Source organism: Papio anubis, chromosome 14 (genome assembly GCF_008728515.1).
Source record: "Papio anubis isolate 15944 chromosome 14, Panubis1.0, whole genome shotgun sequence".
Taxonomy (NCBI): domain Eukaryota; kingdom Metazoa; phylum Chordata; class Mammalia; order Primates; family Cercopithecidae; genus Papio; species Papio anubis.
Genome location: NC_044989.1, coordinates 28,182,716 through 28,253,227, shown reverse-complemented (window position 1 = coordinate 28,253,227; position 70,512 = coordinate 28,182,716). Strand labels below are relative to the sequence as shown.

Genomic DNA, 70,512 nt, shown 5'->3' with positions numbered 1-70,512 from the left:
CCAAGTTGCTGCAAAGGCAGAACTCGTTTTATCATCCCAAACTGAAACCTGCCACTGTTGGACACTGATTCCCCATTTCTCCCTCCCTCAGGCTCCTGGCAATCACCATTCTACTTCCTGTCTCTATGAATTTGACTACTCATATCAGTAGAATTCGCCATTTTGTGACTGGCTGATTTTACTTAACAGATGTCCTCAAGGCTCATCCATGCTATAGCAGGTGTCAGAATTTCCTTACTTCTTCAGGTTGAATCATCGCCATTGTATGGCTAGAACACATTTTGTTTACCCATCCCTCTGTTGCTAGGGTTCAATCCGATGACAAACGGCAGCAGGCTCCTTCACCAGAAATGCTTTTCCCTTTAGGCTGCCAGCCCCAAGGGCAAAACATACCAGCATCCTTTCTCCTCACCCCACGATGCTCTCTCCAGGCAGATGGAACCTTTGCGCCGGGAGCCACCTACCTGAGATCAGATTCTATGATGAGGACCAGATTTCCTGGAACTTTCCAGTCTTCCAGGAGACAATACTGAGTGAGGGTTAGGAGAGCAAATAGCAAAATGCCCCAGGTCTTACCCCTTACAAAACCAAGAAATGCAAGTGAGCTGCCCACCTGGCCCAAGGGAGCGCCAGGGAGAAGAGGCCTGGGGGGAGCTGCCCCCATTTCCATCTTGGTACTGCTCACAATGCCCCAGTAACCCTATGCCCCTTCGCAGTCATGACCTGTTTAAAGCAGAACAGGGTGGTGTGGCTGCCTGTTGGGCACCGGAGGTGGCACAGCCTCAGGGCCCAGAATGGCCTTGCCTTTCCCAGCCTGGAGAGCACAGCACCCCAGCAACAGCATGGCCGTGCCCCACCCCATCTTTGGGAGATGAAAGGGCTTGCAGGCTGAAACCACTGCAGGAAAGCTAGGAAAAAGCGAAATATCAAACAAACAAAACAAGAAAGCAGCCTGTATTAGTCCGTTTTCACGCTGCTGATAAAGACATACCCGAGACCCGGCAATTTACAGAAGAAAGAGGCTGATTGGACTCACAGTTCCGCGTGGCTGGGGAGGCCTCACAATCACGGTGGAAGGCGAAAGGTACTACTTACATGGCGGCAGCAAGAGAAAAATGAGGCAGAAGCGAAAGCAGAAATTCTTTATTAAAAAAAAAACCTCAGATCTCATGAGACTTACTCACTACCGTGAGAAAAGTATGAGAGAAAGCGCCCCGTGATTCAGTGATCTCCCACCGGATCCCTCACGCAACACGCAGGAATTACATGAGTATCATTCAAGATGAGATTTGGGTGGGGACACAGAGCCAAACCATATCAAGCCCCTACATCCAGAAAATGCAAATTTCATTAAAAGCTAAAAACAAATGTGCTGCCAAGCCATGAAAAGCCATGGAGAAAACTTCAATGTACATTACTAAGTGGAAAAGCCGGTGTGAAAAGGGTACATACTGTATGATTCCAACTATATGACACTCTGGGAAAGGCAAGACTATGGAGATAGCAAAAAGACCAGTGGGCGCCAGGGGATGGGGGAGGGAGGGATGAACAGGTGGAGCACAGAGGATTTTTAGGGCCGTGAAACTACTCTAAGATGCTATGACAGTGGATAAAGTCATCATAATTTGGTTAGAACTCACGGGACATACAACACCAAGAGTGAACCCCAATGTAAATATAGACTTTGGGTGATGATGCATCCATGTGGGTTCTCGATTTAATGAATGTACTACATATGTGGGGGCAGGGGCATGTGGGGACTCTCTATACTTTGTGCTCAAATTTGCTATGAACATAAAACAAATTTGCTGTGAAAACAAAACAAAAAGATCCCCAGATGCCCTGAGCTCTGTTTTACAAGGAGGGCCACCTGGCTCCTCAGGCCACCGCTCAGAAAGCCTGCTCTCCCTGGGAGGACTCACAGCCCCATTTTCTCCTTTGCCTTTTAAGTGAGCTGTAAGGAATCCTTTGAGTCTCTTATCTGGGTCACCATTTAGGATAACTTCCACCGGAAGTGTCCTCTGCTTGGTTCCTCGGCCTCAGTGTCACCTCCCCAGGAGGCCTTCCCCAGCTACCCCATCCCTAAGTCGCTCTCCCTCTCATTATCTTGTATGATTTTCCGCCTAGTACTCATCATGTCTGAAATGAGCTCACCTGTTTACATATTTCTTTTAAGTCACCCCTTTAGAGAATGCAAGCTCCACTAACGCACTGACTGTGCCTTAGTGCCCAAAGCAGTGGGTGGCACAAAATAGGAGTTCAGCAAATATTTGTTGACTGAATAAGTTATTTTGTTACTGACCAGCAGCGTAACCTAGGGCAAGGTGGTTAAACTTTTCTGGGCCCCAATTTCCTCATCTGTAAAATGGGCAACTAGTCTTAATGATTGTGCTCCCTTTTCACGACGATGCTCTGAGTGTTGTCTCAAAATGACCTTGTTTCCCATGAAAGGACTTCTACAGTGAAACAGGAGAGGTCCCCGATCCCCCTCACAGGATGTGCTGCTTGCCTGTCGGGTCACCTCTGCTGCTCAAACCCCTCTCGGGAGGGGGAGCCTGCAGACGGGCAGGTACAGAGGCCAGGGCAAGGCCTTTGGGCTCCGGCCTTACTGTAGTGTGTAGGGGTGGGTGCCTGCAACCTCAGTGTTACAAAGCTCTTTCAGCTTTGCTGTCCGCAGACAGTGTGTGTTAACCAGCTCAATGGACCCTCTGCCTTTTTGCAAGGGCAGAGAGCCAGTGTGACAGCTTTCTGTATCGAAAGCTCTTGTCCAGCGTCCCGGAAAACATGGGTCACACATGGGCTTGAAGGATGAATGCGAGGTTTTATTGAATGGTGGAGGTAGCTTTCAGTGGGATGGATGAGGAGCCAGAAGAGGGGTAGGCAGTGGGAAGGTGATCTTCCCCTGGAGTCAGGTGCCCAGGAGTCGGACTCCTCTCCGACCATCCCCAGTCAAACTCCTCTCTGCGGTCAGATGTTCCTCCTCCTCTCTCTTTCTCTACTACATCGTTCCAACGTCCCCACCGTCCGTCTGCTGGTCTGCTAGCTTGCTCGTCTGTTTCAGAAGCCTGGGGTTCAGGGTTTATATGGGTGCAGGATAGGGGACGTGGCAGGCCAAAAGGCAACTTCTTCGGCTCGAAAACAGGAATGCCTGTCCTCATTTAGGGCCATGGGTCTTCAGGCTTGAGGGTGGGGCCTTTGCCAGGGAACCACCCTCTTCTACAGTGTTTCCCTGTCTCCTGTCCATATCACCAGGCAATCTGGATGAGTGGAGAGTACTTATGAAGAGAGTTGCTAGCAGCTTAGGATGTTGCTTAACCTTGCGGAGTTGAGTTTGCAGATGCCAGAGAGAGACTGGAATGTGTGCTAAGTAGATTGGGGTATGTGAAAGCCTCTCCCCTAGAAGGTCAGCCCTAAGGAGGCAGGGATCTTGTGTTTTATTGATTTTTATGGCCCAAATGTCTAGAACAGTGCCTGGCACCAAGGAGGCTCAATGAATAGTTATGAAATGAGCACAGGAGGAATGCCAGGCACGTCATTGGCACTCAGAACATGAGCTTCCGTTCTTGGGTAAATGTCGCGTGGTATGAAAACAGCAATAATAATGCCTTCCATTAGCGGAGCCCTATGTAAGGTGTTTGCACACACATCATCTCATTTGATCCTCATGACAACCCCATGAGATAAGTACCATTAAGTGTTATTATCCCCAATTTACAGATGAGATAACTGAGGCTCAAAGAGTTCAACCTGCCTGAGGCCACATAGCTGGTAAATGGCAGAGCCTGATCTTGAACCCACGATTTTCCCGCCCTAGACCCAATGCTCATGTCTGTCTGTGTGTTGCTGGTCATGCAAAGCTCTGCGTGTGAGCAGCAGCTGGAAGCCTCACATGAGAGCCAAGGCCCTGAGGAGAGCCACCGTGGAGCAGGCAGAAGAGCTGCCCGTGACTGAGCCCAGGCCTGCTGCGCACACGGAGGCTGCCAGAGCTCTCGGCAGCAGGGGCTGGGTGAGGAGCAGGAGAAGCGGGCGAGCTGGGCCAGGCCCCTGTCAGCTCCAACAGTGGCCAAGTGCCCCTCTGGGGGAGCTCCTGGAGAGACCGCAGGGCCTCACGTAGGCACCACCACCCTCAGGCCCAGACATGCATGGCTCCAAGCAGGCCCTTCACAGGGCACTGATGATGCCAAGGATGTGGGCAAACTGGTTTGAAGAACACAAAAACCAACTCAGGGTTTTCTCCCTTTCCTGAACAAGGCACCAGACCTGGCTTGTCACCCCATGCCAAAGAGAAGTCTTCAAAGAGGTGTTTGCTTAGCCCCCACATCCCCCTGACTTTGCCAAAGTCCCTTATGTCTCCCTGAATCATATCTATACTCACGCACATACACGCGTGCACACACACACACGCACACACGGTACCCTGGCCACCCCAGGCTCCTTCCCCTGGGAGCCTCTGAGCTGAGCCCTGGCCCGCCTCTGTGAAGGAAGCAATCCTTCGCACCCATCCTGCAGGCTTTTCTCTCTGCTGTCTGGTCCGACGGCGCCTTCCCTCTTCTACACTCCAGCGCCTGCCCCCAGCCCTCCACCCTGGTTCTACCCACGGGGGCTTTCCACTAGATTTATCTGTACAGGTGACTGTTCCCTGTGTAGCCGCCAGCTCCCTGAGGGTGAGGCTCAGGTCCCTGTGCTGGGCCCCACCTGGTCTAGGGGTCACAACCTCTGGCCACCCTGCATCAGGCCCTGTCAGGGAGCCCTGGGGAGTCAGTCGTTTAGCAAACCTGTCTGGGGCCTTCCACCCAGAAGCCACGGGGGCAGTCACGAGGAAATGGAGGGTGAAGGGGGGTGAGGCCAGCACAGGTGGCGGTCCATACACTTGCTGTGTTAGTCATCAAGGGCGCCCAGCAGGGCAGAGGTCATCCCTAAAGCTGTGGCAAAGGGGACGGGTGGGGAGAAGGAGAGCTAATAGCTGTTTATTGACCACATAGTCACTGGTTCTCTGCTCTCCCAGCCCCTTGCTAAGCATGTCACATGCATTATCTCATTTACAAATGGGGTGGTTTCCAGAGATGGTTCTGGGGGCCACAGTGGAGTGGGGAGGGGGCACTTCTGACCTGAGTGGGATGAAAAGACAGCTGGACCAGTCTCTTTTTGTGTCTGCTGTCCAGCATCATTGTCAACAGAGTCCCCCTCATGCTTAGAAATGGCCCGATTTGGAAGGTCAATTCTAGGTTCAGAGATTGGCCCTGCGCCAGGCTCAGGGAGCTGTGTGTTAAGGCACCCTGTACCTGAGAGGGGCAGACACTAGAGGGCGCCAGGGAGCTGTGCTTGGAGGCCCAGGCTCAGGGATGTCAGCTTGGCCCAGGCTCAGGGTTGTCAGCTGGGCTGCAGCCTTGGGGCAAGGGCTATCTGCAGAGAGTGGAGGTGGGAGGTGGGTGGGGAGGAGCTGGGGAGAGTGCCTAACCCTGCTCCCTCACTGAGCCCTTGCCCAGACCCAGCCCACATCCTCTCACCTCCCCCAGTCGCCCAGCAGAAGGAGCCTGACTGGCCTGGGAACACCAGAGGGAAAAAGAGGTTCTGGGCCTGGCCTCTCCCCTCTCCACCACTTCAGCCCCGCCAGGCCCCGGCAAGCCTCTCTCCTGGGCTGGAGCCCTCAGACTCCCAGGCTGCTCTCTCGATGGACTGGGACTGCAAATGAACCAAGTTCTGGAAAAACAGCAGGCCGTGCATCAAGGAAACTCCACAGCCCTCCAAGGGGTAGGGGTGGGGAGGGCTGGAAGCAGGAGGTGGAAGGACTGATAGAGGCCTTGGTTAGGAGTTCCAGTTCTGGATGCCTTCTCCTCCTTAACTCACCCTCAGGAGTCACGAGGGCTCAGTTACAAGGCTCAGGTGGCAGCATCCGGGCCTGTGAAGCAGGCTGACCAGGGCCCCTGCCCCACCTGCTCCCGTGGCCATAGGCCTTGTAACCTATGAAAAGCTCACTTCTCACGGTCCTAGCCTGGCCGGAGGTTCTGAATGTGCCACTGCCCCGTCCAAGACTCTGCCTGCAATCAGATGTGGGGTTGGGGGCACGTCCAGGAGGCAAACTTTCCATTCCTACTGCGACAATGCCATGACCCCAGCCTCTGCTGACTCCTCTCCAGCCAATGGATCAGGCCACAGGAGGCCCTGCCTGCCTCCAGAAACTGGACGCCCCAAGCCTCTAAGTCCTCTCCTTGAGAGAAGGCCACATAAAAGGCAAGGTGGTGACGTCTTAGAGGCACGTACTTTGGTGTCCCACAGACTCAGGTATAGATTGTAGCTCTGATATTAGCACCTCGGGCACACTACTTCACTTCTCTAAGCCTGGGTTGATTCACCTGTAAAAGTTAATAAGAACATCGACTTCACAAGGCTGGTGTGAGGATTAAATGCTACAAAGAACAGAAAGCACAGAGCCGAATTCCTGGTGTCCAAGCCAGCAGGAAGATGCTCTGAGCAGCACCTGCAGGGCCCTTCCGGCTCAGCCCACTTTCTCTCTGCAGCGGAGTCCCAGTCTGCAAGATAAGAATGGAGATGGACTTTCAATCCCAGCACGGTATACATGGTACACACGGGTGAATTTTCTGTTAGACGGTGGCACCAACAGATGTAGGAAGCCATGAATGCCTCAGTGCCAGCAGCCTCAGCCTGTTAAAGAATCATTCATTCATTCATTCACTTATTCAACAGACACCTCTTTGTCAAGACAGTCCCATATTACAACTGTTGTCCAGATGTAATTATTAATAGCCTCCTTTCACCTTGAAGTGTCCCGGTTTGGATGATAAATTATACGGTCACTCTGCCTACTGAGCACCTACTATGTGTCAGGTCGCAGGATAGGATTGAGAGAGAGAGAACATACATGGCCCTGCCCCCTAGGGCTCCAGAGACAAGGAGGCAATTGCAAGGCAGTGTGAGAAGGTAGAGCTGGACATGCTGCCACGGGACCCCTGTATCCCTCGACAAACCTGTCAAGAAACAACCTTTGACTTACCTGCCCTTCTTAGGTTTATTTATTTTTACTTATTTACGAAACACCTTTTTGGGGTTAACTCATGTCATGTTTTTCCCACCTGATACGGGAAGCAGCGGTCCTTTTATTCCTTATGTTTTCCTCTGGCCTCAGAAGTTGCCTTTTATTGAGATATTTGTGGTCCTTTTTCAAGAATCTCAAATATCCCATCTGTTGCCTTCATGATGTCACAAACATCAATTTTCCAGAAGCAGGGTCCTAATTTATTTCTTCACGGAAAAGGGCATGACATGAAAATGGCAGTGACCCCGGGGCATGCTCCGGATGTCCAGCACCTCACTGCTTGTGCCAGAAACACCTCCATGACATTTAGGGGAAAAGACAGGAGGAGTCACAGGAGAGAAGATGAGACGAGAGGCAGTGATGTTCCCCAGGTGGGCTCCTTCCTGATCATCTGAGTTGGATAGGGGGAGGATGGTTGCCCCCCACAAAGGACCTTAGGCAGCCAAGTGTATGGGACAGGGCAGTGGCCTCTCCCTTCATGCCAGACCAGGGATGCCTTGGCCTGTGCAGTCTGAAAGGGGCCCAGTCCCACCAGTCTCCCACACCCCATACCCATTCTCCTCGGCTCAGGCCCTCTCCTTCCCTACCTAGGTCCTCCCAGTCTCCCACTCAGTTAACTCGAGAGCACCAGGGGCCAACGGGCATCGCATCTCCTTGTCCAGCACTGGGGGATCGACTTCCTGATTCTGTCTCACAATTTCCCGAGTCACTAGATGAAAATCCCGATCATTCACAGCCCGGAAGGAACACTACCTTATTTAGATGTGCTGCCCCCAGAGAAGGGGGAAAGAAGGAGGAGGAGGAGGGTGAGAAGCAGATAGAGTAAAAGGAGAAGATAGGAGGCACCAGTGATTCTGAGAATTCAAGGTAATGATGATGTCATCATGGGGAGGGTTTCACTGGGGTCAGTGGGTGGGGGCAGGGCACTGTGGCTCAGACGTGTGACTCATTTGTAGAAGTGGGCCCTGTATTCAGAAGTCATTCATTGAGTAAGCCAGTAATTGTTGACACTCATTTATTGAGCTGTTATTATGTTTCAGACCCTGGACTAGGCCCCTGAGAGGGAAGATCAGGGCCAGGGCCCGGGAGCTCATGGTCCAGAGGGGAAATAGAGTTCCACTGCAGGGTGTGAGGGGGCATGGGAAGAGGGGTGCGTGGCAGGAGGCCAGGGGCATAGCTGACAGATGGATGGACAGACGGACGGACAGACAGCCAGGCTCCATGCAGAGGGAGTGGTCAGGAAAGACTCCCTGGGAGAAGACGCGGGGTGGGGAGAGATATCTGAGATAATCGTGTGGGAGGAGTAGGCAGAAGCCAGACATGGGAGGGGAAGGGAGTTTCAGGCCGGGGGAAAAGCATCGTGCAGGAAGGCATGGAGGTGGGGGCTCGGGGAGGTTTGGGGAAGTGCAAGAAGTTCCTTAGGCGGTGAAAGGAGAGAAATGGGTTTGAAGAGGGAGGGGCAGCCACTTCCTAAAGAATCTGAGTTGCTGCCTTTAAGGTCCTGAGGATCCTGAAGGCACCAACCCTGGGGCTCCTGGCCACATTCCGCTTTCTTAGGAGAGGATCCCCTAAGCGTGCGATGGCCAAGTCCCACCCTGACAGACCCAGGCCTGGCTCCAGCCCTTACCAGGGTCCTGCCTGGGTTGGAGGTTTTGTCACATATCATCCCATGCCACTCCTTTCCCCTAGAACCCCATCGATCCTCGAAGGTGACCTGATGTCCCCTGACAATGGAGAGATTGAGGTTCTCTAGAGGCCAGAGCTCGCCAGGCCTCTCGGCCAGCAGGTGGCGGAGCCAGAATCAGAAGCCAGGGCTGTGTCAGCTCTTCCCCCTTACTTCCAAGCCCTCCCTTGCACCTCAAGGCCTCCCTAGGACGTCCCGCTCGAACTCCACTTTCCAAAGCGTTTTACAGCTCCTGCCCGAATGCTGCCTGTTACAGGCGATGCCCCTAAAAACAGCCCAGCTTCATGGTGACCTGACACCGTCCCAGCCTCAACCCTTTCACCCATGCCCTGTGTGATCCCATTGCAGGACTCTGGCTTCTAGTTGTGTGGACCCCATACTCTCTTCCTATCCCAAACCTTCCTATCCCACCAGGGTGGCCTTCTACAAGGACCAGGACCTCCTCCAGGCCACAACAGTCACCTGGATGATGAGGGCTCCAGGAGGCACCCTCAACCCTGGAATTCTCTTTTTCAAATAAGAGATTCAGGTGAGAACCGTGAGAATGGGCACTTGGACGTGAAGAGTTTGCTTTGCCCCGAGCAGCAGCAGCGTTGGTCACTCAGGCCCTCACCAGGTTCTGCTCCACGCAGAAGGAAGGAAAGCCCATCTCATCAGGCCTTGGGCACCAACAACACGAATACTTCCTTGCTAGCAATACATTTTCCAATATATTTTTGCTTCTTCCTCTAACGTTTAACCTTGGGTATATTTCAAAAGAAACGCAAGTCTGCTTGCTTCTGATTCATACCCACTGAGATCATCAAAACCAGAATTATTTGGTAATAACTGCTGGGTTTACTGGATGCCCTCTGGGATCTGTAAAATCTCTATTCCTCAGAAACAGGAAGTTTCAACAAGAGGAAGGAGGCTGGTTGCAAAAATCAAAATTTGAATCTTCTCCGCCTATTGGAGAGCCCAGCGTTCATGGCACTTCCTTCAGCCAGTTAACAAATGTGGCTTGGGTGCCTACTGTGTGCAGGAACTGGGGACAGAGATGATTTTTTTAGGGGCTCTGAATGAGTTTGCTGAGGCTGTCAGAAGAGAATACCATACACCAGGTGGCTTCAACAACAGAAATTTCTACTTTCACAATTCTGGAGGCTGGAAGACAGAGGTGCCAGCAGGGGTGATTTCTTTTGAGTCCTCTGTCTTTGGCTTGGAGATGGCCACCCTCTTGCTGTGTCTGCCCATGGTCTCTCCCTGCGTCTGTTTGGTTCTAATCACTTCTTGTAAGGACACCAGTTACATTTAACTTAGTCCCCCCCAATGATATCACATTAACTTAATTACCTCTTTAAAGACCCTATCTCCAAATACAGTTGCCTTCTGAGGTTCTGGGAGATTAGGACTTCAACATATACATTTGGAGGGGTCAGGCGCACAGTACAGCTCATTGTAGCCTCTGATCTCAAGAAGTCATTTTCCCATGCCAGGTCATTCTCTTTGGTCACCATCTGAGGTTAGCGTCTGTGGTGAGGTGGTCGAGGTGCCTGTTCTGGGCTGTTGCAGGTTTTCTAAGGCAGGATGATTTGGTGAAACGCCCACCACGCTGTCAGATCTGGATTCTCGTTCTGCCCCCTTCCCTAGCTGGGTGGTATAGCCTGAGATATGTAACCTCCGAAGCCTCAGTTTCCTCATCAGTATACTGAGAATAATCATTTCTGCCTCGAAATGGCAGTTGTTTTCCCAGGTATGTTTCCTGCAGGGTTTCCTCCTCCAGTGAACCAAGGATGCCTTCTCATGGCTCTGTGGGAAGAAGTGGGCTGGGAAACGCAAGAAAGGAAGACACAGGGTTAGAGGTCAGGTCCCTCGGCCAATCCATAGCCAAAATGCCTGAACACTAATACTTAACTCCTTAGGCTTGGGCCTCTTGGGAGTTGATGCTTGGTCGACTCCCACTGTCTGGGCAGACCCACCAACTGACTCTTCATCCTACTGGGGTTCCCCTGGCTCTCTCCCCTGTGACTGCCTTGGAAAAGGTTCTCCTCTGAAGGCAGCCAGCTCTCCTGGGTCAAGTCCCAGCCTAGGAGGAGGGGAAAGTGACCTGGAACTGAGCATCCCCCAGGAGTACCCACAGCCAGGACCTCTGTGAGAGGATGGTCTAGGAAGGCAGGGACAACTGTTGGGTCCAGGCTGAGCCCAATTGCCGAAAGATGATCTTGGAGAGAAAACAAGTCCAAAGGCTGATAGAGCCCTCTGTTAAGAGGAATCCTTCACAGTCCAGGGGTGCAGCAGGGACTGAACTAGTTATTAAGGGACTTGGGTCCAAATCCCAGCTCCAATAGTTGCCTGTGATAGGACACTAGCAGCTTACGTGACTGCCCTGAGCTTCAGTTCCTTGGCTGTAAAATGGAGATAACAATCCCTGACCTGCTCCCCTCAAAGACTCAAAATGGAATAAAGTGCTGGACAAATATGAGTACATAATTTATTGTATTGCATTGTGTATGAGACAGTCTCACTGTGTCACCCAGGCTGGAGTGCAGTGGCATCATCATGGCTCACTGCAGCCGTGACCAACTGGGCTCAAGCAATCTTCCTCCCTCGGCCTCCCGAGTAGCTGGGACCACAGTTGTGCGCCACCACCCCCAGCTAATTTTTCAAATATTTTAGGGCCAGGGTCTCACTATGTTGCCCAGGCTGGTCTCAAACTCCTGGGCTCAAATGATCCTTCTGCTTCAGCCTCCCTAAGTGCTGGGATTACAGGCTTGAGCTCCTGTGCCCTGCCTGAATACATATTTTATTAATAAGTTTAAAAAGTGCCCATTTGGCCTGTGTCCTCTGAGCCAGCACACCTTCTCAGCTCCTAGGAATGAAGGGAGAAGTCCTTGTTGCTTTGGTTTCCAGTTTCTTTAAGCTGCCAGCATTCTATACACATCGCACATACACACAGACACACACACACCATTTGGGAGCAGATGAAGGAGGCATCTCATCTCGAAAAGAATAGCATTTCCAGCTTTGGAGTAAGAGGAATTAGGGCTCCTTCTGGGCCACATCACCTCTTCAGCATCATCCTACCCACAGCTGGAGCCCTCTCTCCCTCCATCTCTGAATGACTCACACTCTTGGAAACATGACTGATGACTTTGGGATGAGTAAGAGGCTCTTGCGCGTCATGGTTTGACTGCTGGGAGGGTGAAGGAGTTCAGTGCTCCCTTGAGCAAGGCCACCTCGGACCTGCACCAGGAGTCCAGGCCACAGGACCCCAGAGGGGAGCTAGGCTTCATTTAGCAATGAACTAAAAGTCCTGACCCATTCCCCCTTCTTCCAAGCCCCTGAGTGGTGATGGCCCTCTCAGTGTGGAGTGACAGCCCCAACACCTTTCTGGGCTGCTCAGGTAGAGGGTGCAGGGGCTCCTCCTGAGCTCCAGGTGAGTGCATTCCTCCGACCCAGGCGCCCCTGGCCTCACTCCAGCAGAGCCAGGCCCAGGAGCAGCTCTGAAATTGGCAGCCAGCCTTGGTTGCTGTGGAAGGGCCCTAATCCTGGGGCCCACCCTGCAGGGTGCGTGTGTGTAGTGGGTGTGTGTGTTTATACTCTCATGGACACCCTAATCCACAGTGTCAGTCAAGCAAATATTTTCGGTCTGTTTTCCATTTTCCATGTGTCTCATTTCAGAACATTTGGTGGACATGGGATCACAGCAAAGGAATGTATTTATTCAATGCATTTTCAAGTGTCTTTTTTACATTCTTGGAGTTATGGTGCAAGCTGAACATGCTAACATAAGCAAAACAACATGCAAACTAGACTTTCCTGGCATGCAATAAATAGGGCTGGAGCATCAGTTTCCCCGTACCTAAAGTGGGTGTAGTCAGAACACAGATGGCATGGAAAATAACGCCAGGACTGTGAAGCATGAGGCAGCCCCACCTCAATGTCCTCTGCACCTGGCACAAGACGGTGTCCTCACTTGGAGCCTTAGCTTCCCAAATAGTCACTGCCATGTGGGGGATGGGGCTCACCCTCAAACTCTGCTCCATGCAGATCTTGAGGACTGTTGCCTGGGACCCACTGTATGTCCACTGAATTGCTCAAGATGAAAGTGACACATTAAGAGGCAGGACTTGCTTAAAGCATTGCAGGACAGAGGACTAGAACTCAGGGGAACCCATTATGAGGCTGAATTGCTTGATGGCACTGTGATATCCCCAACACAGGGCTAAGATTAAGTGAGGCAGGGAAGCCTACTGGCCCAGGCTCTCCTAATTCCTCCCCACCAGCTCCTCTCCCAGCGGAATGGGTGGTTCCCTCCTCATCACCACTCTGTATTAACATTAGGCTTAGAACTTAAAATGTAGGGCGTTAGAAGTTCCACATAAAGCTGGAATAAACCTTAAGTAACTAACTTAGGTGTTCAAAAAATATTACCTTCTTTCCCTTCCTATAACTCAGCTGGGATATCTCACCACCGGAGTGGCAGAAAATTACCCAGTCACGGCAGGGTTTCCTGCTCACTCTTCTTAGTGTTGGGAGTGATTTTCTAGGAGGTTCACCGAGAGCTAAGGAATTGGGGAGACTTTCCTTATGCAGGCCTCTGCTGGGATGGCTGCCGTTCTGATCTTACGGATCCATCAGGGGGCCCCTCTCTCTGGGTCATGCTAAGGGTCTAGAATTCGTGCTGCTGCTCCCACACTGATCAGAGCCAGGGGAGGCTCTACAAGCTTCCTCTGTCCCCTCTGTGAGATCTGGCTGAATCCCGAGACCCTAACCCAAGATATAGGGGTGCATAGCTGCTCTCTAATTCCCTCCTATTCTCTCTCCTCCCCACCTAGGGGATTTTTCTCTAGTCTTAGAAGGGTGGTTGACTGGAAGCAGGAGTGGGAGGTGCTCTCTGTCATCTGTTTTCTCCAAACTTTGTGACTCTGTTCCTCTTAGGACTTGGACTTTGAAACCAAAGCCGGAAAGGCACCCCTTTTTTCTGCCTTGTATCCTATTATGTCCACTTCCTCCTTGGTGATCAGCACAGAACTGGTGCTGAAAAGGGCAAAGAATAAATACTGGGAGGAATGGGCTGATATTTCAAAAACATGCTGCACAGGCTGGGCACAGTGGCTCATACCTGTAATCCCAGCAGTTTGGGAGGCCAAAGCGGGTGCATTGCTAGAGTGCGGAAGTTCAAGACCAGCCTGGCGACATGGCGAAACCTCATCTCTACAAAAAATACAAAAATTAGCCATCTGTGGTGGTGTGCATCTGTAGTTCCAGCTATCTGGGGGGCTGAGGCAGAAGGATCGTTGGAGCCTTGGAGGTCAAGGCTGTAGTGAGCTATGATCACCCCACTGCACTCCAGCCTGGGCAACAGAGTGGGACCCTGTCTCAAAAACCAAACAGAACAAAACAAAACAAAACAACAAGAACAAAGTAAGTATATGCACTACTGCATGGAGCATCTTCACTACCTGAGTCAGAACTTGCTGTAAAGTGATTGTAACCAAGACAGTAAGGTACTGGTGTCAAACAGACAAGGAGATCAAGGAAACAGAGTGGAAAGGCTAGGAGTAAGACCCTGTGTATGTGCTCAACTGATTCCCAACAAAGGCGCCAATGTGATTCAATGGGGGAGAGGAAAGTCTTTTTAATTTTAAATGGTGCTAGAACATCTGGATGTTAAAAAACGAGCATTGACCCTTACCTCACATCATACTCAAAAATTATTTTGCACCAGGCACAGTGGTTCATGCCTGTAATCCCAGCATTTGGGGAGGCCAAGGAAGGCAGACCGACCCTGTCTACACAGAAAATACAAAAAATTAACTGGGCATGGTGGCATGCACCTGTAGTCCCAGCTACTTGGGAGGCTGAGGTGGGAGGATGGCTTGAGCCCAGAAGGTAGAGATTGCAGTGAGGCAGAGATTGCAGTGAGCCCAGAATGCACCATTGCGCTCCAGCCTGGGTAACAGAGCCAGACCCTGTCTGAAAAAAAAAAAATGAGATGGATTATAGACCTAAACAAAAAATCTAAAATTATAAAGCTTCTACAAGAGAACAGAGGAGAGAATTTTCATGACTTTTTGGAAGGCAAATCTTTCTTAAACAGGTCACACACAAAGAAAAACAATCACAAATTATTAAAAAATAAAATAATTTGTAGATTCGACGTCATCAATTTTTTGTTGTTGTTTTAAACTCTTTTGTTGGTTTTTATTTGATTTTTTTGTAGAGATAGGGTCTCCCTGTGTTTCTCAGGCTGGCCTGGAACTAACTCCTGGCCTCAAGCCATCTTCCCACCTCAGTATCCCAAAGTGTTGGGATTACAGGTGTGAGCCACCACACCTGGCCATTTTTGTTTTCTTTTTCTTGGAAAGACATTGTTAAGAAAATAGGCAAGTCAGTCTGTGAAAAAAATATTCACACAAAACATATATCTGACAAAGTTATGGTATCTAGAATATATAAATACTCACAAATCAAGAATAAAATTATTTTTTAAAGCCTAATAAATAAAAGGGAGCAAAGGACATGAACAGACATGTCACAAAAGGACATTACAAAGGGCTAGTAAACAAATGAAAATTGCTCAACCTCATTGTGCTTAATCAGGAGATGCAAATTAAAACCACAGCAGTAACATTTCATAACATTTCACACCCACTCGAATGGCTAAGCTGAAAAAGACCAACAATACAAATGCTGGTGAGGACGGGAGGCAGCTATAATACACACTGGTGAGGGCACAAAATGGTACAACCATTTTGGAAAACGGTGTGGCAGATTCTTAGAAAGTTAAACATACACCAACCCTATGATTCACCAATTCCACAACCAAGTATTGCCCCTAGAGAAATAAAAACAGATTTTCACCAAAAAAACAACTTGTCCAAAATGTCCATAGCAGTTTTATTCCTTTATTAGCAAAAATTGGAAATTACGCAAATGACCATGAACAGGTAGATAAATAGATAAATACATGGTGGTTTCTTCATACAATGGAACACTACTGAGCAATAAAAATTAACGAACAATTGATCAATGCAACATGGCTAAATCTCAACATTGTGCGGAAGAAAGAAGTCAACACAGAAGAGTGCATATGAGATGATTCCAAAAATGATCTGTGATGATAGAAATCAGAAGGTTGGTTGCCTCGGGGTGGGGTTGGAGATTTATGGAAGAGGATAAAAAGGCAACCTAGTGGAGTGAAGCAAATATGCTCGATCTTGATTGGAATTGTGATTGCATGGATGTACACATCTGTCAAAACTCAGTGAGTTTTACACTTAAGATCGATGCATCTCACTGTATCTAGAGTACACCTCAAAACAAACAAACAAACAAACAAAAACAAAAACAGTTGCCAGGGGCAGAATAGAGGGAAAAATGGGGAGTTTTTGTTTAATGGGTACAGAGTTTCAGTTTCCTAAGATGAAAAAGCGATTGGTTGCACACAATGTGGATATACTTAATATGACTGAACTGTACTCTTAAGATGGAAGAGATGGTACACTTTATGTTATGTGTATTTTACTACATTTTAAAAATAAAAAAATTTTTAAAATGCTACTACATAAAACCTCACAAACCTTACTCATGAGTATTTAAACACAAACAACTCTCTCTCTCTCTCTCTCTCCTTCTTTCCTTCTTTCTTTCTCCCTTCCTTCCTTCCTTCCTTCCTTCCTTCCTTCCTTCCTTCCTTCCTTCCTTCCTTCCTTCCTTCCTTCCTTCCTTCCTTCCTTCCTTCCTTCTTTCTTTCTTTCTTTCTTTCTTTCTTTCTTTCTTTCTTTCTTTCTTTCTTTCTTTCTTTCTTTCTTTCTTTCTTTCTATGGAGTTTGTCTCTGTTGCCCATGCTACAGTGCAGAGGCACAATCTCGGCTCACTGCAACCTCCACCTCACCTCAGCCTACCGAGTAGCTGGGATAACAAGTGCACACCACCACACCCAGCTGATTTTTGTACTTTTAGTAGAGACAGGGTTTCACCACATTGGCCAGGCTGGTCTCAAACTCCTGACCTCAGGTGATCCGCCTGCCTCCGCCTCCCAAAGCGTTGGGATTACAGATGTGAGCCACTGCTCCCAGCCAACAACTTGATTTCTTAATACAATATTTATCTAGTTTATTAAAATAAAACAGGCAAGATAAATCTATGTATAGTTAACCAGAGTAAAATAAATAAAATAAAATAAAAAACAGGCTGGTGCTCTTGCTCTCAGGACACCATGGTGTCCTGTCCAGTGGCAGCTGGTATCTTCCAGCGGCATCGTCACTTTCCATATGGCACCGTCATGGGTTCTGGAGGGCAGAAGTTCTCCCTCCAAATGCCTGCATGGCTTGTGCTGCTTACTGGGAGAAAGAAGTTCCAGAACTACTTCCTGATGAATTTCTTCCCGAGGAGCCTGGTTTCTTGCGTCTCCACGTTGGATCGTTTTTACTTTTGCCCTCCCCCACCCCACACCCTGAGCCCAGGCACCTTAGAGAGTCAACAGGGGCCTTTCAAGGTGACTGTGTTCCTCCTGCGTCGTGCTGTCATCCTGCAAACCTGCTCGGCGGAGGGGCCAGCCGGTGGGCATTTTGAACCCTGAAGCTGTTCCGTCCCGCTTGCCCTGAGTCTCCCTGGCAAGGATGTTGGGTCTGGTCCATCCTCCCCTCTGTCCCAGGCAGAGGACAAGGTCTTTCTGGCTGCAGTGCCCAACATCTCACTCTCCTTGCAGACAATTCAGAAAATAAAAAGTGGCATTGGAGGAAGGGACATGGAGGAAATGTCTTTGGATTGTCCAGAGGTTGAGCTTACTGTCGACCAGAATTGCCGCTAGACCTCTGTCCCCCTCAGCTTGCCCCTGCTGTACTCTACAGCATCCCCAGCTCAGGCCCGAGGTGGTGACTTATTAAACAGTGGGTATGGAAGGTGGCATTGAAGAAGCGAATGAGTGCTGAGCCGTGGTCTCTCTGTGGGACTGCCTGGCTCTCAGACTGAGGAACATGTGGACCCTTTTAAACTTTAAAGTCTCTTCTCTCCCTGGTCTCCCAGAAGAAGCTAGAAGTTTCAGGAGACTTCACCCATGAGCCCATTTTCTGAGAACCTGGCCCCACACAAGCGCAGCAAATCCCCTAGAGGTTTGTACGGACGGACGAGAAGGAGAGGCCCTGCCCACTGTGCCCAGGGCTCAGTCCTGCTTCAGGCGTGTGTTGTCTGTAGGCAGCAGAGGGAAGGGGGCAGGTGGGGGAAGCGTCATGAGTCTGGCTCCCGACATCTGCCCGTGGCCTCAGCCCGCTGGCCTGGACTCTGTTGCTAACACCCGTGTGGCCGTTGCCAGCCCTGCCACCTGTGAAAGTAAAGTGGGGCTCAGGGGAGGGCCTGTCTCAGGGCGTTCTACGCTGAGTTCCTCAGCACTGACGGGGACTCTCCAATGTCCCCTCTGGCTCTGTCAGTCCAGGAACCCCAATGGAGCAGGGCTGGGAGCCCAAGACTGAGGATGGCCGCCCTCCCGCTGGCAGGTGGGCTGACTCCAAGGCCTGCTGTGTGGCAGAGGAGTGTGGAGGGTGGTGGCGTGGGGGTGGCAGCTGTTGGGGCCAGGTGGGAGGAAGGCAAACAGAAAGGGATGTATCCTCCAAAGCAGTGAATCACGAGCCACGACATTCATTAACTCGGCCTAATTGAGAGACAAACATTGACGGCCACCGGTGCTGGGCAATTTGTTAACACCCAGTCCTCCTGGTCCCCCTGCCCCCGCTGATGAGGCCTCTGCCTCCTCCTCAGTCCGAGGAGTGCCCTGGAGAGTCAGCACTGGGGCACTGACAGATGCTCCTGGCCTGTGGGATGGGGAGGGAGGGCTGATGTTCATGATGCGTCTCCCACGTGTCAGGTCCAGGTTCAAAGCTTTCATGAGGGTCACATCAGTGGGTCCTCACAAGGCCCTGAGAGGTGGGATTCATGGTTCCCATTTTGTAGATGAGGAAGTCGAGGCTGAGAAAGGGGGGTGAACTTGCTCAAGGTCTCACACTAAGTGACATCAGTCTTTTCACCACAATAGGTAGTTGTCTTACTTGCAAGACTGAAAATACTCTTAGATTTTCTATTCTGACCTCCCAACTCATGGCTGTCCCCTCCCTAACAATATAACTTCCAGCTCCTTCCAGCTGCCAGACTTCATAGTCTTCCCTTCTGTCTGCCTCTGCAATACACTGTCATTGCTATTCTTATCCCTATTTTTCCTGTTTGTTTCAGAAAAATTTAAAATCCTACCTTCCCTTTTCTGGAAAGCATTCTTGCACCATGCCCCTTAAGTCAGGCTTAGCATAGCATGCCCAAGGGCCTACAGGAGGCCGTTTTGTCTGGAGCACAGCAAGTGGCGTGGATGGGAGCAGCGAGGGAGGGAGGGGTTGGGGGCACTGAAGAGGTGCACATTTCATTCCCGGGCGTTTTCAGCAGAGGAGATGGTGGCCACCTGCTGCCCTGTGAAGGCTGGATGAGTGATGGCGGGGGCAGGTCCACAGCATCAGGGGCTCAGATGAGAGATCTGAACTCGAGCTAGAAGGGACGTTGTGTTGACAAGAGATCTTTCAAGAATGGCTTGACCTTTCTGCATCCCGCGAGTCAACCACAGTGATCTGCAAAGCTGTCTCATGAAGGAAATGACTGCATGAATTTTAGCCCATGCTCTCACTGCGGCCTGGGTGATTATGATATTGGACAGAGATACTAGAGGAACATCTTCCACGCTGGGTCCCACCCGACTCTGAAGTCTGGTGTTTCCAGATTCTCCCTCTGTGCTGTTAGACCCATGCGGCATCCATTCGGAATGCGAGAACATATCCTTCCAATCTCTTTTCTTCTCAGGCCCACCTGCCCTTGTCCTCTCCACAGCTTTCCCATTAAGGCCTCTGAGGACCACAATGTTTCTAAGCTGGAAACCTCCCAACTAACAGCAGGACCCAGAATGCAAGGCTCCAGGGGCACAAAGAGGTACTTCAACAACGGGACCACCCACCCCAACTACCAACCAAACTACGCTCTGCTGCAAGGCAGAAGACCAGCTTCTCTCAAATACAGCAAAGGCTGCCCCAGATACATAGTGACACACAGACAGTGCCTTGAGTTCACCTGGTCATTACTTGGAGGACTGATTTGGTACAAAACTCCTCGAGCTGCCAGAGGTCCTAGTTAACAGCCCCATGCCTGAAAACCAAGCAGGCCTGGAGTTCCACCCTCCTGTCAAAAAGCCCAGGAGAGGAAACCAGCGGCTGGGATACACTTGTGTTTGCCCTGAGAACAGGGAGCTCCTCCTCCACAGACCAGGCATGGAGGATGGCCCAGGTGGGGCCACCTGCCCGTCAACCCCAAGTGATTCTGGAAGGTTCCTCCTTTTGAAAATCATGGAGAAGGGGTTACCTGTTATGATTTTGGCATTCTGCCTTCTTTGTAACTGGTGGAAATCCTACAGACTCGCACCAGCTTTCCTAAGACAATAGACTTCGGGGTTTAAAACGTGTTAACACGTCTTTGAAATATTTAGAAATATCTTCACCACTCCCACCAACGTTGAGCATTTGTTTTCAAAAAATAAACACATGGCAAGAATGCCGTGCGGCACGCCAGCGCACAAGGGGCTGTTGTGCAAGCTACCCGCCCACCCGGTGGGTAGGGACCTGCCCACAGCTGTCGCCCTTCTCCTAACAACTCCTCCGGGCACACCCTGCTCATTAGGCCCGGGCCACGCCTGGCCGCCCAGACTCCTGGTTTAACCAGAATGCCAGGGGAGGGCAGGCGGGCGGCTCCTTAAACTCTGAACAATGGGCCATGAAAGAATGAATCTAAGCCCAGGCCTCGGGCCCGAGAGCTGGGCGCTGGCCCTCAGGATCCTCCCTCAGCCAAGCCAAGGTTGGGCCTGTGGGTCCTGCAGAAGGGGCCAGGGAGCAGCAAGGGGCCCCCAGAGGGAGCCGGCTGAGCTCTCTAGGCAGTAAAAATAGACTTGGCCCAGAGACTGCCTCGTTCAGTGGAAGGCTGAGCTGCAGCAGGCATCATCTCACGCCTGCTCAATGTCCCCTCAGGCAGGTAAGCGATGAGGCTTGCTCCTGCTTTACAGCTGGGAGCCCAGGCAGAGAGGACAGAGCAGATGGAGATGGAGAGAGAGGAGGCTGCCGGGCATAGCCCAGCACCTTCCCCACACCTGGGCAGAGGCCCCTGCCGGCCTGCGCGGCTGCCCGCCTCCCCCCACCCCCACCCTGGGATCCGTGCTGCCCCCTCGGGGTGGGCATGTGCCCTGCCTGAGACAAGCTGCCTGCCACCCACCTCAGCTCACACCACCCACCCCCAGAAAACCCAGACCTCGCTCTCCTTCCTCCTCAGGGGCTGCCGCACTGCCTGCCTGCTCCAAGGCCCTTTGGCAGGATGCCCTTTGTTTGCAGCACTGCCACCCTCGGGGCACCGTGTGGCATGAGGAAGCACAGGCTGCCTGGCCCATCCCCGCCTGGGAGGACATCTCACGAGTGCTTCTGCTAAGTCAGGATGAACCGGATTGGGGATGGGCAGGTGGCGACACGCTGCTATTTGTGGAGGCTCCTGCCCTTCCTGCTCCCATGATTCCAGGAGGGCGAGGGCCGCGGCCATTCCCACCCGGTCACAGGACACGGCCCGTCCAGAGAGCCAGGCTAGAGCCACGACCACAGGCTTGAAGCCCGGGAGTCTGCACAGAGAACCCACGAGAAGCAGCAGGCCGCAGGGGAGAGCCCTGGCAGACAGGAGACTCCAGGGGAACCAGCCAGCCTGGCCTCTGCCCAGTCCTGGGGCCTCATCTGTTCAATGAGGGGGTTGGGTTAAAAGAGATCCTCTCACTTCAGAACTCCTCCACTGTCATTAGGCTGGGTTCCCCGACTCCCAATCCCTCCATTGCTCCTCTCATTAAAGTCCATTCTAATTAGGGGATTAGAATTCACCTCTGTCTAAATTAAAGGCTGGGCAGGGAGTGATGGTGGGCCACAATGAACAGAGGCTGTGCAGGTGCAGATCTGGGCAGGCAGCCCTGGGGCACCTGAGAGGGGAGGAGAACAGGAGGTCCCGTCTGGCTCCACCTGCCTGACCTCCACCCCGAACTTGATCTTGTGAGTTTGGGCCCAGAGTCCCCTCACAGCCTTATGTAGGCCAGGGGTCACGCAGGATAAACGAGTCTGAGCCCTGCACTGGGGAGCCCCAGAGTACCAGGAAACATTCACAAGGCTTGAAGGAGAGTCCAAAGTCTTCCTAAAACTGACTGTGCTCCAGACATTCACCCACCAGCAAGACTTGGGACAAAGAAATTCCAAGCTCCAAACTCCACAAGCTCCTTCACTTACCATTTAGACTGGTTAATCATTTGTAGACTGTGTTTTGGTTTATAAGGTATTTTCCCATAAGTGATGTCATCTGATCCTCATAAAAAGACAACAGATATTTCTCCATTTCATAGATGAGAAAACTAAAGCTCAGGGAGTTTCAGCAACTTGCTTACAGGATCCCGACTGGGAAGTAGAAAGAAACAAGCCTGCTAGCCTGGAGGTTGGATTCCAAGTACATCATTCTCTTCAGAACACAGAGTCCCTCTCTTCAGGCCTTAGGGACCCAGAAAACCTCCACCAGCACCCAGACAGTGGGCTGAGTCCCTCCCAGCTAGCGAGGCTATGTCGTCTACAGTCAGAAGGGCCCAGAGGTTCATTCCAGTGTTGTCCTGGGCCCATGTATGGGCACATAGAGAAGGATGGCCTCTCTGTAGTGTGTCGGAAACTCAGGGCAAACCTTCCCTAAAGTGTGAGATGACTGAATTTATTTCCTCCTGCTAAACCCCGCACCGTTTCCTCATAGAGAAACAGAGCTATTAGCTGTCTTCAAATACAGTCACCTGTGGGGACTAAGCAGGAAGCAGACGGGACGGCATAAGGAAGGACCAGGGTAAGCACGAACCCTCCTGCCTCAAGAATTGCCGGGGATGTTACTTTGGAAGGTGGTAAGCTCCCCATCACTGGGGGAGTTCAAGCAAAGCCTGGGGAACCATTCTGTCCTAGGTATGTTATAGAGGAAATTCAACCACTAGACAGTTGAGTGGTAAGAATGGGGTGAATGATATTCACACTTCTTTATGCCAGGGGTGCCATCATTTGCCAAGAGCCCATGATCTGAAACGGGAACTATTTCAGCTTCTGTTCAGACTCCTGATGCCCTTCTATGGGGCATGTTTCATGAAGATAGAGTTGTCAGAGTGTCTCTACCTTCTGCTGTTAACGACTGGGATGGAGTTGGGGGAAGGAGTCAAGAAGCAGGGTGTGTGTGTGTGTGTGTGTGTTAGTCCTTGGGCCACAGCAAGCCAAAAGGTTGACACAGGAAGGAACTTCTGGAGCTCCACGCTCTGAGGGCTGAGTGCTTTGAAGCCTTCACTCTCTGCTCTCCCTGAAAAACAACTGGGGCATTTCCATTGATTTGGGCGGCCAGTCAGAGACCTGCCTGGGCGCCATCGGCAGCTGTCCTCTTCGCCACAGTAAACAAAATGAGTTGTGAGGTGGATGGAGGCAAGCCCTGTCTTGGTCATGGGTTCTGGCCAGCCACCTGCATCCAGGAGACAGTTGGCAGGTCACTGGCCATCTCTCCTTTGCAGCTGGACTGGACAGATCTTTCATGCTGGGAGGAGTTGTCTTGGGATATCTGAGTACCTAGAATCCGGAACCTGGAATTTCAGGTGCAGGGATTTCATAGTGGCATCCCAGCAATGTCCTAGGGACACCCCAAGCTTTCTAGGATCCCCCAGGCAGTGAGGGGCTCCTGCCACGGTGGCAACAGTGCTCTGTGCATACTTCTCAGAACACTGAGAGCTTTTTGTGGCTTGGACACCCCAAGCTACTAAAGTTGGCCACAGTTTCCTGAGGGTTAGAAAATGGAGCAGAACATCCCCTACCTCCAGAAAGGCTCCCAGGGCTGTGCTCAGTTGGTGAATAGAGAGTGACACGTTCCCTTTCCCCAACCCTCTGCACGCCCCCACCTCCTGCTTGGTTTTTAGTTTCCCTCTGGAGGCATTCACTGCCAGTCAGGGTTGCAGGGGGAGCATGATCGGACTCCAGGCTCGGCCCAGCTTGGCCCATGTTCTTCTAGGACTAGTAACTGTTCCCACTCATTCCTTCCTTCAGTAAATGCTAACTCATGCACCTGCAAACCAAAAAGAACAGAAAACTACCTCATAGAAAAGTGGGCAAAGCATAAGAACAGGCAACTCCCAGACTTGGCGTGACCACTTATTTGCTGTGTAAATTTCAGCAACTAACTCAAACACTCTGTGCTTCAGTTTTCTTATCTATTCTATTTTAGTGGGTTATTGTGGAGACTGAATGATGTAATCCACATGTTGTGGGCTGAATTGTGGACGCTCCTGCCCCAAATTCATATGTTGAAATCCTAACCCCCAGTACTTCAGAATGTGATAATATTTAGAGACAGGACTTTTAACAAGGTGAATATGTTAAACTGTATTAGGGTGGGCCCTAATACAGCCTAACTGGTGTCCTTATGAAAGGAGAGGAAGAGACATTAGGGGTGCCCACACACAGAGGGACAACCACAGGAAGAGGCAGCAAGAAATCTGCCATCTGCAAGCCAAGGAGCAGGGCCCCAGGATCAACCAACCCTACCAGCACCTTGATCTTGGACTTCCAGCCTCCAGAACTCTGCACAGATAAATTTCTATTGTTTAAGCCTCTGGTCTATGGCGTTTTGTTGCGGCAGCCCTAGTAGGTTAATACACCACATAAAGTACTAGAACAGTATCTGTCATACAATACACAATAAATGCTGACTGCTACATCAACATTCCTTCCCTCCACTGTATACCCACACTGTATTAGTTTCTGATGGCTGCTATAACAAGTTACCACAGCTGTACCAGCTTAAAATACAAGTTTATTACCTTATAGTTTAGGAGGTCCTAGAACCATAAACGTGTGTTGTTTACATAAGGCAACAGTCTCATTGGGCTAAAATAAAGGTATCTGCAGGGCTGCGTTTCTTCTGGGGGCTCCAGGGGAGGGTCCATTTCCTGCCTTTTTCAGCTTCCAGAGGCTGCCTGCTGCATTCCTTGGCTTATGGGTGCTTCCTCCATCTTCAAAGCCAGCAGTGTAGCATCTTCAAATCTTTCTCTGGCCCTCCTGCCTCTCTCTTATAAGGATCCATAGGATTATATCAGACCCTCCCTGATAATCAGGGTAACTTTCCCATCTTAAGAGCCTTAATTCAATGACATCTGCGAGGGCCCTTTTGTCATTTAGGATAACATATTAGAAGGGGGATTAGGATGTGTACATATTTGGGGAAGCATTACTCTGTCATACACACAATGTATTATTAAGTGAGAAAAGCAAGCTGTAGGACAAATGCATATAGATGGATCTTGTTTATGTAAAAAAAAAAACAAATTTCTACAGAGAAAATAAATACAGACAGAATGGAACTGACAAAACTATTAACCATGGTATTTTCTGGGGAAGGGGTTGTGGCTTCACACTGTGCATTTAAAAACATTTTTATAACATCCATCTTGTTCATTAATTATTTGCATAATTTTTAAACATTTTTGTTAAGTAATCCAAAGAAAAAAAGAAGACACATGTACTCGTCTTTGTGGGGTCCCGGCCGGAGACATCAAATAAATCGCCAGTACCAACAGCTCTCAGTAAGTATTCTAGGCAGCGTGGCCAGAACACTGTGGCCACTGGGGCAGAGGCCGCCCACTGCCTGGGGCACCTTGGAAGGCTTTGGAGGAGGTGACACTTCTGCTGAGTTCTTCAGGAGAAGAAGGAGTTTTCCAGGTAGAGGGAAGGGAGAAAAGTATTGCAGATGACCACGGCCCAAAAGGAGTCTGCCCTTTATCTGGCAGTGTAGGTGAGGTGGAGTAGAGGCTGGAGGTAGGAATCTGCCACTTGACTGTGGCCAGCCACATGGAGAGATGAAGGCAAAGGGAAGGGAAGTTCATACCTGGAGCCACAGCCTGCCAGGCCCCAAGCTGAGCGGTTTTGTAGGCATTTCTTCACTGGGTGTAAATGAACCTTGGATGTATGATTTATGGGAGGAGAGAGGGTCCAGAGTGGATGAGAAAAAGCATGAGAAAAAAAGGGAGGGGCTTCGGGTAGGGGCTTGCAGTAGGGTCTGCCATTAGAGCAGCAGATGCAGGTGGGGAGGGGTAGGGCCAGAGCTGGAGGAACACCCTCCCCGCCACCATCTCCAGACACTTCTGGGCTTCTTATGACTCCATGCACCAGTTCTGCCCCAAGGCAGGTCTAAGTTCCAGAAAAGACTAAGGCAGCCTAGTAGGACTTGGGGCCAAGGGAGCTTCCCAGGGACTCTGACCCTGGACCTGGTGGCTAAGGGTCGACAAGTGATCTCCAAGAGGTGCCCCAGGCAGGTCATCCTGGCAGCAAGGTGCTCTGCAGAAAACCCTTGAAGGGTATGGTATCCAAGCCAGGGCCAGGCATGGGTTGGATGGGGGTGCTGGGCCTGCGGGTGGGGAAAGCAGGCTGAGGGACTTCAGCCAGTGGCCATCCACTTCATGAGCCTGTCCTGACTTGGAGAGACAGCACATGTCTTGAGAATGCAGCTGCAGATATAACAGACCTGTCTGTGGCACAGAGAGATGGTGGGGTGAGCAGGATTGGATTAGGGGGTACCATCAGCAGGGTGACAATGGCATGCTGGCTCCCATGATGGGCTCAGATCTCTGTTCTGCCAGTCTCAAGCTGTGTGGCCTTGGACCAGCTATTTAGCCCCTGCCTCAATTTTCCCATCTCTAAAGTGAGGGTAATGATAGTGTCTACCACATAGGCTGCTGTGTGTTAAGTGCATAGAACAGCTGGTGCATGGTGAGGCTGCTTTGGTGCTAGTGGCAATTCCTTGTGGCCCCTTCAGGGATCTCCCAGCTGGGCCTGGCAGGTAAGGGCCCCTTCAGGGTCTCCAACCACCTAGTGCCACTCTCAACCAGTCACCCCTTTACACCTGCTCCTAGGGCCCACGTGTGGCCTACTGCCCAGGGAGGAAAGGAGTGCTGGCTCTGGGGTGGTGGTTATGAGGCTGGGGGCTCTGAAATGCCAGGAGCATGGCCCCTGGTATGAGAGGAGAGGACAGGAGGAGGTGGGGTTCCAGAGTAGCAGAGACACCAAACAGGGAGATCCTCCAAGGGCTGAGCCGAGCATACCTGCTGGTCACCGAATGCCCAGGGTTGGGCATCAGAGACAGCCTCATATGGGCCAGAGCTCCTTAGCTCTGTGTCACAATGCTGAGGTGTCTTTCATGATCTCAGGGGCCATGGTGAAAACATCTGTTTGCCAGGAGGCCCTGTGGAGAAGGTGGAAGTAGGCGTCACCAAGTCAGAAACACTGATGGGTCTGGTTCCACTCTGGAGAGGCAGGTTGTGAGGGATGGATCTGGATACTGATTCTGGCTGCAGGACCAGCATGTCAGGGCCTTCAGAATCCTCCAATGGCTCATGGAGATGGACACGTATGCTGACCCACTCTGAAGCACAGCTACCTCCCATAGGGAGGACCCCCTCCCAGGAAGGGGGCAGGGGATCAGTGCAGAGCAGCTCAACAAAACCTCAGTTTGCCTGGCAAGTGGTGCATTAGTGGCTGAGCTGGAAGCAGTGGCAGCCTGTGGTGTTCTAATGCCACTGTCAAAAGGTGTAGAGAGGCAGCACTTAGGGCGTGAGGTGCAGACTATCAATTCATCTGACCTCTTAAGGTTCTCAGAAAAGCCCCGACTCAGGAAGGAGTGGAAATCATGACCCCGGAGGAAGCCCAGGCCTGCAGTTAGCTACTGTGCGGCCTTGGACAAATTGCTTCAACTCTCTGGGTTCCCCCTCCCTCATGTTATAATAAGGACAATGACTACATAATGATAGCATTAACCAACCTGCAGCACTTACTATAGTTGAGTGACTTTAGCACATTATTTCATGTAATCCTTATGACAACCCTATGAAATAGATATTACTATCCTCATTTTGCAGATGAGAAAATGAAACTTCAAGGAGGTTAAGTAATGTGTTCAAGGTCACTCAACAAATAAGGACTTTAAACCCTGGAATGGCCAGTTCCAAAGGACCTGCTAAAACTCCCAGCTGGGATCCCTCTGGGCCAGCTCTGCGCTCCATCCTCAGCATGAAAAATCGAGAGAGGCTGCCGAGGTTCCTTTGCGCTCCACCTCACCGCTGCTTGAGGGCTTGGGCTCTCAGCTTGGTGCACAGGGGATGGGCAGGGATGGCCCTAGCCCACCACCAGGCCCTGCAGGACGTGGAGCAGTAGGAGCCCTGCGGCCTCCACAATCCACACTGTCGCTTGCTCTTGCAGGCTCCTGAGGTCTTTTGACTCATCTGAGAAGGGCTACTGATTGTCATCTATTTCTCACATCCCAGCAATAGCATGCTGGCTTGAGTTTAAACTGAGCCCTTCTTTGCAAGAACTTAGTCCACACATCCTTTACATGCAACTTCCTAATCGTCCATTTAATAAAACAATAACTCCTATGAAAACCTCTACAAAGGACCTTTTTGTCCAAGGCTCATTTAATGCTCACAGTCACCCAGCAGGGGATATTACTATTATCATCATTTTGGTGGTCAATCGAGGCAGAAAGGTGACCCACAGCAGGCACTGCAGAGTCCTTCGTGGCTCCTCGATGACCAGATGGGTAGCCTTGGACAAGTCATCCATTTGTCAGAGCCTGCTTTTTTCTCATCTATAACCTGGAGGTAATTGTGGGGACTAAAAACAGAGTGGATGTGCAATGCTTCGCACTCAAAACCAATAGCTTTTTATTTTCTCTTTTTCAGGTGCGTTTGGTTTTTTTTTTGAGACAGGGTCGCACTCTGTTGCCCAGGCTGGGTGCAGTGGTGCAATCCCAGCTCACGGCAGCCTTGATCTCTTAGGCTCAAGCGATTCTCCTGCCTCAGCCTCCTGAATAGCTAGTAATACAAGGGGCACATCACCATACCTGGCTAACTTTTTTTATTTTTTATAAAGATAGGGTCCCACTATATTGCCCAGGCTGGTCTCAAACCAATTTTTAAAAATAGCCTTTATTTTTTATTTTTTTTCAGACAGAGTCTCGCTCTGCCGCCCAGGCTGGAGTGCAGTGGCGTGATCTTGGCTCACTGCAAGCTCCGCCTCCCGGGTTCATGCCATTCTCCTGCCTCAGCCTCCCGAGTAGCTGGGACTACAGGCGCCCGCCACCTCGCCCGGCTAGTTGTTTTGTATTTTTTAGTAGAGACGGGGTTTCACCGTGTCAGCCAGGATGGTCTCGATCTCCTGACCTCGTGATCCGCCCGTCTCGGCCTCCCAAAGTGCTGGGATTACAGGCTTGAGCCACCGCGCCCGGCCATAGCCTTTATTTTTTAGAGCGGTTTTAGGTTCACAGCAAAATTAAGCAGAAAGTACAGAGTGATCCAAGATACTCCCTGCCCACACACATGCATAGAGTCCTCCACTGTTAACAGCTCCAACCAGAGTGGTGCATTTCTTTCCATCAATGAACCTGCACTGACTCATCATTAGCACCTGAATTCCATAGTTTACACTAGGATTCCCTCTTAAGAGTTGTGATTCTATGGGTTCTGACAAGTGCATAATGACATGTATGTACCATTGTAATATGAGATGGTTTCAATGCCCTAAAATCCTGTTTTCTGTATAGTCATCCCTCCCTCTCCTCAAACCTCTGATAACCCCACTGATATTTTTGCTGTCTCCATATTTTTGCCTTTTCCAGAATGTCATATCACTGGACTCATATAGTATACAGACTTTTCTGTTGGCTTCTTTCACTTACAGATATGCAATTAAGTGTTTTCCATGTCTTTTTGTGGTTTCATGGCTCATTTTTTTTTTTTAAGCACTGAATAGTATTCCATTGTCTGGATATACCCCAGTTTATTTATTCAGCATCTACTGAAGGTCCTCCTTGTAGCATCCAAGTTTTAGCAACTGTGAATAAAGCTGCTATAAAATTGGTGTGCAGGTTTTTGTGTGGATGTACATTTTCAGTTCCTTTGGGTTAATACCAAGGAGAATAATTGCTGAATCGCCTGGTAACAATATGTTTAATTTTGTAAAAAACCACCAAACTGTCTTCCAAAGTATTTGTTCTGTTTTGCATTCCCACTGGCAATGAATGAAACTTTATTTTATTTTTTGAGACAGGATTTTGCTTTGTCATCCAGACTAGGGTGCAGTGGCACAAACATGGCTCACTGCAGCTTTAATCTCCTGGGCCCAAGTGATCCTCCTGCCTCCATCCCCCAAATAGCTGAGACTACAGGCACACACTACCATGCCCTGCTATTTTTTGTATTTTTTGTAGGGACGGGTTTTAGCCATGTTGCCCAGGCTGCTCTCAGACTCCTGAGCTCAACAAGCCGGCAGCCTTGGCCTCCCCAAATGCTGGGATTACAGGTGTGAGCTACTGCGCCCAGCCGAGACTTTTACTTTAAATCAGAGATGAAAGTGACTTGCTTAAGATTACACAACTATTAGTTGGTAGAGCAGCACTTCTGGTTCCATATTTTGGGTAATTTCTGTTTGACCACACTGTCCCCTCAGCTAGACAAGCCAATTCCATGCCCTTACAAACACTCTCACATTTCCTCACCCTTGCTTTTGAGGCCTCATTCTTGGTGCAAAAGCTTCCTGAGGCATCCTTCTTCTGCTCCATGAAGGAAAGACTGTCATCCATCCAGGTCCTGTGTCTGAGAAGCTTGCGATGCTCTTGCAGTGCCCTGGCATGCACAGGGGCCAATGTCCAGTTGTCCAAGCTTACCTGTGCCCAGAGAGGACCCGGCTGGCTCTGCGAGGCCCTCTTTCTAGTTTGAAGAGACCCGGCCAGCCCCAGCATCTGAGGAGTCACTGGAACATCATCAGGGACTAGGAGAGGAAAAGGCCCCCGTGCCTCTCCCCTCTCTCCAGATCCAAACTTTTTTTTTTTTTTTTTTTTTGTCTCTTTTTGATGTGAAATTCACATAACATAAAAATTAACTATTTCAGGCCAGGCATGGTGGCTCATGCCTGTAATCCCAGCACTTCGGGAGACCAAGGTGGGTGAATTACATGAGGCCAGGAGTTCGAGACCAGCCTGGCCAACACGGAGAAATCCCGTCTCTACAAAATAAATAAAAAACAACAAAATTAACCATTTTAAAATGAACAATTCAGTGGCATTTAGCACATTCACAACGTTGTGCAGCTACCACTTTTATCTAGTTCCAAAACACTCTCATCACTCCAAAGAGAAACCCCATCCCCGTTAAGCAGCCAGTCTCGCTTTTCTCCCTCTTCCTAGCCCCGGACAGCCACCAATCTGTGTTGTCTCCTTGGGTTTACCTAGTCTGGTAATGGAATACATGAAATCATACAACATGTGGCCTTTTGTGTCTGGGTCCAAGTTATTTTCCATTACTCCCCGAGGAAGGAGGAGGAGAAGGGACCTCTTCTGCCTTTGTCTCCCACCCCGCCCCTTGTCCACCTTGCCCTGTGCACCCACCAGCAGCACCTGTGGCTCAGCTCCTCCATTCTATGCCATTTCCTATTTCTCTTTTTTATTTTTTGAAACAGGGACTCACTCTGGCCCAGGCTGGAGTGCAGTGACGTGACTGTAGCTCACTGCAGCCTCAACTTCCCAGGCTCAAGCCACACTCCCACCTCAGCCTCCTGAGTAGCTGGGACTACAGGCGTGCACCACTATGGTCAGCTAATTTTTAAAACTTTTTTTTGTAGAGACAGAGTTTCGCTATGTTGCCCAAAATGGTCTCGAATTCTTGGCCTCAAGTGATCCTCCTGCCTCTGCCTCCCAATGTGCTGGGATGACAGGCATGATCCACCATACCCAGCCAGCTATTCCTTTTAATTACCCTTAGCAGAGTATTTTGAGGAGTCACAGATGCATTCAACAAATAGCCCATAGACTAGCAGCGGGGAGAGACAGGTTAAGTGTCATTAAAACTGTGATAAGGCAATGCCAGCAGTTTTACAGAGAGCCAGGGGACCCAGAGGAGAGACAACTAATTTAGCCTCGAGGTGAGGCTGGTGAGGGAAGATAACAAGGGAGAGACCGGGGGCTGGGTCTGTCTTGCTGACTGTTCCTCAGCACTCAGGGTAGTTCCTGGCAACTAGAACGGGCATGAGTGAACAAGTCAATAAATCGAGCAAGCAATCTATCGGCCAAGAGCTGAAGAATGAATAGGAGTTGTCTCTACCGGAAAAAAATGGGTAGAGAATATCTGGAGACTTGTAGGCAACAGAGTCAGCCCTTTTATTAACTGAGAGATGTTTCAGTCTAGATGAAGGTTGAAGAAGATGAGGGGTAAGGCAGAAGAAGTTGGGGCCAGATCCTGCAGGGCCTTGGAAGTGACATAAAGGAGTACCTGAGTAAAAAGAGGGACCACTGAAGGGTTTTGCACAGATGTGCGTCTTAGAAACACATCTGTCTAATCCAGACTAGGGATAATGATGACCTGAGGGGCTCCCAGCAGACAGAACATTGTTCTTGCCCTCCTGCCATTGGTGTTCTACTGGAAAACAGAGGTGTTTAATCAAAAATAACCATTAAAAAATTAATGAACTAATCACAAGGATGCAAGGTGCTCTGAGGGATGCTTTGAGTCAAGGAAATCCTTCCCAAGACCAGAAGGGACTTTGAAATCAAAACTTGCAAGATGAATAGGAGTTGGCTAACACTAAAGCTTTTGGAAGGTCCTGAGCAACCTGTGTTGAAGGAAGTGAGAAAAGTGCAGGGTAGTTGTGGTGAAGCGTGTGAGGCTGGGAGACTGATCGGATGAGGCTGGGGAGATAGGTAGGGCTCAGAGCAGAACGACCCTATTACACATTTTGGACTTACCCTAAGCAAAATAGGAAGTCCTTGATGATGTAAACAGGATCCTATTTTGGAAAACAGGATTAATTGCATTTCTCTCTTGCATTTCTGTGCATGTGACCTTCTTCCTGCTCAGCTCAAACATCTGCTTCCTTGGGGAAAGGGACTAGGATTACCAAAGAAAAAAATGGAGAGAAAGATAATGCATAGCTTCTGACAGCCAAAATAAGATTCTTCAGCCAGAAAATAGTCTCAAAAAACATTCTTTTTGAAAGAAAAAAGCTGTTCTGGTGTCTTTAGCTCCCTCTTTAAGAGATCAAGAAGACCTGACGGAATCGATCGTGGGCCTTTACCTGAAGAAAAGAATAGAGGAGAAACCCCTGACCTTCAGTCCAAAGGATGGCAAGGACAAGGCCAGAGAGAAGCAGGTGGGGAAGGAAGTCAGATGTGTGTCCTAATCTTCTATCTTCCATTTGAAGTCCCAGAGGGTGAAGATGCCTTAGAAGAGAGAGGAACAGGCGGTCCTTTCAGGTCCCTGGGAAGAGATTTCCTTGAATATCTATCCAGAGGTCTTCCCATCAAAGTATACTTGGTGGTTTGGTGTGGTTAGTCACAGAGACGGCTTGAACTGAACCTTCTCAAGCCACCTTGGGTTCCCATGTGGTGTGAAAATGATGTCTACGCTAGATCTTTAGCTGTGGTTTTGCTTAAGAAACTGACTAGAAGCAAATAGATTGAAAACCTACCAAGCTTTGAGGAAAATGTATAAAATTTTTTTTAAAAAAGCAGTGAGTATGGTCTGTCATAACCTTAACAGTTAAATCCTAAAACAATCCAGGGGCCCCAGAACCTGCAGCAGCAAGAAGTAGGCTGTGAACACCCAGGGAGTCCACTCACCAATGCCCATATCAAGGGTGACCATGGAGGTCAGTGAACCAGGAAGAACCTCCCAGAAGTAAGAGCCCAGAGACACAGACGATGAACAAAATAATTCTTCCCAGAGAGCAAATTTTTCCCCCAACCTCTGGCTCCAGACTTTTAGATAAGAGAAGAGAAGAGAAGAAAACCTTGTATGCTCAAGGTTCTGTTGATTTGGGTTTTCAGGCACAGGCGGCTGGAATGGAATCCTAACGGAAGTACCTCTCCAATAGGCTTTGAGCAGGAGTCTGAAATAATCGGTTTGGTTTTAGGTATCCAGAACCTACAGCAGCAGCAGGAAATAGCAGGCTGTGAACACTCATATCAGTTTGTTTTGGCTGCAGAGTGGGGACTGGAGATGACTGTGGTTGTCTAGATGAGAGATGAGAGGGGTTTATACTAGGATGGAGGCAGTGGGGCAGGATAGAACATTTACATGGGGAGCAGACACGACTTGGGGGTGTTTGCATTGATAGGGGGATTGAGGGAGAGATGAGAGTCAAGGACAGGGAGAGGAAAGTTAAAAAAAAAAAAAGGCATTTCAAAGAAAAAGTGGTAAGCAGTGCCAAATGCTGGGCAGTAAACAAAGATGATAAGGGCTGAGATGTGTCTGTGTAAGATTTTGTCACAAGGAAGTACAGAGGCTCAGGGCAGAGGGGGGAAGCCAGACTTCAGTAGGCTGAGAGAAGAGTGGGAGTGAGGAAGTGGATGAAGTAAGTAAAGGTAACTTCCCAAGACGCTCGGCTGTGAAGCTGAAATGCGAGTGGGGCCGAGGGAGGGTTTTTGTCATGTTTAAGACAGATGACACTGATCCCATTTAATGCTGATGGGAAAGGGCCCTTGAAGAGACAGACGTCAACCGCAAAGTAAGACGAGGAAGCTGATGGAAGAGGGTCCCCAAGAAGAAGGAGCACGGCGAGGACCCAGAGCTGGGCGAAGGAAGGGGTTTGGGGGCAGGAAGGGCCCTTCTCTGTCAAATCAGGAGAAGGAGGGAAGGTGGGAGACAGATGGCAGCGATGGGAGATGGAGGAGATGCCCTCTGATGGCCTCCATTTTCTGTGAGGTGGAAGGTGACATCATCTGTAGAAAACAAGGGGGCTGGGGGGCCTGAGAAGAGGGGAGGCAGTCTGGGGTCTGGGGAGCCCCTCTGGGGAATAAGAGAGCACTGGCTGGGAAAACACAAGAGGGCTCAGGCCCAGGGCAGGGTGGAAAAATAACGTGATAGTGGCACCCATCTGCACACCCACCAGCTCCTGGCATTAAATGCCTAAAACTGAACTCAGGACCTGGGCCTCCCACCTCCAACCCAGCTCCTCCTCTTGCCTCCCAGTTTCTATTCCTGGAAGCAGACACCTCTCAGACTCAGCTTCCACAGGAGCGTCCTTCTGACATCACAGCTAGTGCAGACTCTCGCGGGGCCTCCTTCTTCCCCCCGCCCACCTGTCCTGCACACCTGCTGCAATCACCTCCCTAGAGTGGGACGGTGGCTGTGTCACTCCTCCTTGCAGCTGCCCCTTTCGCAGCACCCAATACCTAGAAATAAAGCTCTCATTTCTTCTTACTTTTGGGGTCTGGTGAAATGCCACTGATTCTGGAAAGCCCTTTCTAACCATCCCCCAGACTAGGGAAAGTCCCCTTGGTACCTGTCCCCATGGTGCCTTATACATCTCTCTGAGACACTCCGTGAACCTGTAATTACTTATCCTACAATGGCCTGGGGTGGGGTGGGGGTCCCTGGGGTTTCCTTGTCCCCTCTGTCTTCCTGGAGCCGAGAACAGCACCTAGTACAAATAGGCGCTCAATAGAAGGCATTGATAGACCGAGGTTGGCAGCTTAAATTTCCAACATCCCCAATCAGCCCATGCTCAGGACATCCAGGCCTCCTGCACAGCCCCCAGAGCCAACTCGTGTTCTCTTCCCCTTGTGTCTTTGCTCAGATTGTTCTCTTGGCCAGGCACGCTTTCTCCTCTTTATCCCTTTTTTTTTTTTTTTTTTTTTTTGAGGCAAGGTGTCACTTTGCTGTCCAGGCTGGAGTGCAGTGGCATGATCGCAATTCACTGCAGCCTCCACCTCCTGGGCTCATGTGATCCTCCCACCTCAGTCTCTCGAGTAGCTGGAACCACAGGTGTGTACAACCATGCCCAGCTAATTTTTTTAAGTTTTTATAGAGACGAGGTCTTGTCATGTTACCCAGGCTGGTCTTGAACTCCTGGCCTCAAGTGATCCACCTGCCTTGGGCCTCCTGAAGTGCTGGGATTACAGGTGTGAGCCACCATGCCCGGCTCCACTCCATCTTACCCATAGCCGCCCACTTTCAGGCTCCAGTTTCGGATCCTCTCCTCCACGGAATCTTCTCTGAAATCCCCCCACCTGCCAAAATGTCTGTGCTGCTTCTCCTTCCACCCCAACCGGACTGTGACCTCCTTGAGGGCAGCTTCTAGTTTGTAGCTCATTGCTATTTCCAACGAAAACATCTGACTGTGAAATAAAGAGACGCCTCATTTCTAACACTGACATCAACAGTGTCTTATAGAACTGTGTCCCAAGAGTGCCTTTGGCGGTGTCATGCACTTAGTAGGAACACAAAAGTATTTTTTAATGAATATTTTCTCCCTCATCCCGGTAAGAATATAATGGTGACAGTCTCCAACTGCACACTAATTTTTAAAAACGTGGTTTTCTTATGCTTACAACATAAGGTGTCTGTTTTTATCAGTGAATGAAGTCTGCCTTTTCAGATTTATTCCATCTTTATTTGAGAAACAAATGCATGCCATTTGCACTGGATCAAGGTAGTAACTGTACTTGCCAGTGGAACAGACACACCACTGTGTAAGAAAAAAGGAATTTCTGGCTGGGTGTGAAATTCCTGTAATCCCAGCACTTTGGGAGGCCGAGGCAGGTGGATCACTTGAGGTCAGGAGTTCAAGACCAGCCTGGTCAATATGGCAAAATCCCATTATTACTAAAAATACAAAAATTAGCTGGGTGTGGTGGCGGGCGCCTGTAGTCCCAGCTACTCGGGAGGCTGAGGCAGGAGAATCGCATGAACCTGGGAGGCAGAGGTTGCAGTGAGCCAAGATTGTGCCACTGCACTCCAGCCCAAGCAACAAAGTGAGACTCTGTCTCAAAAATAAATAAAATAAAAAGCAAAAAAAAGAGAGAGAGAGAATTTCTAATGGAGTTGAGATTTTCCAACACATCCAGCAACATTTATCTCTTGGGTTACTGAATGAGACCATGTATATAAAGGCATATAAAAAGGTTACAAAGTATGAAAATAATGGGGAAACAGTACCACTAATCTCTATTAGTTTATTTTCTGTGCTAATGTTTCATGATTCTTTTTTAGTTCAGAAAATAGAGTCATTGGGATTCTCAAAAATACTACCTAAATATAAATCCATAGAGACAGAAAACAGATTGGCAGTTGCCAGGGATGGGGGAGAGAGGACTGGGGAGTAGTAGCCTAATGAGTTTGGAGTTTTCTTTCCAGGTGATGAAAATATTTTGCAACTAGATAGAGGTGGTAGTTGTATTATACAACGTTGTGAAGGTAATAAATGCCACTGAATTGTTCACTCTAAAATGGTTCATTTTCTTCTATATGAATTCCACCACAAAACAAAGATATGACACCTATATAACACTGAATAGTTTCCAGAGGTCCAGAGGGACAAGGCAGCGTTATGTTCTGAAACAGCGGCAGATCTGAATGGCCCACAGCAGCCTGTACTTTGCCTTTGGAGAAAGAAGGGGGTCCCCGTGTCTAAGCAGGGCCCTATCCTCACAGTGCCCTCAGAGACACTCAGCCGAACACACTGCAGTCCGGGCCACTGCGGAGCATTTGTGTTTTGGTTTGTTTTCCCCTTGGGTTTACAGAAGGAGTTGTTAAGGTGTTTAGTTTAAGGACTTCCCAGTTCCAGAGGTGGAGCCTGAAGAAGGTTCTATTTTTTTTCCCTCAAGTAAGTGGAACTTTCCAGGGACAACAGCTCACAGACTTTGGATAGATGACAGATGTGCTTCGCTGTGGCCTCTACCCACGAGGGGCCTAGTGGAGGAGAAGGAGGAGGATCTGCCCAGTGGGAAGTCATGGGGTATAGTTGCTCTCCACTCCGGGAAGGTTTGGCAAAGGCAGAAGCTGACTGCAAAGACTGGATGGGCCGGGAGCAATGGCTCACACCTGTAATCCCAGCCCTTTGGGAGGCCGAGATGAGTGGATCACCTGAGGTCAGGGGTTCGAGGACAAGCCTGGACAACATGATGAAACTCTGTCTCTACTAAAAATACAAAAAATTAGCTGGGCATGGTGATGGGCACCTGTAATCCCAGCTACTTGGGAGGCTGAGGCAGGAGAATCGCTTGAACCCGGGAGGCAGAGGTTGCAGTGAACCGAGATCACACCACTGCACTCTTGCCTGGGCAACAAGAGCTAAACTCTGTCTCAAAAAAAAAAAAAAAAAAAAAAAGAACGCTGGATGGACTTGTCCTAACAGCTCACAGCGTCTCAGGAAACAGTCCTTTAGTTGTCTCATCAGGTGTAAGAACAGCATCCCGGACCAGGTGCACAGTTGGCCCTGAAGGCCATCAGACCTGCGTGAGGGCCTGGCAGGGCCCTGTGGCCAGCAGGGGCTGAGCTACCCATGTGCAAGTATCCCATTCACCCTTCAAACACACAGGCCAAAAGGAAAATCACACCCTTCATTTCAAACACGGCACTGGAGCCCAGAGCCCAGTGGCTTCCCCTTAATCAAGTTGCCTCCATCAACACTGTCACAAAGGTCTATGATTTCAACTACTTAAGTTTCCCTCTGACTTGAGCCCTTCACTTCTTCTCATATGCCCTCGCATACATGGTCTCATTGCTCAACATGTTGGAAATTATCAGCTCCAGGAGAAATTCCTTTTCCCTTACATAGTGGCGGGACTAATGAACACAGAAAGCCTGGAGACTAGGTTGTGTTCACTTGGGGAACTCTAGATCCAGCAAAAGGGGATGGATCCCAGGGATTCCTCACCAAGACAGCTTCCCTGGGGAAGCAGATGGTGCTTAATCCTCAAAACTGCAAATGTGTTGGAAATGTCATCGAGAGTTAACCATTACCCCAGGTCACTGAACTGGTTTGGGCCGAGGCAGCCTAGAATGACAGGTGACTGCAACATTTCCCCAACAGACTGTCTTAGGTTGAGAACCCAGCGGAGGTCGCCCCTTACTGTTTTTCTCCATAAGAGACTGAAAAACTGTCTGGATGCTTTGAAGGCATTTACAGCTGCTCAGAGAAGCTTCTGACTCCATCTAATAAGCCCCTGGCAGCCATCAACCTCTCTAATTGCCATATGGGTGAAGAGGTGGGAATTTAAATAAACAGTGGATTTTGAAGATGAACAATGTTATGGAAGGGCCTAGGCATGAGAGCCAAGCAACAAAGCATAAGCACATGTGTCTCTCTTGACAACATAATCCCCAAAGCCCAGAGAAGCTGGATGCAGACCTCCCAAGCATCTGCCTCCTTGGCATTTATACCACAAGGAAACACACCAGTTACTCAAGGAAGTACAGGTAGCACTGAAACCCTCCAGATTCCTTCTGGTTCCTTGTCCACTCAGACAGAAGAGGTCATTACAAGGCCCAGTGCTACGACTCTGAGTGGCCCTGTTCCCTAATGCCCCTGGCTCACGTAAAAGGAAAAGGAGGCTGGGCGTGATGGCTCACACCTGTAATCCCAGCACTTTGGGAGGCTGAGGCGGGTGGATGACTTGAGGTCAGGAGTTCGAGACCAGCCTGGCCAACATGGGGAAACCCGGTCTCTACTAAAATTACAAAAATTAGCCGGGTGCGGTGGTGCACACCTGTAATCCCAGCTACTTGGGAGGCTGAGGCAGGAGAATCAGCTGAACCCAAGAGGCGGAGGTTGCAGTGAGCCGAGATTGTGCCACAGCACTCCAGCCTGGGCGACAGAGTGAAACTCCATCTCAAAAAAAAAAAAAAAAAAAAAAAAAAAAAGGCAGGCATATTGTTATTCCTCCTAAGTGTTTACTTACATATTTTATATATATAATATTATCATGACACTGCTCCTTTGCTGATGAGGAAACTAAGGGTCAGAGAGGTTAAATGGCTCTCTCCAAACCTCAATAGCCAGTGAGTATTGGGGGCAGGCCTAGGATTTAGGGTCCCTGTGACTCCCAGTTTAGCGCTTTTGGTGTCTCCAGAGAATGAGGCCTATACGCTGAGCTTGTCTAAAGCATGTGGGAGGCCAGTCATGGTGGCTGATGCCTGTGATCCCAGCACTTTGAGAGACTGAGGTGGGAGGATTGAGTCCAGGAGTTCGAGACCTGCCTAGGCCACATGGTGAAACCCTATCTCTACAAAAAAATACAAAAATCAGCCAGGCATGGAGGTGGATGCCGGTAGTCCCAGCTACTTGGAAGGCTGAGGTGGGAGGATCACCTGAGTCCGAGAGGTCAAGGCTGCAGTGAGTCATGGCTGTGCTACTGCATGCCACCCTGGGTGATAAGAGTGAAACCTTATCTCAAAATAAAAGAAAATAATAAAGCATACTGGAGCAAGTGGTATAATTTCTAGGGCTAAGTCTTAGCCAGCTGCCAGTCACCATGGGCCTTAACTCATGACAGAGTTTCGTCCCTATCATTCACACTATAAGGAAAGAGTACCCCAGAGCAGATGTTCCCCAATCACCCTGGGATTCCTGGTCTACAGGATAATGGGGGCCTGAGCTGACACTTTTAAGTGCTCAACACCTAACAACCTGTGACTTTTCCAAAACAGAAGTCTAGAGATGTGATCACCCCACATATTTGCGCAGTTTTCCGAGCCCTTTCCTGCTCATGATCTCATCCAACCACCCTGACAACCTTAGCCATACATTTAATTGGTTCTTTGAAGATTTCTGCGTTTCCAGAGTCAACCTGTTCAAACAAAATACCCCAAGGAAGGGATGGCACCTTACACTTTTATTGGCTCACAGCTTGGCAAGGGTTGGCAGCTGGCTGAGAATTAGGCCCTGAGAAGGAAACAGGATCAGGAGGGATTGGGAAGGGGTCAAAAGGGACAAGAAGAATGAGATGGGGAGGTAGAGATGCCCCGATGCCCTCCCAGAAGCCCACCTCACAGTTTTGCAGAAGGAGGTTCTAAGCAAGCAGAAAGAAGTTCCCAGCTCCCCCAGCCCCCATGCCACCCCCACCAACAGAAAAACCAACTTTACCCATGAGGGCCAAAGGTAGAGAAGAATAGAAGAAAAGAGAAGAAAAAGGAGAGATGGGAAGACAGAATAAACCAACCATCAGAGGCTCTTCAATCTTAATTGATTTTATTCTACAAAATGCTACTCAACTGAAAGTGGAAAAGCTAGCCCCCCTCCCCCAAAAAAAATCGCAAGGGAAAGAAGTTTTAATATGTTCTTTCTTCCATAGCAGCAAGCTTTTTCTAACAAGCTTTCTTTAGTGCAAATACTGTAGGCTTGTATTACATACAGTAAAACAACAAAACAACAGCAACGACGACAAAAAACACCACCAGAAAGGCTTCCAAACAAAGCTACTCCTCAATTTTCAAAACTATACAAAGATTTTGAGCTTGCGATTCTGCCTGGAAGGTCTATTTAGGAGACTCTCCAATGGGACCATTTCACCATTACTTAAAAAAAAAAAAAAAAAGTGCCCAGAAAGGTAATTAAATTCCCCACAGAGCCACATGAACCATATACAACTTGTTTTTGCCTCCACAGTCTCACAGCTGACTTTACTCCACATCATTGACATATCTCAAATACAGATGCACAAAGCTTATTTTCTACTATACACCAAAATACTATATATACACACACATCTCCCATGGCAGAAAAGACATCTGATACCCTACTCTTTGTACAAAGTCAAATATTTTCTTCCTCAAAATCAAGTAAACACAAACTAAAATAAATGGAATAAACTTTTAATCATACAGAGAAAGTAATTTTGAGAATCAGGACAGGATCTTCCACTGTGTTCTCTTACAATGTAGATGTCTTGGCGACCACTGTCCCCAGAGGAATAAAAATCCACCTTTAAAAACAGAACCTTTTTATACAGTTTATACAGCACAAATCACAATCACTTTAGAAACAAAAATGTATTATCCTAAATTTAAAAAAAAAAAAAAAAAAAGGAAGCGAGAAGAGAGAGAGGAACGGAGTATTTTAATGCTATCAGTTTCTATTCAGGCTTGATACAACATAAAGAAGATGTAAACATTTAAAATAAATAATAAAATAAATGTCAATTTCTTCTCCCCCTCCCTTTCCCAAAACCCTCTCAAAATTTGATCCAGCCCTTCCTGAACATGTCGTCAAGCATTGGATAAATTAAACCCCTTGGTTAATGTATGGCCAAAACACTAGAAGCATAAGAAGATGCCAGATTCATAGTGGGATGACTGGGTTTCCTTTTAAAAAGCTACGGGACACAGGCACGCCTGGAAATGTATACACACATGCGCACACACATAGCCCAACCTGTCAATAAATAGTGAGATGCTGGCTTTTAAGATGAATGCCAAAACAACTCAACAAGCAGAAGGTAGCAAAGGCCCCTTAAGTTTTTTAAAGAAAGTTCTACACACCACATATCCTATTGGTCCCCAGATTCTCTAAGGACTCGGGTTACCCCTCCGACCATCTGAGGAGTGCACAGGAGCACATGGTGGGGTAGAAGGAGAAGTATGGAGTGGGAGAATACTGTAGGGGATAAGTCCTTGAGAACAAACATCAGACTGAAGGCAATCTTACCTTGGATCTTTGAAGACAGACCTCACCTCTAAGTGTTTCTGTTTATTCATTACTTAGGGGCCTTTTATAAAGAGATGTCCTCATCCCTCAGTCTCATCCTAAAGAGGATCTATATAAAAGCACCTAACACAGTGCCTGGCACATAGTAGGTGTATTCTTTTCCTTCCTAAAGTGGGCACAAAGATGTCCGACCAGGAAAGGAAATTGACCTGAAAGTTGGATGGCGAGATTGCATTTGCACTGTTGGTCCATCAAGGAAAAGAGAAAAAAAAAGTCCTAGTGCTCCAGACAATTCAACCACCCTCACACTTAGAATCAAGTGAGAGCAGAGGGAGATTCCTTTCCCCAAAGCCTGAGAAAGAGAAGCAGCAGTCCCAGATGGCTCTTGACTTTGAGATGCTTGTGTGACACACCTGGCCCCCAACACAGGCAGAATGATGTCTGACTCTTTCTGAAAACCTCCCCAGTGAATTCTCTGCTTGGAGCCGGCTCCAGCAATTTCCTAAGCCTCAACCAGGATCTCCTCTCCTTCCTATGTCAGCAGCTTCCCCACTCACCTGGCCAGGGAGAGGAGTACTCGCAGCAAGACTGGCCAGGAGGCCGAGAGGACAGTGTTTTCCACGAGCTGATTAGAGTGCCTGCCCTGTGTCATCCCAGAGCTGCCTGAAGCCCAGTCGGAGTCCATGCCTCTGAGCTGCCTTGTGAGTGGAGCCACGAGAAGCACGGAAGTTCCTAACCCAAACACAAAGGCAACCCAATGCAGCTGTTCCCATAGCTGGAGCCATGGCAGCGTCTGGTGATTCTGGAGCAAGGGTGCGTGTGCGTGTGTATGAGACAGAGAACTTGGCGGGCAAGCCATAAGAAAGTAAACTCAGAATATGCTCATGACTTAGGTGTGAATATTCAGTCTTCCCCAAATCAGATCACCTCTGGCTTTGGGGAAGTCGAACCTCCTATGACAAAGCCTGGGGGTCTTCGGAGGGAACGTAGCTCAGAGCCTCTTACAGTCCTGTGTGTTGGCTGGAGCTTTGCCTTCTGCTGGTCCCGACATCAACACAGCTTGAAATCTGAACTGAAGCCAAGTTGTGCCTCAGGAATTTGTCCAGCCTGGCCACAAATCAGGCTGTGACCTGCACTGGGATGTTTGCTGCACAAAGTGGGGTGTAAGGGGGCTTTTAGAAATCAAAGACAAGAAAGCAGCTTCATTTAAGAAATACCTATATGCACAAAAAAGAAAATAGCTCCCACTTGGCTACAAATACCACTTGAGATGATTACCCCTGTGAGAGCTGAGTGCACCCCAGTTTTCTCTGCCCATCTCCCGCCCCTCCTGGCTCATTCTGCTGCTTGGATTCATCTCAAGCCAGAAACTCAACTGCCCAACCTTCTTAGAAGGGTCCCTCCCAGAGCCCCTGGGAAACCGGGAGGGCGGCATCACAGCCAAGAGATGCAGGAAATAGCATTTTTAAAGTATTTTAAACAAAATCCTTTTTCTTTGAAACTCCCCTTTCTGCATCACTTGTACATGTCACTTCCAGTCCCACTGGCCCATGTACTTTAAGCATATGGCTGTTCCGCTCTGTGTGTCTAGTGCACGAAAGCAGGTCATGTTCATGAAATAATGACCAGCACGCATGGACTCCACGTGCGAGGGAACAGCTGTGTGAATGTGTCACTGCTTTCTCCACAGGGGATCTTACTTGATGTTTCAAACGAGGATACTGTGACCTCTAGAGCTGAATCCCCAGCAGCAGAGTCCCTGCAGAGCACAAGCCCCTCAGAGGCTGGTTCTGGCCACGAGCTACTCCCCGGGTTCCTTTGTCAAGGCCCTGCTGGGCAAGAAACTCAGCAGGAGCCATACCCTAGGGAGAAAAGGCTCAGGGAGGTGGGAAGCAGGGACCCTGCTGAGCTGTGCTCCTGCTGGAGGTCAGGGGGACCCTTCCCCAACCCTGTGAAAGGGGGCAGCTCTCCTGCAGTGGGAAGCAAAACATCCTATCTCCAATTCCAGCAGCCAGAAAGACTCAACGACAACCAGGAATGGCGCATGAGCCACAAGCCACAGCGACAGCTCAGGCCAGCTGCTCACAGCTTGCTTGCTGCCTGGGCCAGAAGAGCACACTGGGGTGGGAACAGGGGAGTGTAAAAGAGAAAGCACTTGATCCAGCAGGTGGCAGATGACCACAGAGGGCAGGAAAGGCCTGGCGCCCTGTGGGGAGGTGAGCAGCCAGGACAGGCTGAGCGAGTGCTGGGGCAGCAGCTGCTGCAGACGCCACTCCAGTGACGGCCTCCTGCCTCCCTCCCCTGCCTCTCCATCCTCGGCAAATGCTCCTTTGAGGCTCAGGGAGGGGCTGCCTGGCAGCAATCTGGGGAAGGTCCAGGCCCACGCTCATTAAATCTCTGTGGGTGGCGTCACCCTGAGAGCCAGGGTGGGGGAAAGGCGGAGCCCAGCAGGGACTTGGAGTATAATGTGTGGCTCCTAGGGAGGGACGCCTCCCTGGTCTGGAGAGAAGGGTCCAGGGGCAGAATGGCAAGGCAGTAATTACAGGAGACGCCCTACTCAAGACACCAGGTGAAGGGAAGCTGGCTAGGACACCCGTGTGGCTTTGTTGGCATTATTCCTGGCCTGGTAATTAGGCGTTTGGCAAACCCAACCTGTGCCCCACTGTCTCACTCACACCCTGTCTTCTGGCCAAGCCGCTCCTCCAGAAGCCATCTCCGAAGGTGGGCAGGAAGGGTCCTCTGAGCCTCCCAGTGAGGGCAGCATCTCGAGAGCTCAGGGAGCCCGGCCGGGAGTTCTGGAGACGGTGACTGGGAGGCGTCAGGGCAGGGAAGCCTCTGTATTGCACTTTGTCCCCTTCTGGACAAGTCAGCCCCAGCAGAAGAGTCACCTGCTGCCCCATCTCCAGAAATGAAGAGCTTTAATATTCAGACCACCCAGATGAAATGTCATGGCAAATTTGATAAAAACCAAGAGGGAGTGAAACTGACACTGGGGGAGGGAGGGGGCAAGTCGAGGGAAGGTGAAACCAAAAGGCACTGAGCATGCGTGGTGGGGCAGGGAAGGACACCATCACTCCAGAGACAGTATGGTAACAAAGGGACAGGAATGGTCCAGGCCAGCTTCAGGCTCTTCAGAAGCCAGAGAGATGTCCAAGTCTACCAAACCGAGTTCTCCAAGGCTTTTCAAGAAATGGGATTTGCTTGCAAGATGAATGAGGGAGGAGGTCCCACGGCTTCCAAGAGATCAACCCAAGTCTTCCAATACTCACTGCCAAGTCCCACCTGGGTCCCCCAGAGCCAGGAAGCTCCCTGGCAAGTCCCCCTCTTGCCCTCACAGCCCTGGAGCGCTTGAAGGTGCCGGTCCCTGGGAAGGAGGAGCAAGGAGGACCCCCCTCCGGAGCTGGGGAGGGAAGTGCGCTGGGTTACAGAGCCAGCAGAGTGGGGGAGTTCAAGGAGTCTGATGACTGGTCCCCGCTGCTACTGCTTCTGCGGTGAGCCTTGGAGCAGGACTCAGAGGGAGATGCGGGTGACTCCTGCTCCAGGACGCTAGGATAGGTGAAGACGAGGTTCGAGGTGCCCGGAGTGACAGCAGGCGTGGAGGTCACCACGATAGGGGTGTGCAGGGGCTCCTCGCCGTAGAAGCCCCCAGCAATGCTGATGGGCTTGATGACAGAGCGCTGGGCCTTGTCCAGCCCCGCCGACGAGGACGAGGGGCTGTCCTCTTCCAGGGGCTCCTGTTTCACCACTACAGCGCCCACCGCGCCACCCCCACTGCGCATGGGCTGCAGCCCAGGGGCTGGGGGTGATCGGCGCTCCTCGGGGCTAATCTTGCACACTGGGCCATGAGCCACCAACATGAACTCCAGCTTCTCCTTCTCCTTCTGCAGCTCAGCGATCTCCTTCTGCAGGCCTGACTTCTCCTCCTCCAGCTCCTCTGTCTCCTGCCAGGGAAAGAGAGGGATGTGAGGGACAGCAACCTGCCAGGGACCAATCTAGGCAGGAAAAGAGAAAACCAGTAACGTCTGTCCTCAGACACTGTGAGAGCAGAGGCTCACACACCTAACCACAGACCCTGCTGCTCTGAGTCACCTGCAGGCTCAAGATTCCTTTCATTTCCAAAGAAGGAAAGTCAGCTTGGAGAGCAGGTGAAGAAACAACTGCAGCTGCCATAACTCAGCACCTACTTTGTGCAGGACACTGTTAAGCATTTCAGAGATGATCTCATTCAACCTTCCAGGAGTTTGTGGAAGCAGATGTTATCACCCCATTTTGCAGATGAGGAGACTGAGGTTCAGAGGGGTTAATTTTCCAAAGTCACTGAACCAGCAGGTGGGGTAGCCCAGATTTGATTCCCAATGTATCTGACTCCAGAGTCTATGTGCTACTACTATGTTCTATGGCCTTGGTGCCAGGACTGCCACCTCGGTACCCCCGAGGGATGAGTACTGCAGAGATCTGCATGGAGAAGGGGGCATGGAGCACAGCTCTACCCATCTCTCACTCCCCAGCCCCATGCCAGCCCGCCTGTGGATGGATAAACGCTAAGCCCTAGGCTGCGAGAGTGGAGACTTTGTCAGGCACACTCCTGTATCCCCAGCGCCTAGAACAGCGCCCGGCTTCTCGTAAGTGCTCAGCAAATCCCTGTGGGATTATCACAGTCTCTCCTCCCTTTATTAGCTCCAATTTCTTTTTCTTTTTTTTTTTTTTTTTTTTTGAGGGGGAGTCTCACTCTGTCTTGCCCTGGCTGGAGTGCAGTGGCATGATCTTGGCTCACTGCAGCCTCTGCCTCCCGGGTTCAAGCTATTCTCCTGTCTCAGCCTCCCGAGTAGCTGGGACTACAGGCACCCGCCACCACGCCTGGCTAATTTTGTATTTTTCATACAGATGGGGTTTCACCACATTGGCCAGGCTGGTCTTGAACTCCTGACCTCAGGTGATTCGCCCGCCTTGGCCTCCCAAAGTGCTGGGATTACAGGCATGAGCCACGGCGCCCGGCCTTTTGCTCCAATTTCTTAAGCACGTATTTCAGGACTCTCAGAACCTTCAGAGAACATTCGGTTCAGCCACCATGCTTGACACAGAAGTAACGTGACAGCTCGAGACGGCCCATGAGGATGCCAGGGTCACTCTGCGAGGACCTCAGCCCCCTTCTTTCATCCCCAGCCAGAGAAGCAGAAGCAAGCAAGCGCACGTGGAGGGGCCGCTGTGGGAGGGGAAGAGGTGTGTGTCACCAGCCTCCTCCCCACGTTTTCCCTAACATGGATTCCTGTTCATCAGTGAGGACATACGGGCAAGGGCTTCGTTCAGCAGAGCACAGCATATTCCGGAGTGAAAAACAGTTTCCGTCTGTCTCAAGGGTCTGACGAACGTCATGAGCTTCTGAGAGGCTTCCTGTGGAGGATGTGGCTCAGGGGCCTGGGTGGCTGGGTCAGAGGGCGGGGGAGGCGGGGGAGGCAGGGGAGTAGGGTGTGAGGCCTCTGGGAGGAGGGGAGGAAAGTAGAGGAGCCTCAGGGGGCAGGGCTATTCTGGGGCGGTTGGTAAGGAGCACCACATGGGGCACAGCTCCTTGAAGTGCCAATCAGAGAAAGGTTAGTGGTGGGAGGGCCCACTGAGGAAGTGGATTGTGGATCTGCCTCACCTGGGAATGAAGAATTCCCACTCATCCTCCCCGGTTCTAACACCTCCGAGGGACATTACTACAGGCATCACAGAATTCACGCAATTCAATTCATTCAACACCCCAGAGGGAGGGCTGCAGGACAGAGAAAGACAAGCCTAAGCAGGTGGATGGTACCTGGGAACATTAACTCAAGTGAGGGGATGGGCCGGGCGCGGTGGCTCACGCCTGTAATCCCAACACTTTGGGAGGTCAAGGCAGGTGGATCACCCAAGGTCAGCAGTTTGAGACCAGCCTGGCCAAAAAGGTGAAACCCTGTCTCTACTAAAAATACAAAAATTACCCAGGCATGGTGGCAGGCACCTGTAATCCCCGCTAGTTGGGAGGCTGAGGCAGGAGAATCGCTTAAATCCAAGAGGCAGAGGTTGCAGTGAGCTGAGATCATGCCACTGTACTCCAGCCTGGGCGACAAGAGCAAAACTCCATTTCAAAAAAATTATAATAATAATAAAAAAAGTGAGGGGATGTTTTCCAAAGCCCCATCCTGGGCAGTCATTGTGAGGATCACTGACAGAGTCTCTCTCATCTCCTCACTCTGAAAGCATTCCACTGGGGACAGTCAACCCTGACTCGGGGCTTCCTCTACACAGCACACGACCGGCCCTTCCTGCAGGGCTAGGCTCTGAAAGGAGTTACGTGACGTTGGTCAGGTCAAACTTAAGAGAGGGAAGGGCAGGGCTGTGGGTCCCCAGGTCTGGGCAATTAGGTGGCACGGGAGAGTGACTCACAAGGGCAGCATGTGGTACCACGGCCACAGCTCTGAGTTCATGACAGAGGTGGGGAACCCGCCTGCCCATAAAGGAAATGAGAAAACCCCAAGAAAATACAACCCGGCTGCCACGTGACCCATCTCCATCAAGACCTCTCCCCGGCCCAACCCATAGTGCTTAGGCCAGGCTGGGCCACTCCTGACGGTGGCAGGCATGGGAGTGGCTGGAACCTCGGGAAGGAGCCCTGGAGGGGCAGGTCTTGTCCTGGCTCCCAACCTTCCACCATCCCTCACCCAGGAGCCCCAACAGTTCTGTGAGCAGAGAACACTCAGGCACTGCATTAAAAAAGTGGCTAGCACCCCCCGAGAAGGCTGTTCATTTCTTCCCTCTGGGCCCTGGCTGGTGCTAAAGGTCACCTCCCTCCCTCTCTCTTTTTTCAATCAATACAAGGCTGACCCATGTGTCCAAAGGAAGGAAAGCTCTATCTCCACTGACTCATCTGTAGAGCGCTTGTGGGTAAGGAGACAGCTGTGGGAGACAGGATCAGGACCCTCAGGGCTCTCACTCCAGCCTACCCAGAGGTGCTCCCACCCTACGCAGAGTTCCTCACCGCCTGCAGCTTCTCTGTCAGCTCCCGGCGGCGGTTCCGGCACTTGGCTGCAGCCAGCTTGTTCCTCTCCCTCCGGATGCGACGCTTCTCCTCCTCTTCAGGAGACAGCTAGAAGCCAAAGCCAAGGATCACGATTAGAACAGGGACAATGGTTCACAGCATTTTTAAAAAACTGTATTTTAAGGAAGGCAAGAAGCCCTTCTGGAAATGGGAAGAGGAGGAGGAAGGGCAAGAGGATCATGGCTGGACTCAGAGGCCCCAGAACATGTGGCTCCTGATGTCTGGCTGCCTGGGAGGGCTCTTTGAGCTGAATCTGCCCCAGAAGGTGATGTCCAAGTTTAAAGTCCATGTTTAAACAGGACAGCAATGGGTCAGGGATTCACCGGACCAGGCATGATAGCAGCACCTGTCACATCAGCCAGGGCTTCCCTCTACAGTGCCCAGGCCAGAGAGAAGGAGCTGGGGATGCTTCTCCAAGAGTCCCCTCCTGCCAGCCAGGTGTGGTCCCACCCACTTAAGCAGCTTTTTCCAAACCCTGGCTAATTACTCCTCCTATCACTCTGCCTGCTCTGCAAGCCTCATTATCCCCATTTGGTTAAGTAGCTGGGCCTGGAGTCCCCACACAGGTAAGAACCACCCAGGGGGGAATGTTATGTTGCTGATGGGAGGGTCAAGAGTGCCACTCCACTCCCGATTTCCTCTGCCAATCCGAGAATGCCAGCTGCTCACGGTTCGACCCCAAGTACTCCCCCACATGCCTGGTGCAGTGCTAAGTTGGACAGGACATGCAAAATGAAGAGGAACCCCCGGCAGGTAAAATCCTGCTGCCCACCATATCCATCCACTCAACAAGTGAGCACCTGGTTCCATATGCAAGATGCAGTTCTAGGGGCTTAGGATTTTATCTGCGAACCAAACAAAGGAAGATTCCCCTGCAAAGAGCTTAGGATCTAGCTTCTTCCAATGAGATGGTTAGGAACTTGTCACTCACACCAGAGAGCATGAACTCTGCTCTCCTGAGCAGGGCTAATACTCTGGTTCCACAGAGCCCTGCAGAGCCGTGACCCCAATGCCTCTCTCAGGGAGAGGTGACACAAGGAGATGGCTGTGGGCCAAAGCAGAAAGCAATGCAAAGGGAAAGACCACTCATTCAGTTATCAAACATGGACTGCACACCTACTAAGTGCCCGCATTCAGTTATCAAACATGGACTGCACACCTACTAAGTACCCGGTGCTATACTGGGAGCCTCGAAGACCTCAAGGGGAAGAAGACCTGGGTCAGCTCTCACAGGACACCTGGGGGCAAAATCAAAGCTACTTTTGGAGGAACAGGGAGAAGCTGCCCCAAGGAGGGATACTGCCTTGACTTCAGGTCACCCCATGAAGGAAAGAGCCACTGTCCTGGCTGGGTCCAAGTCAGAGTCCCACAAGGCTCCCTCCAGCCCTGGAGGTCTGTTGCTGTGGTGTTCTGAACAGCAAAGAGAGGACAATCATCACAGCACCAGAGAGGACAATCCCATGCCTGTCACACAGAGAGGAGGCCACAGCCCGGCTGAGGTCATGAGGCCACTTGGCCAAGGCCCTGAATACTTGCTGCTCCTAAACCTGTCTTGTCTTGAGCCCGGCAGAATTGCCAAGAAAGCCTTATGGCCCTGCTGCAGGCCTGGGTTTAGGGCTCACCACAGAAAGGGCCACAAGGGCTCCCCTTAAGGCCCAGGAAGGCCCCTAGATCCCTCTCTAATGAGAGGCAGAAAAGAAGGAGGCTCGCCTTGACCCACTTCAAGCCCTCCTTCCCCCTTGGCTGCTTCTGGACAACTTTTGGCCTCCTGACTGACCTAGAAGTCTCTCCCCTGACTGGTGAGGTGTGGGGCAACTTGTGGGAGCTGTCGACATAGGAAGTGTTCAGGGGCGGTGAAATCAACATAGTTCCAGCTTCAGTGTGTCAGCAGCACCACGTACCCACCCGCAAGCCACACACACCCTCCCCTCCCCACCTCCTCAGAGTCGCCGCCACGGGGCACAGAGGGAACCTCCTAGGCGGGCTCCAGAGGAGGCCTATGAGGCACCAGGCTGGCTCTGGGGGCAGGCTCCTCCCTAGCAGGGTGGCTCGGGGAGGCCAGGGACGGCCAGAGTAAGCTTCAGAGCAAAGCCCTGAGGGCTGGGAACCTGAACAGCCAAGGTTCTAGACTGCCACTACCCAGGCTTCCTCAACGCTGCTGGGAGATGTGTGAATTCCCAACTGATGCGGAATAAAATGCTCCTTGTTCTCTCCCTCCCTCTCAAAAAAGGAAGGAAATTCTCCAGACAGATTGTATGAGGCACGCCTAGGTGGTGTGGTGGGAAAACCGCAGGACTAAAGGTCAGGAGAAGTGGGTTCCAGTGCTGGCTCTGCTGCTAACTCACTGTGCGACTCTAACAGGGACCTTCACCTTTCTGGGTCTCCATTTCCTTGTCTATAAAATGGGTATAAAGGGAAAATGAGAAAAGATGGTCTCCAAAGTCCCTTCTGGATATAAACTTCTAAATTTGGTGTGAGGTAGGCCCAGAAGAGAATGGAGAGTGTGGCCAGGCGCGGTGGCTCACGCCTGTAATCCCAACACTTTGGGAAGCTGAGGCGGGCGGATCACCTGAGGTCAGGAGTTTGAGACCAGCCTGGCCAACATGGCAAAATCCCATCTCTACTAAAAGTACAAAAAAAAAATAAGCCAGGCATGGTGGTGTATGCCTGTAATCCCAGCTACTCAGGAGGCTGAGGCAGGAGAATTGCTTGAACCGGTGAAGTGGAGGTTGTAGTGAGCCGAGATCGTGACACTACACTCCAGCCTGGGCAATACGAGCAGGACTCCATCTCAAAAAAAAAAAAAAAAAAAAAAAAAAAAGAGAGAGAGGGGAAAAAAAAAGAGAATGGAGAGCATTCAGCATATCCTCCAGCTTTGTGGTCCTGCTAGCCCCAAAGAGTCCCTGGCAAGCCTGGCTCTCACATCCCAGAAGAGTCCAGCTCATCGGTGAGTATAAGGCTTTGCACCTTGGACTCCGTGAAGGAAGCATATTTATAAAGGTCATTATAAGCATGGCTACTGCAATATTTACAACTGCAATTATGGAAAGCAACTGTGAGGAGGATACTGGCCACTTGCTCCAGCAGCAGCGGCCCCACATGCAGCTGTGAATCTATTACAGACTCTAGCAGACACACTCCCCGCAAGTGGTTCTGCACTGTGGTTCCGCCATTGACAGAACAAACCAACAAGTAGTGGATACAAGACCCAGCTTTGTCCTCGGAGGAGCCGAGCTCCTGAGAAAGCTTCCAGTTCCTTGGTGTGGTGATCCCTGTAATTCCAAGTATCCTGGGGTCTGGATCTACCCTGATCCACTGGGAACCATGTTTGAAAGGTCCGTATATTGGAACATTGTGGCCCTGGGGATCACAGAGTGAAGATGGACAGTGGTTGAAATGGGGAAGGGTTCCAAGGCTGTCACTGGAATAGTTTTCCAGGAAAATAATTCATTTGGAAAAGGGATTCCACTGCTAAAGTATTTTCCCTTCCCTGGGCTCAGGGTGGCATAGCCTTGGAGAAAGAACACTGCATAAGGGGTCCAGGGAACTGGGATATAGTCCAGACTTCCCCACTCACTGGTCGAGTGGCCACACGCAGGTATGTCTGGCCCTTGCTTGTATCATCTCACATGGGGGTGAGATGGGGCTCTCTGAGGTTGTATTCCACTCTTTCTGGAATTATGCATGATTCTGATTTCCCTTTCCAGGACCAGGGGACTTGGCACTGCCCTGGCTCACTGCTGACCCAAGCAATGAGCCTCTTCAGTACTGGGTACACGCTGCCTAAATAGCAGTGCCCCGCCTCTTCCCCATTTTCTGGCTTCCCTCTCCAGCCAGGTTAATTCTTTCTCAAAGCTGAGCCCCTTGAAGAGAAAAGGGCTGATGTCTGGCCTCCCCCGCCTCATCCTCCCATCTGTTCATGCCGCTGAACAGACTAAAGACCCAGAGTTACTGCACTGCTGGAACATGCATTCTAGGCCCTTGCAATGGGCTCCTGCCCCAAGTTGGAGGCCTGGAACACTGAGCAGGAATGGGAAGTTGAGGGCAGTGCCTGCCCAGAGCTTGACCCTGCAGGTCTGCTGGGTGCCTGGCCTGCACTAGACCCTGGGAAACAGCTAAGGGCTAATCCTAAAAAGCTCACAGCCAGGGTTCATTGGCTGCTTGTCCCATGGCCCTTTTGCCAAGGATCAGAGAACGATCCTGCTGTGGCAGGTCATAATGGTCCTTCCCATCTGTAGCCAAGTCCTGGCTGGCAGGGACCATGATCCCCATTTTGTGGCTGAGGAAACTGAGACTCAGAGATTCGAAGGGACACAAGCGAGATGACAGAGCCAGCCTGAGTCTTGGGTCTCCAGCTCCGCCTCCAGTGAGGAGGATGACGTGCTCTTCAACCCCTAGCTCCCTTGTCTCCCCTGCTCTCAGAACACTAACCCTACCAGACTGCAGAAAAACGCTGTGTGTTTCTGGGGCTCTGAAAGCCACTGACGTGGCTCCTTCCCACTGGTCTGAGCTGTACCTGCTCATCTCTCCTTCTGCGGCCCACGGTGGTGCCAATGGTCTTGATCACGCCAGGTCTTGGGAGGGCCATGTGTCCAGGGACAGAGGCCAGGCCCGGCAGGGGGCTGTAGGGGTGCGAGCGAGGGTACGGGTTGGACATGGAGGTGATCACTGTAGGCTGCACCATCCACTGCAGGTCCTGGCTGGTCGTGATGGCGTTGATGGTGGGGATGAAGGCACTGCCTGAGCCAGGCATATCTACCCGGAATTTCTGAAATGAGGAAAAAAATACAATTGAGCCAATAAATACTAAGCTGAACAGGATACTTGATAGTAACTGAACACAGCCAAGGCAAAAACTGGCACAGAGCAGGGTCAGTGCTTGGAGGGCAAGATCCGGCCCCCAGGTGGGCCTGGACAAGTCCTGAGCATCCAAGAATCAAGAGGGGAATCTTAACTATTCCTGGGGCTTCACGTCGGACCTGCTCCCTGACTGGGGTCCTGAGAACTCCATCCCCAGGTGGCTCAGTGAGGAAACTGTCGTATCCCAAATGACTTCCAAGATAAACGTGGTCCCCAGCACTCACATTCGGCAGGCCTTCTTGGCAGTTCTCCAGGATACACATCTGCAGGATGTGGCACCTGGGTCTCTTAAGCCTCTGAGTCACCTGCCAACTATTTCTCAGGGTACCGGCTCAGGACACCTTGAAGGGATTTGCACACCAGTAGCTTTGGACCAACAAAGATCACCAAGGGAGCATACCGTGTCTGCCTTTGTCACTTTCCAAAGAGGTTCAGGACAGAGCTATGACTCCATCAGGGCACAGCCAGGTCCAGGAAAAGATGTCCTCTAACCCACGAGACTAACAAGTAGCAGCATTTGCAGCCAGACATCCTTTGCTCTCCTTGTCCCTCCTCCTTTCCCATCATTAGCATCTTGCTTGGGGCAGACCGGCTGAGCGTGTCTCTCTACTCAGCTACATAGGCATCGATCTATGTTCACAGATGTTTCTGTGGGAAACTCTGGTGCTGCTAGTGCAGTTTTCTCCCCGCTTCTTAATTTATGCCCAGACCACGTTGCAGAACTCTTTGGAACATGCTGCAGGAAGCATTCTATTTAAAATATAAGATGATGACAGAGTATAGAAACTAAAATGGGCTGTGCTCCTTAGCAGTTGGTCTTGACCTTTCTCCAAGGCAGCTACTGGAAAACGGAAGAAGTGGAGAGGAGAGGAGGGCCCCCCACTTCTCGCTTTTCAGGGGAAAGTCCCCCTAATGGAACCCAGGTGAACCTTCATCTTCAGATGACTCCTGGGTCCACATACAGCTTCTCCAAGTAGTTTCTTTCCCACTTAAAAAGTGGGTGAAATGATGACAATAGCTAATGTTTCCTGGGCACTTACTAAATGTCAGACACCATGTCTTACCTAGATTATCTCACTAAATCTCCCTCTGAGGGAAGAACAACCATTAGCTGCATTTTAGGGACAGAAATCTAGGCTCAGTGAGATTAAGTACTTTATCCAAGGCCACATTGCTAATAAGCAGCAGGCTCAGGATTCAAACCCAGTCCAGCTCAATAAAGAGGCCAGAGCCTCTGGACACAGTGTATAGAAGCTCCTTTGCCACTACTACTTTCCTTCTCAAAATCCAGCCCTAAGTGCTGGTTATCTACCCCCACTGCCCTCAGAGTGTCAGGTCATCCCCTATAGACCTTCCCTCTCACCAAGAAGGTCCCACAGGTCTGTCTGGCCCCGAATGGAACCCCACTATTCTTAGCATGGATGCTGTAGTACCCTCCCTATGCTGGTCCAATCAGACCAACTAGGATAGAAGCATTCGCAGCAATGGAAGCTGGAACCACCACTGTCTTTGCCTCGTCACATCAGGGCTCCTGCTATGTGAATAATGCATAGAGTACCTCACTACAGCTGACGGAGCTGGGGACCCCTTCTTGCTCAATTCCCTCCTATCTGCCTGACCCCAGTCTGTATGGTGGAACAGCTGCCCCACCTCCCAGACCACCCCAGGGGCCCAGGCCAAGGGCATTCAGTGAAGAGAGCTGCCCAGCACAATGGATTCTAGGATTCTAGAGGAAAGTTACCCAGTGTAATGGATTCTGGGGTTCGGGAGGAGAGCTGCCTAAAGCAATGGGTTCTAGGATTCTGAAGGAAAGTTAGCCAGTGCAATGCATTCTGGGATTCGGGAGGAGAGCTGCCTAGAGCAATGGGTTCTGGGATTCTGGAGGAAAGATACCCAGCACAATGCATTCTGAGATTCAAGAGGAGAGCTGCACACAACAGCGGGTTCTGGGATTCTGGAGGAAAGTTACCCGGTGCAATGCATTCTGGGATTCAGGAGGAGAGTTGCCTAAAGCAATGGGCTCTGGGATTCTGGAGGAAAGTTACCTAGCCCAGTGCATTCTGGGATTCGAGAGGACAGCTGCCTAGAGCAATGGGTTCCAGGATTCTGGAGAAAAGTTACCCAGTACAATGGATTCTGGGATCCTGTAAAGAGAGCTGCCCAGGGTGATAGATTCTGAGTTGCATTTCTGAAGGCAAACAAAAGTGGGCTTTTTATCAGGCACTGACTGAAAAGCAGCAGGTGTGTGCACGTGAAGGAGGGAAGAGTGCAGTGAACAGGAAAGCATCCAAGTGGGAAATGATCTTCCAAGAGGAAAAATGGCCAATTGGGGCTGGGCTGTGAGTAGGCAGAGTCGTGAGAACAGCAGGCATGGCTGAGTGTGTGTAGAAGCACCAAGTCCCAGACAGCTATTTTTTTCCTGAGCTGCTGGATGGGAGGGGTGGGGAGTCAGCACTGCACTCGGGGTCAGGAGGCATGGGGTTGAGGCCTGTCTTAGCCACTGAGTGCCTTGCCCTGGGCTCAAGGACTCAATTCCATGGATGTAAAGGGGAATACTCATCAAACTCACTCCACTGTCATGAGGATTAAATGAGTAGCTACTTTAGGCTATAAAAGCACACCAGTGGTTCTCAACCCTGGCTACACATGAGAATATTCCAAGGAGCCTGTAAAAAATACACCAATGTCAGAGCCTCGCCATTAGACCTCTAAAATAATTGGTTTGGGGCCAGGCTCTGATAAACTTTAAAAAAAAAAAAACAAAAACCCTCCCAAGGAGATTCTGTTCTGCAGCCAGGGTTGAGAAACATTGCTCCTAACAAATGGAAGGTCATCATCACCATCACCGTCACCATTAGATGTGCCTGTGCACTCTGCACAGGAGGCTCCAGGGAGAAGTGCCAGCTTCCCACTCCTGGGAAGCTCCCAACTTTTAAATTCCATTTCTCTCCCCAAGCCAGAGACTGGGTTTGAAATGCACCTGAGGCATCCAGCACCATGGTCTGATAGGACCCCCCTCCTCCACGGGGAAGCTGTTAGCTTTCCTTCTAGGAAAGCACCTAAGAAAGTCACTCCTCATTCCAACAAATAAAAGTGCTCCCGTTTTAGGCTTGGGGAACGCAGCTGAAAATCTGAAGCAAAGCTGAGGGACACAGACCCCTTCGGAATAAGTGGATGCCCATTAGCCCCTCTGAGGCCCTCCAGTCCACCCGCTGTGGAGGGCAGGTCCGCGGTGTGTGCTCTCCGGTATACATCGGCCAGATTCCTTGCAGCAATGGCTTGGTCTAGACAAAACAAGACAGCAATAAAAACCAGCCAGGAGGTAATGACTGCCTCTGAAAACGCATGTACACCTTGTTTCAGACAGGAGGTAAAGCCATCTGGATAATGCGCTGGCTCTAAACGGCAAGGAAAACAATGTCCCATCCCCAGAGGGGCCTGGGGCTTTGATAAAGAAGGCTTTTGTCTCCAAGAGGAGCCTCTCTGGGAGACACACAAAAGTTTCAATTAGATCTGGCAGATGGGCCTTGTCTCAACTCCCAACATGTTATTCAGAAACGTGTTATTCAGAAACGTGTTATTCAGACACTGGGGCAGGAGAGAAGAGGTGAAGTTAGGAGTTTGTGGTCCCAGAAGTTAGCCTAGCATTCCTCTACGCCAATAGACCCAAGAATCAGCCAAATGGTTCTCTCTGCACGAGTTAACATTAAGCACAAACCAAGATAGAGCTGCTCAGCTGGGGGCTACAGGGCTGTTTCAGACCTGCTGCAGTGTCAGGAGTGTGCTGGGAGTGACGGGATCAGGAGAGATAACCCAAAAACCTCACTTGGCTCCCTGGGACTCTGTAGCCAACATGTTCTCCTTGAGGACACTTTGAAGATGCTGGATGCCTGTGTAGCATTCCAGCCTGGCAAAGCCTCCAAATATTTTACCATGTCACCCTGTCAACTGCTGGGTGGGCAAGAATGCCTATAAACGGATATAGTGGTCCCCCATCCACTTCCTAGAGCAGAGTTTAGCAAACTTTTGCTGTGAAGGGTCAGACAGCAAATATTTTAGGCTTGGTGGGCTATACGGTCTTGGCTGCAACTCAATTCTGCCACCACAGTGAGAAAGCAGCCCTAGATAACACGTAAACAAATAGGCATGACTGTGCCACTGAATTTTATTTAGAAAAATACTCAGACCATAGTTTGCCAACCCCTGTCCCAGAGGTTCATTCTCATCTCCCATGCTCAGGTTGCAGGGAAAACAATACAGAGGAAATAAGAAAGCAAAGAGTCAGAAATGAGATGTTCCTTCAACCCAGGTAGCCGAGGAGATGGGCTCTCACTCATCAGCTTGAACCTCCAGACCCTGAGTCGACGTTCAAACCCGTACAAGCCTTGTGGTCTTTGGGCATGGAAACGCCCATCACCCTGTTGTACCCTGTTGCTAGGGTGCCACAGGGCTGCTTAGGAAGGATGCGTGTGCTCCTTCCACTGCCAATGAGCAACATAGCTGAGGACATGGACCCTCGAGGGCCACCAAACCTCAGCAGGTCAGAGACGTTCCCCAGCCCAACAGTTGCTGATTTGGGAAAACTGCCTCCTGAGACTCTATACTGGAGCCTTGGCTTCAGCCATGAACCCATGGCTTTTTGCTGACAGGTATTGGAACTAGGGTTTGGGCCCCTACAGGCCTGGATGCGGCCGAGGGCTTATCCCAGAGACTTGTGAGTGGGCAGAACTGGTATGTGAGATGGAAGTCAGGGTTGGGGTTCTTGGCCCAGTCCCTTGGCCAGGCAATTCTCCATCAGATGGATTTTCGTCTGGGTTGTCAAGCATTCAAGCCATGAAGCCCTGTGGACTCTGTAACCTGCCTTGCCAGGCAAGCAGCTATGATTGAGTGTATCTAGGAAGGGACTGGGTTCTTTCCCTTTAAATACCCTTTCTTTAGATTCCCAGGATGGAAAAGGGACAACTCCAACATCCTAGAGATTGGCTCCAGAGAAGAGAAAAGGATAAGGGCACACGCTGTCTCATACTTCCCATCACATCCCCTCTGAGGTCCAGTTTACTGAACCTGGGATGTTCCCCAAAGCCTTCCATAAGGAATTTAACCAGTCTTCATAGGTTCTGCGTTGAACATCACTTTGACCTCTGACCTTTCATTCCTCTCTGAAGAAATACCACTATGTCACAATGGAAACTGTTGCTAATAAGTTGTAATTTCCCAAAGCTTTACAGTTTATAAACGCTCTCTTAGGTGACCCGCCTCCCTTCAGCCTCCATGCTTTCCTGGGTTCCCTTGAAAGAGTTACTCTATCCTCCTCCACCTGGCTTCCTGCCAGGAGGAAGATAACCAGGGAAGGAAAGAAACAGAAAGAGAAGGCCGCCCTTGCCCAGGTTCCCCAGCTGCTTCCCTGCCAGGGCCCTTTTGGCCAGAAGCGCCACACCAAAGCACTGGGGAATTCACCCCGCTATTCTGTGGGCCCCTTTGGAGCCCCCACAGCGCCCCGGAGGCTCTACACTCCATGGGAATGACATGTCCTCTCATCCTCCCTTAGAGCCACAGGAAGGTGAGCCTAGGAAAGTGTCACTGCCATGGGACAGGGCTGAGAGACCAGGTGTGTCAGGAGAAACCTTACACCTTCCCTCTCCGGCCCAGGGAGCTGAGAAGGGATAGAATTACCAGATGGGGTTTGGAACAGATCTATTTCCCTCAGTCAGGGCAGTTGCTGTCATTTTGAAATACGGTGGCCACCAAAAGACAACACATACAACACAGATGAGACATACCCACAAAGTAATGATGCTATTTTTTTCTTTGTTTCAACGAATAGACCAGAATGTTCATCTCCTTAATTCTCACAACCAGTATCTTTATTCCTATCTAACAAATGAGAAAAAAAAATCCAAGTTATTGATGGCAAAGGTGCCTGCTTTGGTGTCTTTTGTCGTGGGCATGCTCTCCCAGGTAGACTCCAGAGGCCTGAAGGACATGGGGTCCCACCCTACTTTGCACTCAGCGGGATCATCCAGACTTGTATGTCAGACTTGGCTCCAAAGAGGCTTTTGGTAATTTCCAAATATCAAATTCACCCTTCAGAGGACAAAGATTTGTTAGCAGGGAGGATTTTCAAAAGAATGCGCTGAAAGCAATTGCAAAAGAGGGGGTACTGCAAAACCTTTCTCAGTCTGAGAATAGCCACAGCATTCGGATAAGCATTTAGTCTCCTCAAGGAAAAAACAAGGAAGGGGACAGTAGTGATTTGGATGAATAAGTTCTGCTGTATTTGTATTAAGATAGAAAAGAAAAAAACAAGTCTCCCAATTTTACCCTCACCTTGAATAATAAGACAGGCAGAAGCAGAAATAGGTAGTGGAAATGCACTCAGGGTTTTGGATAGGAAAATTCAACTGCCAGTCAGACAATACATGACTGCTATTTCACCCCAGTCCCTTTGATGAAAAAGTGAAGCTGACTTCCACCATCAAGAATCAGCGGAACAGACAAATTCTTGGGATAACATTTTGTTTGATCCTAATCTACAACATCTGTAAGATCAAGGGGGAAAAAAAAGCACCAGACCCTTAATCTATGCCTCCCACATTCCCACCAACTGAACAAGCCCCCTCCTAATATAAGCACATAAGAAAACATGCCTTGGGAATTTGAACAAATTGTGAAGGCACCCTAATGAACAGACAGACATCAAAATAGAAAAAGAAAAAAGCACTCCTTTTATAACCAGGTTTTATTTAGAACAGAACAAAAAAGAAACTCAAAGTCAAGCAGTTCCTAGTTAACCAAGGTTAAATATGTGGCATTTATTTGTCCCTCATTAAAAAGAAAAAGCATCCTAAGAATTCCGAACTCACCAATTTAACACTCTGGGACTGGAAAAATACATTCCCAAGATAGTTGTCCTAAAAATTTCCCGTAGAGGGCACTAGAGAGGTATGATTGAGGCTGGCTTGGGAATCACAGTCATTTCTGGTAAAAGTTCTTTGATGTGAGGAATGTCCCAGTCTGGTACAGTTGGCAAAAGTTCACTCTGGGGAATTGTGTGTGTGTGTGTGTGTGTGTGTGTAAGTATGTGTGTAAGTGTGTGTTTGTGTGTCTTGGGAAGGAGTGGTTGAGGAAGAAGAGTGCTAGTCTGGTATTCCTTAACTCCAAAAAGGAAATACTGCCCTTGATTTATTTTCACAAGTTATCTGAGAAACAAATAGCAGCCTTGGAAAAGTTCTAGGTCTTGTTTTTGTTTTGTTTTTTTCATTAAAAGGGGGCCAGCTGATGAAAACAAGTTATGAAATGACCTGTGTTTGTGTAACTGGCTGGATTGCGTAATGCTCAGGCCCTGAAACCGTAATAGTCAAGCAGCCAGGCAGGGCATATATCTGGGAGATGTTTTCCTAGGAAAGTTAGGAGAGAAAAAACAACAGCAAAAAGAAAAATCCAAGAAGGGGAGGTGTGTGCAACAATTACTGACAAAACAAAATCACCAATGACCAACTTTTGAGATTAAAACTGTAACTGGAACAGGAAATATTTTTCATGCCTCAAGTTCCTGCCATATATAAGAACAGAGGCTGGAACAAAGACTAGTCTGCTCCCCCCACCCCCAAAGTCAGTGGAGCTCATGGCCATGTGTTAAGATCCAGCTTCATGAAGCTAGAGGGGATGGGAAAGCTCTGGGTTGAAGAACTGGCAACAAACTGATCAGGAATATTGGACTCCCAAAAGAGAGACCTGAAAAAAATAAAATTCACTTCCCCAAAGAAAAACCAGAGAACTGTCTCATATGGATCAGTCCACTGAGATATGCCATAAAAGAGAAAGGCCCATCCACTAACTGCCAGGGAAGTCTCCCAGTAAAGGAAGCTGAGAGAAATAAAGTGATTACAGGTTTTATCTAGTATGTAGTAAAGTTACCTCAAGCCCAAGATCAGGCAAGGTCATAGCACAGACTTGTGAAGGAACAAAAGCCTCTGAGGTCAGTCCTCAGGACCACAGAACGATTTTGTTCACAGTTGGAGCAACGACGGAAAAATCCACCCTGTTCCTCCTCGTCCCCCACCCAACCACGACCACACCAAGGAGCGGACAGGCCAAGAACCTCGTCTCAAGTGGCATTACCTTGCCAGTCCCTCTGGTTTGAAAGGCGTCTCACACACTGCCAGGTCGAATGGGCAGGCGTCTATGTGAGAACCCCGTGCACTGGTTATTACTAATTGCAAAATCCTCATGTGTTACAGCATGCTAGGAATTAGCCAACAGCTGCTTTTTGCTTCGGTAATGAGGCCCTATTACACTCTGCTGGACTGAGTTCTCTTCCTTCTTCCTAGCACTGGTTTCCTGTCTGATTTTCTTCCAAAACCAGGAATTGCCTCCGCTCACATCCTGGGCTCAAAGCCCTAGTGACACAGATTATTCAGTTGGGGCAATGATGTCCGGTCTGACATCCCGGCAGGCCCCAGGGTCTATGCTAAGCCAGGCAGTGAGATTGTAATACTCCAACGATAACTGCCAAAGACACATTAGGGAAAAGAACAGAGAAGAAATCAAAAGATCCCTTCCTGATTCCAGGGAGGAGGACAGGCGTTTGGGGTTTGTTGAACGGGAGACGGAGGGAATGGGTACAGACTTCAGCCTATTCCCTCATGATGTTTACATTCAATACAAACCACCAACGGGGCTGGGAAGCAAACATAACCAGTAACTTTTCGGATTTAAAACTCATCACCTTGGTGCTCAATACGAACGGTGCATTGACTGCACCCTCAATGAACAGACCAGGCTGTCTCTACTGCGGGTGCTTATAGGAGCACCATGGGAGGCAGAGGGAAGGCAGAAAAGCCATTTTGGGGACTCATCAGGTATAGGGAATCACTTTGGAACAAGGGATCCCTCATCAGATCCAAAAGAGAGCCATGTTCCATAAGACTTTCCAGCTGAATCTACCCCTCCCTGGAAGCCCACCGCAGCCCCTTCTAGAGGCCAAGGCCACCGCCTTATGGAGCATCCCTTGCTGCAGCCAACTGTGCTAGACTCCACAGATGCTGACCACTGTGGGCTTCATGTTGTATTGGGCCTGCGTTAACCCAGCTCTCTCTTGAGACAGAGCGGGTGGGGAGCCGCAGCAGAGGGCAGGCACGCCATCAGCACCCCCCCCCCCCCCGCGCCCCGCAACAACAGTACCTTCCTGGTATTTATAAACACAGAGATCACACGCACAATCCCTCCACTGCAAACCAGTCCGGCTGCTTTAGAAACAAGTTGTTTTCTGCTTCCAGAACCACCCAGGAGCCTGTGTGATGTCTCTTCCCCCACCCGACCCCCTCTTCTCTCTGCTGGCCTCCTTGCTCCAGGTACCCCCAGACCCTCAAGGTGGTCCTTCGTTCCTGGGGGGCAGTGCAGCCTCCTGTCCTCGACCCTTACAGAAGACGGGCGGGCAGGCGGGCAGGCACTGGGCACACAGGCGGCATGAGCCAATCAAGGCTGGCTTCTTCCTTCCTGACCTTCGCACCTGATTCCCAGAGCGGCAGCCCTCGCCCTCGCTCCAGATTACTTGAAGGAGTCCAACCATGTTTCTGGATCCCCAACCCCTTTCAGAAAGGAGCTAAGACTGATGGAGAACGGGGAGGGGAGAGAGAGAGGGCTTTCCTGAAAGAATAGGGTCCCAGGATGTCGAAAGGTGCCAGTGGGTGCAAAGATTTTCTTGTCTGTCCACCACCCAGAAAGAAGACTCGGGGCGGGGGGCGAGGAGGGGCGGGCACTGGGGAGGGGGAGTAGTTCACGGGAGGAGGTAACAGGCTCTTCCTGGTAGGGGGCCTACAATTTCAGGAGTTTATCTGGGTAAAATATAATGTGGGAGGAAAAGGGCATGTTGTCTCTTCAAGCCCACTCCCCAATCCCCTGATGTAAAAGGGGGTGGTGGGGGAGGAGAGGACGAAAATCCAGAACTTAACAACGGTGGCCCGTAGGTATTTTTTCGCCAAGAAAAGGAAAAGAAAGCAAAAGAGGCAGTGGCGGAGAGAGGAGGGCAGGGGTCCGCCCGCGCCGCCAGGTGCACCGGGGCCCGCACCTACCTGCTGGCCGCCGCCGCCGCTGGAGTACGACTCGGCGTGCGCAGGAGAGCCGCTGCTGCCCCGGGACGAGGTGTCAAAGTTCCCGGGATAATCCTGGTACATGATCCGCGGTAGGGGCCGGAGGGGAAACAGGGTGTTTTTCTTCCCCCGCCCTCGCCGCGGCCGCGCACCGGCTGCTGCGCGCTCGTTCGTCCGCCGGCCGCGCCGCGGGCTCTGGGCTTCGCTCCTGGGTTTCTCCCCAACCGCGGCGGGCGAGGACAAGGAGGCGGCGACACCTCGGGAACAGCGTCCCCCGAGCGCCTCTTACGGCACTTCTTTCCGGCTCTGAGAACGCCGCGGGACCAGTTGTCCACCCGGTCCCTCCCTCTAAAAAGTCGGCGCGTCTCTCGGTCCCTCCCCTGCGCGCGCCCTCCCGCCCCCGCGCGCAGCCGAAGCTCAGCCGGGACCCACGGCCCAATCAAAAATTGGAAATTAAAAAGACTAGGAGCCCAGAGAGCCTGGCCTGCCAGCCCCGGGGACCCTCCGATTTCAGACAGGGCCAAAAAGGCGGAAAGAAAAGCTGTCCGCTGGGAGAAACTTCTGTTTCTTCCTTTCAGAAAAGGAGCCGGAGAATAAACTTCCCGTGGCCGACTCGCCGCCAGAGTTTCGGGGCGGCTCGGATACTTGACTGGGAGAAGGCGGCGTGCGCCCGTCCCGCGGCCCCGAGCGCGCCAGGGGGACAGCGGCTCGTGGGGCTCAAGCTGAGCTGGCGCTGAGAGGGACGCGGCCCTGCTCCCCGCTCCGGCGCCCGGACCTGCACCCCTTCCCCGGCGCCCGCTCCCGGACGGGCCCGCCTCGCCCGACCGCGCCTCTCCCTCTCCCTCTTTCTGTCCCCGCCGAGCGCCGCTCGTTCGCTCGCTCGCTGGTTCGCTCGAAGCCCTAGCGCTCTGCCCGAGATGAGTCACTACAATGGCACGAGTTCAACTCACACTCTTTATTCTCCAGCCCTGTACCATGTGGATTCACTCACGTCAACCCCAGACTCCACCTTGCAGGGAGGAGCGCACGAGGAGGCGGGGGGAGGAGGCCGCGGAGGAGGAAGAGGCGCAGGAGGGGAGGAGGCGGGCGCAGCTCTTCCCTCCCAGCCCCGGCTCCCGGCCGCGCTGACGCCAGCCGCGCACCCCGCGCGAGGAAGCCAGGCGGTGGCCCGGGCGGGAGCGGGCGGCCCGCACGGTTCGGGGGCGCCGAGGCAGCCCCGGCCCTCCCCCGCCCCCCGCTCACCCCCCGGGCCCAGCGCCCTTGGTCTGTTCCATTGGCGCACGTTGCCAAAGATGGTCATTTGCGTTAGAGGACGCGAGTGCGGGTTTCCTCGCTTTCGGGTGACGTGGAGGGAGAGGGATTCCCTCGCCCGCTCCCGAGTGCGCTGTGGCCTCTCCCCCGCCCCGGGAAGGGGCGCGGGGCGGGGCCCCGAGAGCGGCCGCGCGGTCTCGACTCCGGATTTTAGAAAATAATCACAGCCCTGACGGCGAGACGGGCGGTTCGGTGCGGCGCCACCGGGAGGCCGGGAGCTGGGCGCGCAGAGCCGCTCGCAGGGAGGGCGCGGCCGCGCGCGGTCGTAGGCGCCCTTCGCGGCGCCGCCGAGTGCAGCGGGCGCCCGGGGCGCGCAGGGTGCCCGCGCCGCCCTGCGGCCGGGTCTTGGCGGGGCGCGGCGCCGGGCGGGGCTGGCCTGCCTATTTTTCCCTCCGTGGCGGGCTGCCTACCGCTTCCCTTTTTGATTTTTGTTTTTCATGTTTTCGGTCCTACAGTTAATTCGTTAGGAGTAGCCTTGAAGATGAAATTAACCGGGCAAGACATTCCGACTGCCCTGTACGCCGAGCAATTAGGACGCATCTAATAAGAGTAATCGGGCGTTTATAAGCAAACTCCCGACTGTTACGAATTTAAAAAAAAAAAAAAAAGTAGCCAGCGAGAGGGTGTGCCCCAACGTTGTCGTCTTCAGCTGTTTTGGAGCGAAGTTCAGGGCGCGGGTAGCCGGACACTTGGGTCCTCCTCCCTCACTGGGCGGGGCTGGGAGGGGCGCGGCGCAGGGTACAGAGCACAGACCTTGGAGCAGGAACGCCCGGCTACGCTATTTCTGAGCTGTGAGATCTTAGACCAATTCCTTAACCTCTCTGGGCCTCAGTTTCCTCCTATAAAGGGAAGGAGTTTGGAGCCATGACCTTAGGCCCTTCTCTGCCCTGGAGCTCCAGTCCTTCTGCTGAGATGATGGTGTGTGAATGGAGAAGTACTGTAGCGGAATTCAGGGAACTTAGGTTCTGGCCCAGGGTCTGTTAGCTTCAGTTTACCCAATTCTTAAGTAGCACCAGCCGTCTGTACCCTACAGGGTCCTTATGAGGCCCCAAAGTTAAGAGGTGTTCTTGAGAGTCCATTGCGGGCAACTCGCTGTGCACCGTCACACAATTTCTGTCCTCAGTTTTCTTATCTGTAAAGTGGGGGTGTTGGTAGGAAAGAAAAATAGAGCCGGGAACGCGAAGCTTTCCTGGGGCTCTATATAAAGCGCTGGCATTTCCGGGACGGCTGGCGGCATCTGGCCGCCCCAAGGGCCCCAAGATACGGTAATTCCAAACAATACTCGGGGTCATTGTTTACAGCTATAAAACACATTCTGTCCTGAACGCTATCCCCAAGGACGCGCGCGCGTGCGCGACGGGACGAGGCCAGCCAGACTCCTCGCACCTCCGCCGCTGCCCGCTGGGCAGAGTCCCCAACTCCGCGGGCCCAGGAGAGGGGTGTGGGGCAAGCGGACGCGCACGCCAGCCGTGGGTGCTTTGCTTTTTTCTTCCTCCTCCCCATCCCTGCGTCCTGGCCTGCCTGGGTGTTTACGCGCCTCTCCCAGCAGGACTGAGTAAATGCAGTCCTTTGACGCAAAACGAATCAGTCCTTCCCCAGCGGCAGCAGCAAAACCCAGAAAACTGGGGGTGGGGGTAGGGACGGGAGGGGCACAGAAGAAATCGTGACACTTTCCCACTCTCTTCTCAGCCCCTCCCCGCGCCACGCGGGCCTCAGGCCGCCCTAGCCAAGTCTTGGGGGCTGCAAAGGGAGGCGCGGCGAAAGCGCCCTGAGCCCTCCCAGTAGCAACCGCGTGTCGGAGCGGCGCGAACAGACGCACTTTTGGTTTTCCTTTGAGCAGTAGAGGCTGCCCCGCCCTCCCCCACCTGGCGCTCGAAAATCCGGGTGCTTCTGGGTCTCTCCCACACAGTCCTTCCAGTAATGCGGAGGGAAAAGAGGCGGGGGAAGGGGAGCAGGAGCTTCCTCCGCGGCCTCCGCAGTCCCGGGCGCGCCCAGCCCCGGCCCGGCGCCGCCGGGAGCGCGCGGGCGAGCGCACCCTCGCGCCCTCGCCCGCCCCCGCCTGCCAGCTCCCCGGTCCTTTCCTTTCTTGTGGGTTCCCGTAAAGCCCAGCAGCCTGGAGACGTCTGCAGAGCATCACGGAATCTGTGCTGATGCAATTCACTAGCCTCCCTTTGGTGCGCCCTGGCCTGCCTCAGAGCGCTTTGATCCCGGCCCTCTCCTACTCCAGAGCTCGTGCTGGCTCCCTCTGCCCGCCGGGAGGCCTGTGTTCCGCCGCCGGCTCACCCCCTTTCAGTACTCCCAGCGCCGGACACACAACTCTGTGCCCTGGTGCTGCTGCGAGACTGACCTCCCCAGGTTCAGCCAGTGCCTCAGCGAACTGTGCCTGCCAAACCGAGAATTCAGCCTCCAAGCCTAGTTCAGTGCCCTCTCCTTGGGAAATCATTCCAGAGTCATCAGTTAGAAAGGGTCCTCTGGCTCTCTGGAATGCTAAAAATAGAGGTGACCCTTTATCGAGTGCTAAAATCAGAGCCAGGCACCATGCTGAATACAGGGCTTGTTCAGTGGAATTCTCAGAGCAAACGCTGGAGGTGGGTATTATTCTCTGGTTGCAGAAGACAGTGAGATTGAATAACTTGTCCAGGGTTAGTGAGTTAGTGATCGGTTAGGAGTGCAGTTGAGATTTTCCGACCCCAGGCTCTTCTTGTTCCCCAGGACATGGCATGACCTGCCTCCTGTTGGAATGTCTTTGTCTCTCTCTTACTGGTCTTGGAAGGCATGGTCTTTATCTGGTGCATGACTTTATCCTACACTTAGAGGTGTTCCTTAATTCTCCACTGAACAAATAGCCTCAGCACCATCCCTCAGCTTAGAGAAGAGGCCATGTCAAGTGAGGGAAGGGAAGGGAAGGGGAAGAGGGAAGCTGGGGTGGGAAGAAAAGGGTAGATGAGCTGTCTTCTCATTGCCTCTTGGTCTCTGAGACCTCTCTGCCCCACTTTTGCCGGTCTCCTTGTTTGTCCATCCTGGCCAGTGTTTGGCCCTTGAGAGATGAGGAATCCCAGAATAGCTGGCACCTCTGAGCTGCGCTGGCCCACACATCTCAGCACGAGATAGTTGAAGCCCTTTCACACACATCGCCTCACTTGTCCTTACACATGACATCTCTGAAAGGGATATAGACAGCAGAGTGACTCTGGATTGCCAGAGAAGAGGCTTAGGTGCAGAGTGGCACAGCAGCCTACTCAAAATTTTCCAGCTGTAGGTGTCAGTCTGTGTTCAAAGCCATCTCACCTGACTTTAAACCCAGCACTTTGCTGTTTGCCATGCTTCCAGCCTTGTAAGTTTAGGAGCAAACTCCATCTCTCTTTTTCTTTTCTTTTCTTTTTTCTTTTTTCTTTTTTTTTTTTTTTTTTTTGAGACAGAGTCTTCCTCTGTCCCCCAGGCTGGAATGCAGTGTCGTGATCTCAGCCCACTGCAACCTCTGCCTCCCGAGTTCAAGTGATTCTCCTGCTTTAGCCTCCCAAGTAGCTGGGATTACGGGAGCACGCCACCGCACCTGGTTACTTTTTGTGTTTTTTGTAGAGATGGGGTTTGACCATGTTGACCAGGCTGGTCTCAAACTCCTGGCCTCAAGTGATCAGCCCGCCTTGGCCTCCCAAAGTGCTGGGTTTACAGGTGTGAGCCACCATTCCCAGCTTACATCTCTTAATGATACACTGTCCTCTATATCCATCATGCCTGAATGAACCTGCCATCATATCTTTATAGTAAATCATACTTTTTAGATGATGTAATATTTCTGAAAGCCAGATGTATCTTATAATCGATGACTATTGAATATGGAAGTGTTCCCGTTTTTGTCCAAAGACCTGTCAATCACTCATGGGTCCATCAGGAAACAGTCTTTAACCCAGATGGTTCAAAGGATGAGGCTTTAATGGAGAAACTCCTCATAGAGTTTCCCATAGAGGTATGGGCAAAGTTAAGAGGGAATTGAGGCACCTAAAGCCTAGTAACGGCAGGAAATGATGACCGTCCCTAGGGTTGAAAAGAGGAGGCAATCATGTTATTGGAGCCTAGTGAGCTTGGGACCATGAAGGAGGGGCCATCCAGCGGGTAGAGGGAAGGAGCCCCTGCCAGAGATAGCCCGCTGAAAGGGAGGGAGAAGTTGGGGTCAAGAAATACCAGACCATCTCTCCCACCTCCTGCCTCCTTCTCTGGCCAAACAGCGGGAGCTGCTGATCCATGCAGTCCACTAAGGTTGGCCTCCCAGGGCACAGAGAAGGGCAAAGAAGGGTAAAGAGCAAATCTAGTGGGGCACTCAGCAAATGGGGAGTAACCAGTATAAATCCCATTAAGCACATGAGGGATCTAACGAGGGATGGTGTTTCAGAATGAGGGAAATAAGGTAAATCAGTGAGGCCTTACACCTCATGTACTGTGGAAGTGAACACTGGAATAGCCTGAACAGCTTTTTGAAACCACATCTCCCCTCTTTACTGATAACACGAAACCACTCACACTGATACTTGAGCCACTGAGCCATGTATTGTATCTTTCAGGTGTGGGGCAGAGAAAAGGCTATACCCGCTGATGAACAGGGATCCACTCCTGGGGAAGAAGCAAGCATGACTTTCTCTCCTGTGGCTTTATGCGACCTCCTTGAAATTCCAAGAGCAACCCTCCCAGCTAAAGTCTTCTCAGATGTGACACATAAGCCTTCACCCTACATGATTCCCATTTCATGAATGGGCTATACACCAATGGAGAAGAAATGAAGACAAGAAATATCACTCTAGAGGCAGTCATATCGTAGTTTTAAAACAACGGTCTCCATCTGGGTGCGGTATTACACGTCTGTGAGTGCGTAAAAGTTCATCCACAGGCTCTGCCCTTAGGATTGCACC

The 70,512-nt window shown here is 50.9% G+C and overlaps 1 protein-coding gene across 3 annotated transcripts; it reads right to left on the bottom strand.

Annotated features, from left to right (window-relative positions):
• Window positions 1-40,817: 40,817 nt before the first annotated feature.
• On the bottom strand, window positions 40,818-65,226 carry FOSL2 (FOS like 2, AP-1 transcription factor subunit). Of its 3 annotated transcripts, none has more exons than XM_003908451.3 (4): window positions 64,280-65,226; window positions 53,863-54,114; window positions 49,287-49,394; window positions 40,818-46,230 (listed from the first exon to the last, which is right to left on the bottom strand). In XM_003908451.3, exons 1-4 carry the CDS (start codon window positions 64,379-64,381, stop codon window positions 45,712-45,714), a joined length of 981 nt encoding a protein of 326 aa, XP_003908500.1. In that variant the 5' UTR covers window positions 64,382-65,226; the 3' UTR covers window positions 40,818-45,711. The 3 variants fall into 3 exon arrangements, with proteins under 3 accessions (XP_003908500.1, XP_003908501.1, XP_031510898.1); XM_003908452.5 differs by lacking the exon at window positions 64,280-65,226 and adding an exon at window positions 62,328-63,351 and having other exon boundaries at window positions 45,563-46,230; XM_031655038.1 differs by lacking the exon at window positions 64,280-65,226 and adding an exon at window positions 59,987-60,080 and having other exon boundaries at window positions 45,563-46,230.
• Window positions 65,227-70,512: the final 5,286 nt, after the last annotated feature.

Excerpts from the sequence above, each read along its gene's own strand:
- FOSL2 (XM_003908451.3), bottom strand. The coding sequence starts at position 64,381 with ATGTACCAGGATTATCCCGGGAACTTTGACACCTCGTCCCGGGGCAGC. Across the intron at positions 54,115-64,279 it reads GCGGCGGCGGCGGCCAGCAG|AAATTCCGGGTAGATATGCC; the intron begins GTAGGTGCGGGC and ends TCCTCATTTCAG. Across the intron at positions 46,231-49,286 it reads TGACAGAGAAGCTGCAGGCG|GAGACAGAGGAGCTGGAGGA; the intron begins GTGAGGAACTCT and ends TTTCCCTGGCAG.